This window comes from Malania oleifera, chromosome 1, assembly GCF_029873635.1.
Source record: "Malania oleifera isolate guangnan ecotype guangnan chromosome 1, ASM2987363v1, whole genome shotgun sequence".
NCBI lineage: Eukaryota > Viridiplantae > Streptophyta > Magnoliopsida > Santalales > Ximeniaceae > Malania > Malania oleifera.
In genome coordinates, this window is record NC_080417.1 from 156,031,190 (window position 1) to 156,087,917 (window position 56,728).

Here is a 56,728-nt window from a genome sequence, read left to right on the forward strand (position 1 = left end):
AGATTGTAGGAGATCCTGTGCTAATCTTTCCTGATGTGACAAAACTGTTTGAAGTGCAAGTAGATGCCTCAGACTTTGCATTAGGGGGAGTTCTCTTGCAGGAAGGGCATCCAGTTGCTTTTGAAAGTAGAAAATTGTCGGGTGCCGAACGGAACTATACAACACAAGAAAAGGAGCTTCTCGTAGTGGTACACTGTCTTCGGGTGTGGAGGCACTATCTCTTGGGGTCCAAATTGGTGGTAAAAACCGATAATGTAGCAGTTACTCATTTTTTGTCACAACCTGGACTAACGTCAAAACAAGCCTGTTGGCAGGAGAAGCTAGTTGAACTTGATTTTGCTTTTGAATATAAAGTGGGGACGACGAATGAAGTGGCCGACGCTTTAAGTAGAAAAACTGAATTGGCAACATTGAAAATCATCAGTCATCTATCAACTAGTAGGGTGGCGCTACCTTTGAAGAATCTTATCAAGGAACATTTAAGTACAGGCCAGCAGACGCAGTCACTAAGCAAACTAATAGACGAAGGGAAGACACGACAATTCTGGGTAGAAGATGGACTGGTAATGACTAAAGGCATGAGAGTCTATGTGCCTAAAGCTGGAAACTTGAGGAAAACCTTACTGAAAGAGTGTCATGATACGTTGTGGGCTGGTCATCCGGGATGGCGAAGAACTCATGCTTTGATTACACAAGGGTACTATTGGCCGAATATGCAAGATGATGTGATGAGTTATACTAAAACGTGCTTGATCTGTCAACAAGACAAGGTAGAAAGAAGAAGACCTCAGGTTTATTGGAGCCATTGCTAGTTCCTGCTAGGCCATGGGAGAGTGTCTCGTTGGATTTCATTTCCTTGTTGCCAAAAGTATAGGAGTTTGACACAATTTTGGTGGTGATTGACCGGTTCTCAAAGTATGCAACTTTCGTACCAGTCTCGAAGCTGTGTTCAGCAGAGAAGACAGCTCAGTTATTCTTCAAGCATGTGGTGAAATATTGGGGTGTTCCAGAAAGCTTAATTAGTGATAGGGATGTTAGATTCACGGGGGGATTTTGGGGTGAACTCTTTCGCTTGATGGGTTCAAACCTTAATCTTTCCACGAGCTATCACCCACAGACAGATGGTCAAACTGAACGTTTTAATGGGATGCTGGAAGAATACTTGCGACATTTTGTTCACTCCAATAAGAAGAATTGGGTTACTTTACTGGACACGGCAAAATTCTGTTTTAACTCTATAAAATCTTCTGCAACTAATAAAAGCCCTTTTGAGATTGTGACAGGTCAACAACCGACTCTTCCACACACTCTGGATGGTCCATACAAAGGAAATTGCCCAAAAGCCTACCAATTCACGAAAAATTGGTTGCAAAACATCGAAGTCACCCGAGCTCAGTTAGAAAAAGCATCAAAGCGCATGAAGAAATGGGCCGACAAAGGGAGACGACCACAATAATTTGAAGCTGGAGATCTGGTTCTTGTAAAAGTGCCGCTGGAGACATTTCGCTTTCTTCGTGGCAAGGATAAAAGGCTGTTACGTCGTTACGAAGGTCTAATCAGAGTAATCGAAAAGGTGGGACATGCATCTTATCGGCTTGAGCAACCCGAGTGGATGAAAAGCCACTGACGTCCAGTCCATCTCGTGTTTCATGTAAGCAATTTAAAGCCATTCCACACAGATGAAGCAGATCCGCACCGACAAAAATTAAGGAGATCAACAATTTCCAGAAGGCATCCTGTCACCAAAGAAGTCCAGGAGATCATTGCAGACAGAGTCGTCAATCTAGAAGGTCATCAACAATAACAATTTCTGGTTCAGTGGTTAGGACTGGGGGAAGAAGAGAATAGTTGGGAAACAGAAGACAACCTTCAGTATGCCATACAGAAGATTGAAGATTTTAGAAATTCGTAGTCAACGACATCTACATCGACATCAGAAGAGTGAGAAGGCCGTCTACAACACATCGATGAGGACGTCGATAAATTGAGTGGGGGAGGATGTTAGGGTGTGACAATGTAATGGGGAAAAGGGGGAGTGAGATACTACTATAATTGTATTCTTCAGGGATTTAGAATGAATATATGAATATCTGTGTTATCGCTTGTATGGTAATTCTCTTGTAGATGAATAATATAAGTAGTTCTTTTCATTGTGGTGTTTTGTTGCCTTGGATTATGATGTCTCTGATTGTTATAGTCTTATTTGATGTATAAGAATATATTGCCCATGTGAAATCCTATTGTTCCTTGCTTTCCTTGAGTATTGAGACTCACCTGGTGCTTGTGCTTGCAGGCTTGAACGTGTGAGAGTTGGCTGACTTGTCGAGGGAGAGCTCTCAACGAGTGCCACACGGCCTTTACTTGAGTCCCATTTTGGGGGTTCGTGACACAATGCATGTGATTGTATGTGAATAATACTTGTGTAAAATATTTTTATAAATTTTAATAAATTATACATATTTGAAATAAATTACTAATATATTGTTCTAATTTAATTTACAAATATTAAAGTGTAAATATCGAAAGTTATTTATAGAATTTAATATTTTGTTTAAAAATTATAAATTACAAAGATTGATGTGAGATATTATTACAACAACATATAAATATAGTGACATGAAAAATCTTAAAAAAAAACACAAGTACTCTACTTAAAATTACGATAAGTATTAAATTTTAATATTAACATAACATTATAGATAAAAAAATTAATCAGTTACTTTTTCATTTTTTTTTTATTTTATAAAGTACAAAAAAAATTATTAGATTTATTATAATTTTTAAATCATGAATTTCTACCTAAAATTTTGATTATTGTTTTTTTTTATTTAAGTGTCAATGAGTTTTTAAATTTTAAATAAATTTAAAATTTATTATTTGGACTGTACTTCTAGGCCTATAGGTTAATTTCTAATTTTTTTAAAAGCTATTTTTTTTATTTATCTAGAGATGTTAGATACTTAACAATAATTTTAGAATACATCACATGAATTTGCCGAGGACATACATTTTTTTAACATGCGTATAAGACCGATTTTTTTTTTTTTTCTAAATAGAAGTATATTCATCTAATGGTGTAACGATTTGGAAAATTGTAACTATTAAAATAATAAATGGAATAGGGAAAAATAAAAATGAATAAAGGGAGTGGGAGAATAAACGAAAGGGAAGAGAAAAATTAAAAGGGCATTAAGCAGGGACTCGTCGACGAGGTAGTTTTACTCGTCGATGAACGACCTATATAGTCTCGTCGACAAATATTTACTGAGAGAGGTTCCAGGTATTATGAAATTCGTCAACGAACTCTTGGTCCCATCGACGAACGGTCTTCTTGGGTTCCTCGACGAATCCATATGTCTCGTCAACGAGGCCATGTGGCTAGCCACCTATAAATATGTGAAAATCACATTTTCAGCGAAGAAATTTGTTCTTCTTCTATTTCTCTCTCTAGGAAACAGTCCTCCCACCTTCTCTCTAAGATTTTTGCTCTGTTTCTCCCCGATTCGACGATCAGAAGCTACCACATTGATCCTAGGGAGATTCTCTACTACTTAGGCGGAGTAGAATCTCGGTTTGGAGTACTTGGAAACCACTCCAAAACTAGGGTAAGTAGGGTATTCTTAAGTTTCATCAATGATATAGAGTATAAAGGACCTAGGGAATAATACAATAGCATTTTATTGAGGTTTGGGTTGATACACTCAAGTTTTTGAATTAGTGTTTGGGTGAGTGCCGCAGGCGACATATCGGGGTTTCCGCAGGTGTAATTTAGGAAAACTAGGTAAGGGGAATTAATTATAGTAGGGTTTTTATTAAAGTTTAATGTAACGACCCGACCCTTTATGTAACGACCTCAAAAATCTTAATATAAAATGAAATATAATAAATATAAAAGTTAACCCGAACCCGTAGGTAACGGGGACACCTGTCAATTACAGCGGAAACCTAAGTAGTAGTAAATATAAATTACATTTTGAAAATCGTAATATACATAATACACCTAATACCAACGCTTACCGTTATAGTAGGGAAGCTTAACTTACTCAACGGCGGCCTTGACCCGCCGGTCTTTTTGGGTTTCCTGAAAATCATTTAATGTTCAGGGGTGAGACACTTCTCAGTAAGGGAAAATAAACTAAATACAACTGTGTGGTGACTTACTCGAAAAATGAGCAGCTTGGAAGCTATCCCAAGTATAGGAGTTACGTCGTGTAATATTAAGCCCAAGGGCTAGATCGTCTCCTCAGGGAATGCGTTTTAATCTCAAATTTTACTTTTGTCCAATCGAAAATAAAAAAAATGCACTGAACTTTGTTTAGATTCAGAGTTTTCAAGGTTGTTCAATTTTACCTTTGACAAATTAAATGACACACAAACTAAACCCTAAAAATTGGCATACATGGAATTTAATAGCAAAATTGGAAACCCTAGTTCACTTAAGGAAATACTGAAACACGCTTAATTAAAATAGCAACTTTGAATAAGGAATTAAAACACGTGGGTGGGAATGGAAACTCAATCAAACACACACACATGCGCAATAGAAATTGAACTTTTAACACGAACACATAACTCGAACCACAACTACAATCTAAATGAAAGCACAACCAAAAATGTAACACTTAATGATAACGAAAAAAATAATAAAAACACGATCTTTAATCAAAACGATCCTAACTAAACCGAGTTTCAACAAAAAAGACTTGATTTTTGGAAAAAACTTCAAAACAAGAACACACTTTTTTTTATTTATTTTTTATTTATTTATTTTAGAACTAACCCAAACTTAATCTGATTAAGCAAATAATTTAAATAAAAAAAATTAAATACTAAAGAAAACAAACTAAAATCATATTAATAATCCATTAATGAACAAATAAATAAATAAAACAAAAGAGAGAGAACAACATCAACTACTTTATAAACTAAAAAAAAATAACATAATAGTTAACTAAAAAAAAGACATAAGAAGAGAGAGAGAGAGAGAGAGAGATGACTGCTGCCATGGATGAGAGTGGTGGCTCGGGTCTGCGCTGGTGCTGGTGCTGGCAGCAGGGGGCTGCCACGGCTGGAGTTGTGTGGGCTTCAGGTAAAAGCTTCTGGACGTGTAGGCTTCGGTTGCAGAGGCTAGCCGTGGAGTTTTGGTGGCTTTGTTCTGCTCTCGGTTGTGCTGGGCTTCTAGAAGATACACTCGGCCTGCTAGTGTTTTTGCGGCTGCTGTGGAGCTTATGGATACTCACGAGCTGCTGCAAGGCTGAGGGATGCTGTGGAGAGGGAGTAACCGAGAGGGTGAGGGAATCAGGGGAAGGTGGCTATGTAGGAACAGAGGAGTGGCCGGATCAGGTTGCTGTTGAAGTGGCGGGGAGTGCTGGCCTAGAATGGAGATCGGCAGGGGAAAGGGAAGTTGAGAGAGAGGAGGGAATAAGGGATAGGGAAGAGAGTAGGGTCTGAGATTGAAAGAGAGGGAGAGAAACGAGAGACACTAAGAGGGAGAGAGTTATGAGAAAGGAGAAAGAATTGAAGAAGAGAGGGAGAGAGTTTAGGGAAGGAGAAGAGTGGTGCCGGGGGAGCACAGGGGACTTGCGGGAAAAAAAGGATTTAAGTATGGGAGGCTTTTGCTGCCCTACGACCCAGCGTCCAGCTAACTTGACCCATTGAGAGAACATGGCCGGGTCACATCAAAGCATTTATTATTATTATTTTCTTTTTTTTTTCTTCATTGCTTTCATTCTCTATTCATCGCCAAATTTGACCTTTCTAGAGCCCGTTTCTTACAAAACTCGAAACATCAAAGTTGTAGATAATCATTTCCTCTTTCTTCAGAAATTTGAATCGTTTTGATCTGAGCTCGAAACGGAAAAATTATGCACGAAATATGAACAGGTATCGGTTTTGGTTCCCGGGACTTTTCCTGTGACAAAAAATTCATAAATTGTGCAATAAAACTCAAGAATAATAAAACTCAACATGAACATTTAATACAATTATACAAATGCAGTACATTTCATATATCTGTAAACATTCATCATAATATACTGAATCATCATATACTTTCATATTTGCTAATAAATCATATCGTTCATAAAATATCTGTTATAACTGATAATACTGAAAACATACCAGGATGAATAGTTAGTTGATGTCATGTATTACCCCCTATGACGTGTTGTGTAGCCCAAAGGTGGGACCCGACAATGGCTGGCCGACCACTGCTGAGTCAAAAATGTCTGTAAGTACGATGAGCCCGCCACACCCTGGTTCGGATTGCCAGGTGGACATCCACACTCTACTGAAAGCCACATCGACTATCCATCTCCTACCCCCTCGTGGGGTGGTTAGCACCAATTTGATCATAGATATCTGATCTATAAGCTACGGTACCGTGCTCCTGAGCTAAACTAAACTAACATCCGGGTTTTGATAACATATAATACATGATATTATAGCATTTTTCATCATTTCATAAATACGGTCTCGCGCTGAAAATCATTTCATAAATACGGTCTCGCACCGAACATTTCATAAATATGGCCTCGTGGCGAACATTTCATAAATACAGCCTCACGTCGAACATTTCATATATATCATTCTGAAAATAAATCAATTATCATGTATTTTCAACATCATTTGTACTATAATATTTCATATTCCTGAAAACATGTTTCATTCGTAACAAAGTCATATCGTAATACATTTCATGTAAAATAATATTCATACCATACATTTGCTGTATAAAGTCATACATTGTATTCTAAAAGTCATAATTTCTGGCATCTCATACATATATATACATTTCAATATAATAACAGTATTTTCCCAAACGTGCATCTCCTTTGTAATATACAGATATAATACATGCTTTTCTGAAAATAAATTTACTCATACATAATAATAATTTGCATGGAAAATAACTGCTTTAGTTTATTCCCTTACCTAGCTACTGAGAAAGGCCCCTATAAATTATGGTCTCACGCCCGTAGGATTTCCTAATCAATACATTGAAAATGAAAACTCCCAGTACTAAACTTTAGTATTTTCATGCGAATATCATTTCCTATAATTACAGTAGGACCAAATTCGGTATAAAAAGTCTTACCTCTACTCAAGGATAATTGATTTGTACCGGTGGTTTGTGTTTGTCTTGTGTGGACCATGTGTTGATGTTTGTTTTGTGTGGACCAGTCCTGTGTGGGCCATGTCCTGATGTTTGTCCTCTGTGGACCAGTCCTGTGTGGACCATGTGCTGATGTTTGTATTGTGTGGACTAGTTTTGTGTGGTCTAGTCCTATGTGGACAATATTGTTTATGTGGAATGTGATATGATAAGATGAATAATATAATAATTTAATCATATGTATATATATGTGCCCACGTAAAACCTTCTGCCAAGAGCTTACTGAGAATGGCGAGTGCCCTGTTATTTTTAGTTTGATGTCAGAGCAGAGGGAAGCTACTTGTATGGGCGGGTAACCTTCCCTATTCTTTGAGACTTGCCTATATACATAGCCCGAGTGTAACAACCTGCCTAATTTGCTACATAATCAAGCATATTAGATATCATTAACTTAAAACATAACAAAGTCAACCCAAACCTGTGGGTAACGGGAATATGCCTGTTATACACAACGGAAACCTAAGCAGCAGTAAATATAAATTTCATTCAAAATAAATTTTCAATCACTATTAACAAAAAGTAGAAGTGTAGGACAACCAAGTTCAAGAATAACAAAAGATTTAGGAAGAAAAAATATTTCAAGTGTTTATACTGAACCTAATAATTATTATAAACTTAAAGGAATCAATTTTGAACTAGAAATTCCTCAAAGTTATTATTCCGAATAATCTAATTCACCAACAATGTCTCAAGCTTTTGATGAAGAATAGAGAGAAGCCTTAAAAGAAAAATGTCAAAGGAAAAATTTATTAACCATAAGTAAAAAGTTTGAACCAAATATTGAAGTTTTTAGGGAAGATTATAAACATAAACTCAAACAAAAGAATCGAGATAAATTTTTTGAGAAATATAATAAAGAAGAAATAGAGAAAATAAGAGAATAATGGTTAGAAAATATGCAAAAAACTTAGAAAGATATTTTATTCTTCAAATATTTAAAAGATAGACAAACTGTAAATGTTATTCATAATAATACATGGAAGTTATTATATAATGATTACGTATCTTTAACACATCCGCCAAAAGATTCTTTCAAAATTGCATATAAGGGAATAAAAGTAATTGCATCACCCTTCAAAGAAGTTAAAAATGTTAATAATGATTTTGATCAATTAGTTAGTCAAAATAATTATGCAAATAAAATGCTTCAATCAATTGCAAACAAATCAACAAGAATTGAAAATATTTTAGAAGGAATGCCAGAAGTTAAGATCAATAGTACCTTTGAAAAAGGAGAATGATGTAAAGTTAAAAACAAGATCCTTTATTCAAACGTTTCTTAATAACTGATATTAAATTTAGTTTTGAATCTAAAGAAGATCAAATTACAAGAAAAAATGAAGAATTTCTTAAGAAAAATAATACAAATACCCTAACAAAATGAAAAGTTATTCATAACTTGGAAAGAAGCTTTAGAGAATAATGTGATTTTTAAATTAATAAAATAAACAATAATTATTGGAAAAATAAAAGTTTTAGAACTTATTATAAAAAATCAACATTTTCAAACTTATTATTTGAAGATTAACCTATAAAAGAAGAAAGAAGTTTCAGTGGAAACTCTTTACATGAGTGGAATCTTGAAGGTTTTACTGAATATCAAGCTATTAGGTTAGTACAAAAAATGACCTTGGCAGCTACTTAATACAAATTTAATAATGAAAGAACCGGAGAAGCTACAATAGCTAGATTGTTAGTTTAAGGATTTAATGGATCATTAAGATTTTGATGGGATAATTATCTTTCTTAAAACGAGAAAGATGGAATTTTTGGGGCAGTCAAAATTAAAGAAGAAAATGGTCAACAAACTAAAGTTAGTGATATTGTTTCAGCATTAATTTGGACAATACTAAAAGCTTTCGTAGGAGAATTGGATAATATGATAGAAAAAATAGTATCACATTAGTCAACTTAACTTGTTCAAAATTATTAGATTTTTCATGGTATAAAGATACATTTCTTGCAAAAGTTTTAACTAGACCAAATGGAAGAAGTGGATTTTGGAGAGAAAAATTCATAGGAGAATTACCAAAATTATTTGCACATAGAGTTAGATATAGTATTTAAGATATATTAGGAACAAATTACCAAACAATTACGTATGAACAATTTATTAATATTATAAATTATGAAGGATTAAAACTTTGTAATGAGTTAAAAATACAATCTCTAATAAAAAGTAAATTCAAAAGAAATAAAGGTGAATTAGGAGATTTTTGTACTCAATACGGGTATGAAAAAATCAAAACTCCAGGCGCGTTATTACATGGTTTAATAACGCGCCCAAATCCTTCTTAGAACAAGGAAAGTTTAAACAATTGGCAAGCAAAAGACATAATCATCATATATTTGTTAAACAATAAGCTTTCTCAGATTTAAGGGATGACTAATAGTCTGCTGGAGGGACGTGCTATTATGTCAGAATAACTAGCCGAGTTAGGCTTGACTGACAACCCTTGAGCAATCTTGAGAAATGAATAAATACTAATTAAAGCAGTTTTTCTGATGCACAAGATCGATCGAATTCGGCAAGTGCAGAACATACTTAAGAAATGATTTAAACCCAAATACACACTTTTATTGAAAGCTTTATTAAATATTTTACACAAGAGAAATGACTTACAGAAGAGAGGGATAGAATATGGAGAAGAGATTATCAAATTACAAACCTTTAAATAAAACTTTGCAATGGATTATGTATCCAATACCAAATAAAAGAGATTTACTCAATAGATTTAATACTGCTTCAATATATTCAAAATTTGATATGAAATCTGGATTTTGGCAAATACATATTGCTGAAGAGGATAAGTACAAAACTGCTTTTACAGTACCATTTAGTCATTACGAATGGAATGTAATGCCTTTTGGACTTAAAAATGCCCCGAATTTCAAAATATTATGAATGAAATTTTTAATAATTATACAAACTTTACCATTATATACATTGACGATGTCCTTATATACTCTGAGTCAATTAGTCAACATTTTAAACATCTTAATATTTTTTACAATATTGTAAAGAAAAATGGTTTGGTTGTTTCTAAACCCAAAATTAAATTGTTTCAAACCAATATCAGATTTCTTGGTCATCAAATTTATCAAAACAAGATCACCCCAATACAAAGATCTATTGAATTCGCTGATAAATTCTCAAATGAAATTACTAATAAAAATCAATTTCAAAATTTTTTGGGATGTCTCAACTATGTTGCAGATTTTATTCCAAACATCAAAATTTTATTCGAACCATTATTTAAAAGACTTAAAAAGAATCCTCCAGCTTGAAATGATGAATGTACTCAAATTATCATTAAAATCAAAACTTTAGTCAAAACTCTTCCTTGCCTTAGTCTTCCAGATCCTAAAGCCTTTATGATAGTAGAAACAGATGCTTCTGATGTTGGATTTGGAGGCATCCTCAAACAAAGAAAAATTCATAGGAGGATTACCAAAATTATTTGCACAGAGAGTTAGATATAGTATTAAAGATATATTAGGAACAAATTACCAAACAATTATGTATGAACAATTTATTAATATTATAAATTATGAAGGATTAAAATTTTGTAATGAGTTAAAAATACAATCTCCAATGAAAAGTGAATTCAAAAGAAATAAAGATGAATTAGGAGATTTTTGTACTCAATACGGGTATGAAAAAATCAAAACTTTATCAAAAGGACATAAATATCATAAAAAATTTCACAAGAAATCATCTGAAAGATACTATAAAAAAAACTTAACTATTTAATTTATATGATTATTTAAATTTAGTAAATTAATAGTGAATTTTTTTAAAAATAAATAGACTATACATTATTAATTAAAAAATAAGGATAAAAGATGTTAATCTCTCGTGAGATTTGATAAAAAAACACAATAACCTCTCATGATATTTCAAAAATTGTTTGTCACAAAAATGCTAACTTGCTAATTGTATTTTACATTATATTTTACAAATAAAGATAAGTGTTAATGAATGTACTTTTTTAAAAAATTAAATAAAATTTAAATAATAAATATTTTTTTTATTAAAAATTAATGTTTTTGTGAGTTCGCACATATATACAGTAACATTAACTTTGGGATTTGGATAGAGAAGAATCGTGTGAGCAAAAGGTTGTTGATAAAATAGCTTGAATAATTTGGTACGTTGGCGTATGAAAATAAAAAATAAAAAAATAGTTGCTGATAAATACTACACCGCGATTGGACAGTTATCACGGAACCCGCGCGGCAGCGGGAAGCGGACCCCGTGGATAAAGATAATCAATATACGCAGACTGCGTTTTTCCAACTACATCTCTCGCTCTCTCTCTCTTGGGGATTAAGCGGACCCCGAGGGTTAAGGCCAATAAAATTTAAAATTTATTTATTTATTTATTATTTTGACGTCCTTTTCATCCCCATTTTCTTACTAGGTCGGCATTTAGCAACCAATTGGAAAAATCAATATACGCATACTGCGTTTTCCCAACTACATCTCTCTCTCTCTCTCTCTCTCTCTCTCTCGGGGATTTCGCGATAGGGCATTGTTTCCCCTCTCTCTCTCTCTCTCTCTCTCTCTCTCTCGGGGATTTCGCGATAGTGCATCGTTTCACCCGGATGAACTTTATTAATCAATATACGCAGACAGCGTTTCCCAACTACATCTCTCTCTCTTTCTTGGGGATTTCGCGATAGTGCATCGTTTCACCCGGATGAACTTTATTAGCCTATCCATTACGATCATCAATCTCCGAAGATTCAAAGCAACTCGCAAGTTTCAGATCGTACGACCTTCTTTGATTCCTTGAATCGGAAAGGTCCGACTGCAGCATCATTTGTTTTCCTAGGGTTTAATTGTTTCTTCTCCCACCTTTTTTTTTTTCCATATATATATATTTAAAAAATTTGTATATTGCCGTGTCTGCACAAAGGGAGGCTTGGTACCCTAACTCCCTTCCCCCCTTTCTCCTTTTTCATATGCTGGTGCATAAAACGCGAGTGGCGATCTTATCTGCTACAGTTTTGTACTTTCAGGGTGCAAGCTCAACTGTATGCTGCTGTTTTCATTTTGTTGTAGCTTTTATGGTCAAGTTAGGATTCAAAGCCTACTTTAGATGTTATTGAACTTTTGCTTTTCATCACTGTTGAACCAATAAAGCTTGCCTTGTTTTGTAATTCATGTCTATACTTTGATCGCTCGATGTATGTGTTTTTCTTTTGTAAGAGTGGAGAGATTACTTCATATTTGTTCTTACATTGTCATTTCTTGGACCCTCTGGAGTAAATTGTTTGGCAATTTTGGGAGAGTGTTTGTTTAAGGGGTTTGGCAAGGCAGTGTTCCTTTCTGGCCATCTCCCAGTGTATTTGGTTGGAGAGAAATGCTAGAATCTTCAAGAGTTTGGTTACTCCTCTTATCTTTCTTTGGTATACAGTGATCTTTATCTAACTCAAAAAACGTAGTCACATGATATTGGTTTTGATCTCTGTTTTGCTTATATAGCGCCTTAAAGATGGATTTAGTCCACAAATGCCCCCTTTGATACTGTCTCAAAGTTACTTGGTGGAGAAGTTTTGTGAATTTTTCCATGGTTCACTAGAATACGAAGGAGTATTTATTTTCTTCGGTTTTTTTTCTTAATATCAGTGCCTTTTTCACTGAATAAGTACAGTGAAATAATCAATATGAATCAATGTCCATACAGTCCTATCCATATTTATTTTTCAACGCTAGAAATTAATTGAAATATCTTCCTAATCTGACTATTATTTTATGACATTTTGATGTATTGCATTTACCGTACCTATTTAGAATGCCAATATGTATTAGTAGATATGTACTTTGTGCATATAGTGAAATTTCAATTTTTCATTGTGTGTTAGTAGAGTGAATAATTGAGGAAAGAAACTTTAGATGCAGAAGAGGCGGATGAGTTTAAATCATCTAAATTTATTTTGGACCAATTTAGGATATCACTTGAAACTCAATATTTGATACTCTTTACTATTAGTCTAGCACAAAAATTCAATTCTATAGGATGTGCAGAAGGTGTTGCCGTCATTTATTTTTTCAGCTAAAAAGTTCAATAGTCCCAATAATTGCTTTGGTGGCTGTGCATATATAATCATATGCATATATACATATGTTTGTGTGTATATTTTATTGTTTCATTATGACATATTGGTTGATATTAAGTGGAATGGGGGCATGGGGCGTGCCAGTATTGCGAATGATAGTGACAATTTTATGAGCATCTAACATATCATTTATTATTTATTTATTTATCCTTATATTTTGAATGTTGTATTAGAGATTGAAATTGTTTTTTTCTTGGGCTTAATCTTGACGTATTACTTGAATTAATAGTTTTGCAGGTGTGGAATTGTTGCAAAAAAATGTCCCATTACCAAGGGGATGACGGTGATAACATGGCAGATGAATATGATATGGAAGATGTAGATGATGATATGGATGAAGAATTTTGTGATAAAGAGATGGGCGGTTCAGAGTCTGATGTTGATGAATATGAATTTTTGGTTGGTGATATTTTGTCTAGCTTATGCATGTAGGCTTAGAAAGAATAGTTGCCATTATTGTAATTTTGGCTCGTGGAGACTGTAGCTTGTTTGTTTTCCCCTCAAATATCAATTTACTTTCATGTGCCTGTCTCCATGTTTCCCACCCTTTTGTTTTGTTTGTTTTGAAGTTTGCCTATTTATTTATTAATTTTTTATGGAGTGGGGAGTATTGTGTGAATATAGCAAATTTTGAGAAAAGTTTGATTGTATTTTTGCCTCATGCAGAATAACAGAGGGGGAGATACTTCCTCTGCTCAAGCTAGGAAAGGGAAAGATATCCAAGGTATTCCTTGGGATAGGCTAAGCATTAGTAGGGAGAAGTACAGACAAACTAGGCTAGAACAGTACAAGAATTATGAAAATGTTCCTCAGTCTGGGGAGGGATCAGAGAAGGTTAAGTTTCCAATTTATCATTTTTTATATATTTATTTACATGTTAAGAATATCTAACCCTTACTTGTGATGGCCTTTTGTTAACCTTTTGTACACAGGAATGCAAAGTCACAAAGAAAGGGGGTTTGTATTATGAATTTAGACGCAACTCAAGATCTGTGAAATCAACAATTCTTCATTTCCAGGTTTGCTGAATGAATTTTGCATATCCATTTACCTCTTGGCTACAAATTTTTTCCTTTTTTTTTGGTTGATTGATTGATAATTTTTGTCCTCATGCCTCAAAAAACTTATACTCCCCTATGCATCGTTCAATCTATTATCAGTTTATTATTATTGGTCACAATTAGTTATTTATATTATAATCATAGATCTTTCACACGAGTTGCCTAATTTTGGTAAAAGTGCAATGCACCATATATTTGTGTGAATTACGATGTTATCCTAAGAGGGGGGGTGAATTGGGTATTTTCAAGAATTAAGTCCTTTAAGTTCTAATTTTGAAAACTATCAATGACAAACTTGCAATCTACTGAATACCTAGCTTAATGTTTCACAATTAATCAATTTAATGTGTATCTTTGTCAAGCATACAATTTTACCCAATTACACACAAACTTATCAAATGCTCAACTTATACACGATAAACAGATAATTTAAATGCAAGTGGAAATTAAAAAGAGTTAAAGGAAGAGAGAAGACAAACACGATTTTTACGAGGTATGGACCATGGCCTACCCCAGCCTATGTCCTCGCCTTGAGCAACCCATTCAAGGATTCCACTAAAAATCTGCTCCTTTAACTGGGACGAAGCTTCCCTTACAATCTGCTGCTTACAAGAGGTGTAGCTTCCTTCTCAACTCCGGTTCACAGTCTAAACCGTGTATACATTAGAAAATTACAATTTTTGCAAAAACTCAAATGCTTCTACACCAAACTAGTGAGTAGAATAGAACCTAATACATACTCATATGATAAAAGTTGAAGCTCAATGTGTGAGTATGATATTCAATGATATTTCTTGAAATAAGTGATGAATGATCGATATATAAAATATGTGGGACAAAGATGCTCCAACAATCTAATCAACTATACTATTTTTATAAAATTATTTGAATAGCAGGTATAGTTCAGATATCTAAATCAGATTTATGATCTTCACAAAAATTACTCAGACAATTGATTTTCAGTAAAGATAAAAAATAAAGTCTTTATCAAAATACTTAGTTAATAAGGTTTCTTTAGAATATTAAATCTTATATAATTTTTTTTTAACAATAATTATGCTAATTTGAAATCTTTGAATAAATAATAAACTTGATAGTTTTTCAAAGATTTGAAACTTTAACAAAAACTTCTTTCAAATAATCTTTCAAAAAATGTATATATAATTAATAACTCGAAGATCAATCTCTCAAAAAAAAAAAGTATTCAAGAATAAATTTGTGAGAGGAAAAAAATATTTGAGAATAAGCAACCAATTTGTTTGATCACCAAATCTCAATACCCAAGTTGTTTGCACAATATTCGTTGGAACGCCTTTTGAAAATCAACGTAACCCAAGCTCATATTTGATGTGAATGCTTTGAAATCGCAGGCAAGAGCTTAGTAGTGTGTTCAATGCTCTTAAGAGATGTGCAAAAGTTCAAGGAGAAGTGCAAAAAGTTCAAGGCTCCCAATAGAAGTGCAAAAGGTGGTGTTCTTGGGTTTAGAGTTTAGGTTTATAAGCAATCTTGGCATCTAAACAATTTCTGGCCATTAGATCATTTAAAATATCATATTTACGTCCGTGTTTGCGTTGGAATGTTGTTCTGCTCCGCGACCTTCGTCGACGAGTGTACAACACTTGTTCGTCTACGAGAGCACTGTCTGAACGTTTTGGGCTTTCGGTTTCGGTATTTTTTCGTTGATGAGACAACACTGTTCATCGCCGAGTGGCCTTCATATGTTCGTCGACGAGGCCATGGGGTTTGTCGGCGAGGCCTCTAAAATTTGCCTCGAAAAATTTATTCAACCTAGAACTAATGTAAATAAATCTTTCATGAAATGCATGAGTCCTAAGGTCTGTCTAGAATATATTTGAGCTTTGAATTAAATCATATGAAATATGTAAATACATTCAATTCTAAATATCCATTCCCATTGAAGATCTTGAACTTGATGCTTCTATCTTCACTCTTCTACTTTTCTAGTTTCATGGATTGAGTCAAATGATATGTACTTTAGATTTCTTGTGGCTTCCATGTCAAGCGTACCGTTCGTGCATTCTAAATCATGAGCCTGTACCCAAACTCAATTGCATAGGTCAAATACCAAGTGATTTGTCATTATCAAAACAGGATTGAACTCATAAAGTCAACAATCTCTACCTTTTTGATGATGACAAATACACGAGCAAAAATGGGGTTATGCTTAACAAGGCTCCCTCAAGATAATGCATAAATTAGAATTCAGCAATACAACAATATAGTTTACACACAATGAAGTTCATACGCGTTGTAAAATATGCAATATTTTTGCTAGTATATACGTTTGTACTATACTCTTCTCCCCCTTTATTTTAAAGGAAAAAAAATTGCTCACTTCTCCCTCTTTTTGACAAAAGAAAAGTCATAATTTAATTTTGCTTACTAACTTCTCCCACAAATCATTTTATCATTTTTGCTTACTAATTTCTCCCCCTTTTTGACATCAACAAAAAGGTATATAAAAAATGTTCTGACATAAATATATCTCATCTTTGTAATCAAAATACATTGTAACCTTTAAGTGTCAAGATTGTACTACGGAATATATCTCCCTGTGTTACTCAATTTACTTCTCCCCTTGCTAATGTATATTTGTGTTGTTGAATCAAATTTCAATGTGAGCATACACAGTTTTGCAATATACATAGACATAGATGAGCAAATCAGTCCATTAAAGTCCAAAAGTTTATGTGAGCATCAACATGTGTCATGTACCCATAAAAATTTAACATACTGTAACCATTTGTTAAGTTTCGTACCAAATGTAAAACAAATTAGTCAAATGTGAAAAATTTTAACCAAATGTGAATTTTAATTTAAATTTCTCCCCCTTAATTATGTAGAAACTCTAGGCAACTTCTCGACTATGCATCCAGCCTAATTCACATCTAATTTGGATAAACCTATCCTCCAAAAGTGGTTTCGTGAATATGTCAGCCCATTGTTCCTTTGTGCATACAAACTCAAGAGTCACATCTCCTTTTTGCACATGATCACGAAAAAAATGATATCTAATTTCTATATGTTTAGTTCGTGAATGTAATGTAGGATTCTTTGAGATTTATTGCACCTGTATTGTCGCATCTTATAGGAACTGTGTCATAGTGTAATCCAAAATCCATAAATTGTTGTTTCATGTAAAGCGTTTAAGCACAACAACTTCCTGCTGTTATATATTTTGCCTCGGCTGTGGAAAGAGTAACTGAATTTTGCTTTTCTTTGAAAATCAAGATACTAAAGAATGTCCTAAGAAATGACATGTACCACTCGTACTTTTTTTTATCTACTTTGCTACCGGCAAAATCTGCATCCGAATAGCTGATAAATCTGAAAGGAGGTATGCTTAAGATACCATAATCTGAGTTCAATGGTTCCAATCAGGTATCTAAGTATTCTTTTGACAACTAATAAATGAGACTCTTTAGGTGTAGCCTGAATCTTGTGCACAAACATACACTAAACATTATGTTAGGTCTGCTGGCAGTCAGATATAGTAAGCTGCTAATCATCCCACGATAGAGCTTAACATCTACTAGTATGCCTTGTTTGTCTTTGTCTAATTTTAAGGAAGAGCTCATTGGTGTTCCTAGAGTTTTACCATCTTCCATATTAAACCTTTTGAGTAAGTCTCTAATGTACTTCAATTGATTTATAAAGATTTCATGTTTTGCTTGTTTGATTTGAAGTCTTAGGAAGAAGTTGAGTTATCCCATCATGCTCATCTCAAATTCATTTTGCATACAACTTGCAAACTCATTGCACAACTCCTCATTTGTTGCTCCAAAGATGATATCATCTACGTAGACTTGTACTAGGAGCCTGTTGTCATTCTTAGATTTGATGAAGAGTGTTGTATCTATCTTTCTTCTAATAAATCTATTATGCAGTAGAAAACCGCTTAACCTTTCATACCAAGCTCTAGGAGCTTGATTTAAATCATACAAGGCGTTAGTTAGTCTATAAACGTGATTTGGATGCTTATGACTTTCAAAACCTGGTAGTTGTTCTACATATACTTCTTCACTTATGTAGCCATTTAAAAATGCGTTTTTGATATCCATTTGATACAGCTTGAAATCCTTAAAAGCTGCATAAGCTAACAGCATTCGAATGACTTCCATTCTAGCTACAGGTGCGAAGGTTTCCTCAAAATCTATTCCTTCTTCGTGGTTGTAGCCCTGAGCTACTAGTCTTGCTTTATTTCTAACAACTATTCCATGTTCATCTTTCTTGTTCTCATATATTCATTTTGTTCCAATAACTGTCTTATCCTCAGGTCTAGGAACTAGTCAGACTTTATTTCTCTCAAACTGATTTAGTTCTTCTTGCATAGATATTACCCATGTTTCATCCTCAATCGCTTCACTCACATTTTTAGGTTCTTATTGTGATAAGAAAGCAAAATGACTAATCATATTTCTAAGTGAGGATCGTGTAGTTACTCCACGAGATGGTTCTCTTTTAATTTGATCTATAGGATGATTCTTTATGTACTTCCATTCTCTAGGTGGTTCATTAATCTCTTTTTCCACTTGATTATCTTCAGAAGATGTTTCCTTAACATCAGAGTTCTTATCTAAATTATTTTCAATAGACAATTTTTCAAATTCCTTATTTATCTTAATTTCATCTTCATCAGTCTTTTGAGTAAATGGATTGGATTCATCAAATACTACGTGAATGGATTCTACAACGGTTAATGTTCATTTATTATATACCTTGTAGGCTTTACTATCTAAGGCATATCCTAGAAAAATACTTTCATTAGATTTCACATCAAACTTCCCTAAATGTTCATTGTTTCTAAGTACAAAACACTTGCAGCCAAAACATAGAAATATGAGATGTTTGGTCTATGCCCATTCCATAATTCATATGGAGTCTTAGTTAGAGATGGTCTAATTAGGACTCTATTTAGAACATAATAGGCGGTATTTACTGCCTCGACCCAGAAGTACTTAGGTAGTTTATATTTGTTAAGCATAGTATTGGCCATTTCTTGTATAGACTTATTATTTCTTTCAACAACTCCATTCTGTTGTGGTGTTCTAGGAGCTGAAAAATTATGAGATATTCCTAATGAATCACAGTATTCTTCCATACCTTGATTTTAAAATTCTCTACTCCTATCACTTCTGATTTTAGTGATTGTGTATTCCCTTTCATTTTGAATTTTCTGGCACAATTTAATAAATTGTTCACATGCTTCATCTTTGTGACCTAAAAATAGTACCCATGTAAATTTAGAATAATCATCAACGATAACAAATGTGTATGATTTTCCTCCTAAACTCTGAATTGGGTTTGCACCAAATAAATCTAAGTGTAACATTTGGAGTGGCCTAGTAGTAGAGATTACTTTTTTCTTCTTAAAACTAGATCTTGCTTGTTTTCCTAGTTGACATGCATCACAGATTTTGTCTTTTACGAATTTTGTCTTAGGCAATCCCTTAACTAAGTCTCCCTTAACTAGTTTAGATATTAAGTCCGTGTTTGCGTGTCCTAGTCTCCTATGCCAAATCCAACTAATTTCGTTCATAGCAGAGAAACATGTCACTCGTTAAGAAGTTAAGTTATCAAAGCTGGTGGTATATACATTTTCATGACGCTCAGCAGTGAATAGAATTTTGTTATCAGCTTTATGTCCAACAATGCACTTGTCATGTTCAAAGGATACTTTATAACCTTTATCACACAGTTGACTTATGCTTAATAAGTTATGTTTTAAACCATCAACCAATAAAACATCATCTATAAGGAGTGATGAATTGTTACCAACTTTACCTACACCTATGATCCTTCCTTTTGCATTGTCCCCAAAAGTAACAAATCCTCAGTCCTTTGGTGTAATGGATGCGAATCTAGCTTTATCCCAAGTCATATGACGCGAACATCCGCTGTCCATATACCATCTATCTTTTGAGGAGGAAGATTTCAAGCACACCTCAAGGTCATCATGTACCATTAGACACATATTTGCTACCAGATCATCACTTGACTCCGTGTCTGAACTACTTGTACTGTGCGTGTCTCAACATGCATTTAGAGCCTTCTTCTTTTTCTTAGAGGCTTTCATTAGTTTAGGACATTCAGACTTGATGTGTCCAACCTCTTTGCAATTGTAGCAAGTTGGCGGATCTTCCTTCTGTCTCCTCTTGTTGGACTCTCCTCTTTTTGATTTCGAGTTCCGGAATTTTCTGTTAAATTTCTTATTCTTCTTCAGGAACTTTCCGAATTTCCTTGTTATCAAAGCCATGTCATCTTTTGATTTTGAGTCACTTTCTTGACTAGAGCTACTAGATGATGCCTTAAGAGCTGTAACTCTCTTTGCTTTATTCTGCTCATTTTTCCTCTCATTTATCGCTAGCTTATAAGTGATGAGCGATTCGATTAGTTCATCCACTGACATCTGTTTCAGATTCCTTTCTTCGGCTATAGCAGTAGCTTTAGCTTCCCATACTGACGGTAGTCCCCTAAGGATTTTCCTGATCAACGCATAAGTAGGGTAAGATTTACCAAGAGCATTTAATGAATTCGTGATGTGTGTGAATCTAGTGTACATGAATTGAATAGACTCATCAACAGTCATTTAAAATGCCTTATATTCACTAGGAAGCATATCTATCCTACTATCTTTTACTTTCTTAGTGCCTTCATATGTTACTTCTAGTTTTTCCCATATCTCTTTAGTAGTTTTACAGGCCATTACCCTATTAAACTCATTAACGTCTAGTGCACAGTATAGGAGGTTTATAGCAGTAACATTTATTTGAACAGATTTCCAATCATCATCAGTATACTCATCTTTAGTCGTAGGTACATTTACTTTATCAACTACTTTCATAGGCACATGGTTTCCTTTAGAAACTATTCTCCACACTTTCCAATCAACATTTAAAAGATATATACTCATCGTTTGTTTCTAGTAGGTGTAATTTTCACCCTCAAAAAATTGGTGGTCTAGTGGACGAGTGTCCCTCACCGAATGGGGTTACACTGATGTGTACCATTGTGATCTTTTACAAAAATAACGGTTAATGTGAACCTGACTCTGATACCAAATGTGAATTACGGTATTATCCCAAGAGGGGGGGTGAATTGGGTATTTTCAAGAATTAAGTCCTTTAAGTTTTAATTTTGAAAGTTATCAATTACAAACTTGCAATCTACTTAATACCTAGCTTAATGTTTCACAATTAATCAATTTAATGTGTGTCTTTGTCAAGCATACAATTTTACCCAATTACACACAAACTTATCAAATACTCAACTCATACATAATAAACAGATAATTTAAATGCAAGTGGAAATTAAAAAGAGCTAAGGGAAGAGAGAAGACAAATACGATTTTTACAAGGTTCGGCCTACCCCAGCCTACGTCCTCGCCTTGAGCAACCCACTCAAGGAGTCCACTAAAAATTCACTCCTTTAATTGGGACGGAGCTTCCCTTACAATCTGCTGTTTACAAGAGTTTTAGCTTCCTCCTCAACCCTGGTTCACAGCCCGAACCGTGAATACAATAGAAAATTACAATTTCTGCAAAAATTCAAATGCTTCTACACAAAGCTAGTGAGTTCAATAGAAACCTAATATATACTCATATGATAAAAGTTGAAGCTCAATGTGTGAGTATGATATTCAATGATATTTCTTGAAATAAGTGATGAATGATCGTTGTATAAAATATGTGGGACAAAGATGCTCCAACAATCTAATAAACTATACTATTTTTATAAAATTATTTGAATGGTAGGCATAGTTCAGAAATCTAAATCAGATTTATGATCTTCACAAAAATTACTCAGACAATTGATTTTCAGTAAAGATAAAAAATATAGTCTTTATCAAAATACTTAGTTAATAAGGTTTCTCTAGAATATTAAATCTGATATAATTTTTTTTTTTACTAATAATTATGCTAAGATGAAATCTTTGAATAAATAATAAACTTGATAGTTTTTCAAAGATTTGAAACTTTAACAAAAACTTCTCTCAAATAATGATCTTTCACAAAATGTATATATAATTAATAACTCAAGATCAATCTCTCAAAAAAAAAAATAAAATTCAAGAATAAATTTGTGAGAGGAAAAAATATTTGAGAATAAGCAACCAATTTGTTTGATCACCAAACCTCATTACCTAAGTTGTTTGCACAATATTTGCTAGAACGCCTTTTGAAATTCAACGTAACCCAAGCTCAGATTTGATGTGAATGCTTTGGAATTGCAGGCAAGAGCTTAGGAGTGTGTTCAATGCTCTCAAGAGATGTGCAAAAGTTCAAGGCTCCCAATAGAAGTGCAAAAAGTGGTGCTCTAGGGTTTAGAGTTTAGGTTTATAAGCAATCTTGCCATCTAAACAATTTCTAGCCATTAGATCATTTAAAATATCATATTTACGTCCGTGTCTACGCTGGAACGTCGTTCTGTGCCGCGACTTTTGTCAACGAATGGGTATGTTCGTCGATGAGTGTACAACACTCGCTCGTTGACGAGGCCAGGAGTTCGTCGACAAGAGCACTATTTGAACTTTTTGGGCTCTCGGTATTTTTTCGTCGACGAGACAACACTGTTCATCGCCGAGTGGCCTTCATACGTTCATCGACAAGGCGATGAGGTTCGTCGACGAGGCCTCTAAAATTTGCCTCGAAAAATTTATTCAACCTAGAACTAATGTAAATAAATCTTTCATGAAATGCAAGAGTCCTAAGGTCTGTCTAGTATATATTTGAGTTTCGAATTAAATCATATGAAATATGTAAATACATTCAATTCTAAATACCCATTCCCATTGAAGATTTTGAACTTGATGCTTGCATCTTCATTTTTCTACTCTTCTAGTTCCATGGATTGAACCAAATGATATGTACTTTAGATTCCTTGTGGCTTCCATATCAAGCTTACCGTTCATGCATTCTAAATCATGAGCCTGTTCGCAAACTCAATTGCATAGGTCAAATACCAAGTGATTTGTCATTATCAAAACAGGATTGGACTCATAAAGTCAACAATTTGTAGCATAACTAAATGTTCATAGTTATCCTTTGTGGATAGATTGAGCTTGTAGTTAATCCGTGGATCTACCAAATTACATCGAGTTATGAATATGGGTATAGGTAAGATGGCCATATCTTTGTGTCAAATGATGAGCAATAATATTTTTCTTTTGTGTTTTTGGTTAATGTGTTGGAGTAGATGCTATTGCCCGTCGTGCCCCTACTGGAAGGGGTTGCGTGAGGTTTTAATTGGGAAAGGCTTGCTTTTCAAATGCGTGACTTGGGTTTGGGCAGGACAAAATGTTTAGGATTGTCTAGCCGCTCCATATGGCTTGGAATTTGCAGCTTACATATGATTCAAAGGTGAAAATCTCTCTCTCTCTCTCTCTCTACTCCTTTCTCCCCCTCGTGCGCTTGATGCCATGGAAGTCCTTGCGCCACTAATCCCAAGACGATTGATCCAGATTGAAGGTAATTAGATAAGGTTGGAGGGTTTGCGACCTTGCTTGTGGTCAGGAATAATGTCTTGTAGTAGGTGGGTTAGGTGTCATGGTTTGTTGATGGATATCTATTTTTAGTTGCACACAAAGGGGGGTTCGATTTGTTTGATTGGGTATCACAAAGTGTTGGATGTCGATTAAATGAATGAAGGTAGGAAAGCATTTAGAGTTATGGTTGGGATGGAAAGGGGATAAGTTTTTAGTTTTTATTCCTCAGGGTGAAAAGGCGAAGGTTGGCGAAGCTTCATGAGTGTTTTCTGTGTGATAGCAAAGAATTTTCGTGAGGAAACTAGGAATGTAGGTGTGGGTAACTCTTAATAACACAAACCATGGAGTCAAGTGGTCTTGGAAGGTAAAAATTGCAGAAGTCATGGCTGTGGTAGTCAAGGCCATTCCATAAAGCAAGGTTTGAAGGATGGGAAACAAGAGCTCTGCCATTGGTGTGAATACGAGCTGTACCTAAATGAAACTAAGGCAATCCCAAATCAGTTGGCTTTGATTGACTGGAGCAAGAAGGAAGCTAGGGTTTGTGATGGAGCAGAGATGATTAGAGAGGCGGCTAGGGTTGCATTTGGGAAGGAGGCAGTAGAGAATTGGGCTAGGATGCATGCTTCTCATTTTGGACTTGGCCCAAGTAATTGAGAAGGGGGGTATTTAATTTTTAACTAAATTGGGCCAATTATTTGAATAGGTCCAATCTTCGGGAAATTTTGATACGAGCTTCAGTTTGGATCCAAAGGAAGGTTTTCCTGAAATGGGCATCTCCTAAATGGGTCTTGGTGATAAGAAGACATATGATTCCAAAATTAAGGTTTCTAGTACTGCTATGTTGGCTTTGGATAAAAAAGGCCCAAAGTATTGCTCCTACTTCTTAGAAAACGAGTATTGAGAAGGAGGAAGAATACCCTTTGGTAATTGGATTTTTTATTCAACATCCAATTAATAGAAACATTAGTCAGCCTATAATTATTAAGTATATGAGTTGAAATGACCAAGAGTTAGACTAAGCTTAGGATATTAGAAGATTAGAATCGGTTCAAGACTATGTTGTTAAATTTGTGTCTAGTTTTGTATATGTATTAGAAGGTAGTGTGAAAAAGAGTAAAAGAGAAGCGGGGCTTGGGGGTAAATTGGATGTTTTTTGTATTTATTCTGACAAATTTGAAGGTAATAAGGTTTATGCTTAAAAGGTGGCTTGTTTGGGTGCTGCAATGAAAAAGATTTTCGAAGAGAGAAAATTCTAGTGAATCTACAACAAAGATACTAAGGAGAGATTCTAAAGGAGATTTTAGTATTATGGAAGTTCCTCAAGTTGAGAAGATTGTTGGAGGTTCTAATGAGACTAGAAAAGGTAAGGAGGTAAAGAATTGGGGAGATTTTTTTGATTTAGAAAGTGATAACAGCGATTTTGATTGTGATCGGGGATTGTTGTTGGATGAAATACGAGAGCAATATGGGTATGTTTCTAACTCTTACAATGAAATATGGGATTTATCTTATGTTCATCCATCCCCATTGGAAAGTGTGGAGGGAGTTTTTATTTTGTGGTAATATAGGTTAGCGAATAAAATATAGAGTAGGGATGGAATTTTGTCGACACTAGTGGAGGAGATTCCAAAGAGGAGTTAGAAGCTCAAATTGTTTTGGATAAAATGGATCTAAAGCTAACTGATATTGGAGGAAATGAAGTGTGTTTGGGTGGTGGCAAAATTCGAAAGGTCAGAGGTCAAAGGGAATTAGCAAATTTAAGAGTTTGGTAAATTACAATGGAAAGGGTTTATAAAGGGGGTTTCTTGGTTAATTTCGTTTAGTTCTATTTTGTGAAGCCCAAACACAAACACATACAACATAATACATGATTAACATGTTGAGATGCAAGATCTAAAAATTCGAAATGTGGTAGGACAAAGACACAAAAATATAAAAGAAAACACATATTTTATATATGATTATGTTAATAGCACATTTTTTAAGATCCAAATATGGTCCTTTACACCAAATCTTCCCCCCATTGTTGAAGTATCAATCTTTAGAGGTAGCCAGTTCCGTTAAAAAATGTAAAAGATCAGTTGAACTCCTTATGCTATCCATGCAACTCATATTGATCAAATTTCATTCTTAAACTCAATTCAAGTTCCGCATATTATGGGTTTGTTTTAGGCTAGCTTAATTGCCAATGGTCCATCATTTTATTTGTTCAACCCCTGCTGATTTCATCTCGTTGTTCAAGATGGTGGTGGTGGTGGTGGTGGTGGAAGGAGAAGAAGATAATGGTGAACAAGCTAATGATGTTGAAGATGGTGGAAAGGAGATACAAGAGCCTTTTTTTTTAATAGAAATGTGCACCCATAAGTGATGGTGGTGCATACACACTTACCCTCTCCCAATTTGGCGTGAAAGCCACATTAGTTTAGTTTTATTAGTTTGTTTTGACAATATAAGTCATTTTGATTTTGGAAAGTAAATGTTTCGGTTATGCTATTTATATTGCTTTGAAAATTTCTATGCATATGGTCTTTCAATTTTGAAGAAATTTGGGAATTGAATTTTAGGCTTCGCACTCTTAGACTCTTTAGTATCCATATGGTGCATTCTGCATCAATTTGTACCAAAGCTCAACCATTAACTCGCCACTGCCAACACATCATCATCTCCTCCTTCTCCATTGTCTATCAAAAATTAACTAGCATCTTTTTCGTCGATGCCGCAACTAGTATCATCCTAATTCTCGCCATAACCTCATTTGTGTGAAACTAGAGTCTGAACAATGTGAAAGCTTCATTGTTTCATCTCAAACTTCAGATTGAAAGCCCAATCGAGGCATAACTTTTGTACTGATCTCGCATGATTGGTGCAGATTTGTTGTTCTCACAGCACCCTCGTCAAAGGGTCATTGTAACTTGATATTTCCCACCTTAACCTTCCATTAATTTTTTTGTGGTAGCCTACCCGACCATACCTTAGTTATCCCCCAAGTCCTGGGAACTAGTGTTGATGAATAGATGCATCATTGGAATTTTCAGCAGCTGATCAACTTCTTTGTGTTGAAGGGTTGTTGATGAATAGATGCATCATTGGAATCTTCAGCAGCAGATCAACTTCTTTGTGTTGAAGGGTTCATCTTCGTCAATAATTGCCACTCACCATTAGCTATCAACCTTTGGTTGTTTCCTAGATTTTCTGTTTTGAAGACATGAGATTGTTGTGGAGTAGTGAGAGGAAAAATGGTTTTGCTTTGCGCTTATCAAGACCCAAACCCCTAAATTGATTTGCTCAAAACCATACATTGTGAACTACCTAACCTATCTAACTTGGACCTTTGTGTTGGCCAGAAGAAAAATTTCATTGCTTTTAAAGATCAATTAGGGCTAGTCTACATGAGTGTTATAAATTTGAAGGATCTAGGGATCACATGCATGTTTTTGTAGAATGAACAACTATGGCCTAACAACACTCAACTATGACATTGTAGTCCTTTGTAGGGATGGCGCAAATCTTAGCATCAAATTGAACACCATCTTGACCAAGTTGGAATCTTAGAACCATTGGTGGAAGAAAAGGGAAATGTGGATGTGTTGTTTCTACCAGAGTCACAATTAGAGTATACAATTGGGACCCTTCGATATAGCATGCCCATTGATCTCATTATGCTTTTTCCTTTTTAAAATATTTTTTTTAAAGTAAAAAACGATAAAGGAGTATGCGTTAAAGGAAACCAAGGAGTTGCCAACTCAAATGCTAAAGGGTTTGAGCCATAAATAGTATCATCTATATAAAAAAATAATTGAGTCTAGTGTAAAAAGTTTTCTACAAAGTTCAACACACAATGCACAAAGTACCCATGTTATACAAGTGGGGAGGCTGTTTCCCTGGGTGTATTACCTTTACATTCAGGCTTGGGCTTGCCCTCCATATGTGGACAAAGTGTTATGGTATCTTCCCCCCAAAAGAAAAAAGCATTTGGATTAGCAAGCTTTTAGTTTTTAAAGCGTCATTATTGGCATCTTGGCCCTAGCACTTGGGCTGATTACGGTGTCCGACGTACTGGTTGGCTTCCCCTAGCCATTGGTCCTGGGTAAAAACCATGGTTTTGGTATCGCATGATCTGTGTTGTTTGTGTGAGTTCAATGAGCGTCAAGGTTGGTTCAACATGTTTGGAGTAACATTTCTATCCTTTTATCAAATGTGAGTTTACTTTTGAGTGTTGGTTGGTGGTTTTCCTGTTCCCTGAGCCCTCTTCTGTTAATTGGTGTTCAAAGCCAAACTTTTTCATGGTAGGAGAGAATGATGGTGGTAGTAATTGTTTGAGGAGTAGGGGTTTGATGAGGAATCCCTGTTCATAGTTTTAGTTTATCTTCATTTTTAGTAATTTATACTGGAAAAGTGAGTTTTAGTTTTGGAAAGTAGATATTAGGTTATGGTATTTATTGTCTTGTAATCATACTGAAAATGTTCTTGGAATATTGGAGACGTTGTGGAATTGAATTTTGAAGTTCTTACCCTTTGTGGATATACAGTTTTGTGCAAAACTCATTTGCAAAGTGCAGCCGTGGGCCATTGTGATGGCATTTATGCCATTTTATGATTTCTCAAGAATTTTCATGCACACACATCATCTTTATTGTATATTTAGCCTTTGATCCTTGTATATATATTTTTATTAATGTTTTCAAATTTTTTGTGGATGTTTAATGCAGTTTATTGGTAAACTATCACAAATTTAGCTCATTAGATCCCTGTTTATTAGTGAGCGGAACGTAATTTCTTATTTGGTGATGCAGTTGAGGAATTTGGTTTGGGCTACATCCAAACATGATGTCTACTTTATGTCTCATTTTTCTGTCATCCATTGGTCTTCACTAACTTGCAGCAAGTCTGAAGTTCTTAATGTTTCTGGGCATGTGGCACCATGTGAGGTGCGTGTGTCATGTCTAGTTTTCTACCCATGTTTTTCCATCAGGAGCTTTTGTTACGTCCATACAATTAATTGATTTACATTTCTGTACAGAAACATCCTGGAAGTTTGTTGGAAGGATTTACGCAGACCCAAGTTAGTACGCTTGCGGTAAAAGATAATTTGCTGGTTGCTGGAGGATTCCAGGGAGAACTTATTTGCAAGGTAAGTTTTATAATTTTGGTTATATCTTGTTTGCAAAGAGGAAGCAGGATATTGTACATGGTCATTGCACTTGCAGGATATGTGTTTTGTCACTTGCATCTTTGCACTTTAGAGTTAACTGTCTTCATTATTTTCTGCTTCAGTTTCTGTTGTCTGCTTCCTACCAATACACCATTTATCTGGTGTAAGATCCTGTTGAAACCTCTAGGATATCTATCAGGGTGAGGGGTGAATGTATTTTGTAGGTCTTGATTGCTGACTCAATCAATTACAAAGTTTGTTGTTAGTATCAGCTTCTTTTTTATTTTTCCATTCCTTAGAATTTGGTGGCGGTCAAATAAACCATGATCCATGATAGAAGATGGAAAATATAAGATTCAAAGATTTGGGAGAAGTTAAAGACGTCTTGCTGACACTGTTATTATGCCAAAACCTTCGCAATCTTTTAAGTTCATGAAAATTTTTCTTTGGAAGTTGTGAGCTTTAATCCTGAGATTTTCTTGCTTTGTTTGGAATGCAGTTTCTCGATCGACCTGGTGTGAGCTTCTGTTCGAGAACAACTTATGATGATAATGCAATTACCAATGCTGTTGATATTTATCATAGTGCCAGGTATTTGCCTTTTTCCCATTTTGCTGGTGTTCTAACTATTCACTTCTCAATAAAAACCTGATTGTTATGTTTTCTTTATCAGTGGTGCAATGCACTTTACAGCGTCAAATAATGACTCTGGAGTAAGAGACTTCGATATGGAAAAATTTCAGCTTTCCAAGCATTTCCATTTTCCCTGGCCAGTTAATGTAAGTTGTATATGTTGGATATTCCTGTTAGCTAGACCTATAATTGGACACTTTGTTTGGAGGAAGAACACACATTTACCATTTAATTTATCAAATTTCAAGCTAATTGCAATTTTGGGGTGTTACCATCTTTGACATGCTTGTCTATCAAGTTTGCTCACAACAGGTACTTCCAAGTCTGGGCAAACATCTATAATTAGAATATTTGCCAAAATCATAAATCCTTAGGCCCTGTTAACTTGTGGAAGAACAGTTTTATTTTCCATTCAGTTTTCCAAATAATTATGAAAATGACACCTTGTTTTCCAGTTTTCCAATTTTGTATAAGAAAGTTGGGAAACATCTTTTATTGTTTTCTAGACTTCCTGAAATCTTGGAAAGCTAGAAAATAAGGTGGCATTTTTGTAATAAGTTGGAAATCTGGAAATGAAAGATTAAAATTGTTTTCCTCAACCAAACATCGCCATTAAATTTTGATTTCCTTGGGTATATCTTCCAACTATTTGTTAAAAGGGGAAAACTACTAATGGCAGTTTTCTTCTGCAGAGGAGGGGAGGGAAACAGGAGAAATAGAATGGGCATCTGACTACCTTTGGTTCCTCAAAAGGATTCACAATGCCTTGTAATATTTGATTCTAATTAAAACCATGACAAACTTGGTCTTATATGGGCACATAAAGCATATGGTAGGAAATTAGTTCTAAGCAAAATAGGAAAGTGCATATCCCTAAATCGAAGTTAAAATTCTTGATACTTATCTTAGGTGATCCCCAAGAATATTATAATTAAATTTGCAATAGTATACCACAAATTGCCTTCCCTGCAGTGCCTAAAGCTTTTTGCATTAGCATGCATCCTTCATCAAACTGTTGCCTGGATGTTGCATTGCAACACCTGCTTTTTGTTAAAGATGGTAGACTGGTAGCCTAATTATTGCTGCCATGTATTAGGTTGTATTGCCCTGCACATTTTTAATTCTTTTCCCCCAACCCGTCAAAAACCCTGCTGGGGAGGGGGGGTGGTTGGTGGACTGCTGACGTTAGCGTCAACACATGGGCAACTCAGTAATAGGCACATGGAGAATCAGCTATGTGCATTTTTTTGGCTGAGTGCTTAAGATCCTTTAGTGAAGATGTATATTTGTGTTTTTATGACTGTTAAACTGCATGTTAGTGGTCCTTGACAAGACAATTATGTTTGCCTAATATCTGTCGGTAGCATCATTTCATGCATTTTGGTTGGAGAGCCGATGGCTTAAATGAACTTAATGTGGTCTTGATTAGAGATTGGCTAGTGAGCATCCTTTTCTTCCCATTGATGGGCGAGGGTCTGCGAAGGATCAAGATCCTTGTAGGGATGATGTTCAGCGGTAGGATTTTTTCGCTTAAAGAAAAACAGTTTACGTTAATAGGGTGCTTCATGAATTCCCGTATTTATTATTATTTTATCTCATTGAATTACGTTAGGGATTTTTAGCGATGAACTCTCTCTCTCTCAACCTACCCTATTCTTCTTGTCTCCCTTGTAAATGTTAGTGGTATGAGATGAATCAAGGGGTTTACAAATGTTCACTCCATATTGAAGGGAAATTCGATATGAGATTGGAGAAAGTGGGTGAGATTTTTGCTCATTTCATTCTTAAACACTAGCAGGCATGTAATAGGTGGATGAGATTGTCTTCAGCTGTTGCTAATTGCTTCTCTAATGGGTGGTTGTCATTTTGGAAGATTGGGTGGGAATTTTTGTATTTTTCATGAGATATTTGATGGCGATTTGTGCACAAATGTTGGAAAGTTTTTGGAGTTAGGGCTTGGGTGGAAATGAAAGAGATTTTCAATTTTTGTTCTTGGTGGATCTGGAGGAGGTAAGTGGGATTGTCTTGGGAATGAATTTTGTGCATTCGTTAGGGTTCTTCTTCCTAGCATTGTTGGTGAAGGTGATGGGAAAAAGGCTGGGACTCATTCATGGAGCCAAGTTGTTGGTATAGAAGGAAGATGTAGGTGGAGGAAGTTGTTGACAAAAAAGTTAATGAATAGTGCTGTGGTAACAAAGAAGAATTAGTATTGTGCTCGTGTGGTGGGAAGCAAGTGTAGGATCTTGGACATTCATACTGGGAGTCAATAATGTTCTTGTAGAGATTGGGTTTCCCACAATTGAGATAGCTAGGGTTTTTGCTAGGGATGCAAGGGTGTCAAAGGAGGCTAAGGTTTCTTTCTGTGAAGATGAGGCAATCAAGATTGGGTGGTGCGAGCCTGGATGTCCAATGATTATTTTGGGCTTGGATTGGACAGTGTAAAGGAAGGGGAGCTTTCTTTTTCTTGGATGGGCCAGCTTTGTGAACAAGATCAAAACCAGTTTGAAATGAGTTCTAATTTGGGCCATACTATATGGGAAGGGAGGCCTGGGTAATTCTCAGTTGCTACTTAGAGTGATAAGGCCCAAATCCTGAACATTACTCTTTAAGAATCGAAGAGTCTTTTTAACTTGAGGAAGGGATTTCAACTCATTTATCTCCTCCAAACTGGGCCCAATTTCCATATTATGTTGTTCAAGAGGTGCTTGCAAGTAGTCACGCCTAGATTTCACTCTACAACTTTTATGGGCAGCCCGGGACTAGTTCATTTGTTCGGCTACCAAAACCCTTTGACCTTGCAATTGCAGTGTGCTGGGGTGAGCAGGTGACAACTAACTCTTCACAGGAGGAAATAACATTCTCTTAAGCATAGTAGTCAAAGGCGCAAGGTGAGCCGAGGCGTGAGGGGTATTTGAAGCCGAGGTGCGAGGCGCAAGGCGAAGGCGCCTGAGGCGCACAACTATTGAAATGCTGTAAAATGCCTATTTGGGGTAATGGATATATGAACATATGAATATCTATTGATATTAGAATTTAAAATGTCAAAACATTCAATAGTAAAATTGGAAATTTAATGACATTGCTAAGGCCAAAAGCATCAAATAAAAGAGTACAATAAAAGATTTCCAAGTCTAAAATCTAAAAATCCTCCTCAATCATCAGTCATCACTTGTCATGAACTAAGTCTGCCAAGATATCATTGTCTTCCTCTTCATCATCAGAATTGTTTTGTCCAACATCTTTTTCCTCTTTTGTCTCCTCTGCACTATCCACTTGGATTTCATCCTCATCTACAAGTTCCAACATTGTTGTTCGGCCCCTAGCACTAGCTGCACTACTAGATGAAGCTCTTCCTCTAGGCGATGATGACATATTTGCACTTATTCTTGATCTAGTGTGATGCGGGGGGTTATTTAGTCCAGCAGCTCTAGCAACAGAATCCCAAGTCAAAATATCATCTTCAAACACAAGTTCATCATCCTCATTGGAATCGCCATCCATCCTACCAATCAACCACTCATTACTATCATCAATGTCCTTTAGGAAGATGGGATCAATGGTGTCACGCTTGTCGTATTGATGCCTTAGAGTTCGATTATATTTCACAGATGCCAAATCATTCAAGCGTTGTTGGGATAGCCTATTTCTCCTTTTGCTATGAAGTTGCAATAGGTAAGTAATATGGTAAATAATGATTCTAAAATGCAGTTGACTGGTAGTTCATGTTCTTAAATAATTAATCCACGATATACTAATGACTTAAATATTGGAATATGCTTCAATTTCTTTCGCAGCCAGTAGTACTACACGTGAGGCTAAGAATTTTCACTACAAAGTTTTGCAAGTTTGGAGTTGATGATCCAAATGACATCCACGATTGCGCTGTTATAAAATAAATTTTAAATGAATACCTACTAGGTAAATAGAAAAAATAATTTTAAAAAGAAAGAGGTAGTAAAAATGCCACTTTACCCGGTGCTTTTATCTTCCTTTGTCTCACTGCCAAATTAATTCCAAAGACGCCACTAGAGCTATTGTATTTTTCCAACTCATGTACAACTTTATCTTGCATTTCAAGGGTTGGCAGTAACCTTGCAAAATGTTGGGATTTGAGTAGAAAAATTTCGGGTTCAAGTAGTGTGCAGTTGCATGCAACGGTTGATGGAGTTGGCATCCCCACCTTGTATCAATAATTTTAAATGCCTCCTTGAATTTATCCTCTCTCTCACCAAAAGCCTTAGCTATGGCTTCCTTAGCCCTATCCATTGCTTCATAAATGTATCCCATTGTAGGTTTCTTTTTCCCATCAACCAAATGGAGTGCACGGACAAGTGGGATTGTCAACTTAAGAGCATAGACGATGGTACTCCAAAAGGTAGGCATCAAAACAATACTAGCTACTCTTTTGCCAGCTACCTCCTTTGCTCATTTAGTAGTATTCCAATCTTCAGAAGTAAATATCTTCCTCAAGTTGTTCTTTAGAAGGTGGATTGAACGAAGGGTGATGAAGGCAGTTGCAAATCTTGTAATTGCAAGCCTTAGTAACTCCTTTCCTCCAGTGAATTGTCTCGTCAAGCTCGCCACACTAACACATTTATAAATATGACCATTCAAAAACATTGCTCTTTTCAAAGTTGTATGAATTGAAGGCATCTTCCCAATATCCTCCAATGTTAAATTGAGGCAATGGGCAGCACACGGTGTCCAATATAAATGTGGCCTTTTTGCTTCCAACAATCTCCCTGCTGCAATATAGTTTGAAGCATTATCAGTTACTACTTGAATCACATTTGATTCTCCAATTTCCTTTATCACCTCATCAAGTAATTTGTACATTCTATCTACATTCTTGACAAGATTAGAAGCATCAATAGACTTGATGAACACAGATCCCCTTGGAGAGTTCACTAAGAAGTTTATTATGTCCTTATTAGCAATCAAATCTCTCTAACCATCAGACATAATCGAGTAGCCATATTTTGCCCATTCCTCCTTATGGACCTTCAACAACTCTTTCATTCGACTAACTTTCTGCTTTAGGAAAGGAACTTTCACTCCATGATAGCTAAGTGGCTTTATTCTAGGACCATATTGCCCAATCGATTCAAGTGTCACTACAAAACTGCTCAAACGTACAACATTAAATGGTATTCCAGCATCATACATCCACCTAGCAAAATCTGTCATTGCCTTTTTTCTTAATTCTTTCTTGCACGCCTCATTTATTGATGTTTGCTTCATCTTCCTTTCTTTCCTAGCTTAAATCGCTTTCTTTAGATCAAGAGTAAAAAACAAGTCTATAGGCCCCTTTAGTTTTGGTTTCTTCAAGTTGGATTGGTATGAACTTTGACTTTGACTTTTGCTTCCATCATTAAGCACTCTCTTGCCACAAGTGTCAATTTCTTGAACTTCATCTTCTTCATCTTCCCCATAATGATCTATGTCATCAAAGTCGGGCAATAACTCATTTTCCTCCTTTTCTATATCTTTCTTCAACATATACTCGTTAATTTCCTCACATACACGAGCATGGCACTTAGAGCATTCTTTTACATTTCGAAATCCTTCGACAATATGTTGTTTTGCCCAAAATATGCCTCCCCTTGTGACTTTGCCACAAAAATTGCGAGTCAAATTGTTTCTATTTTTGTTATCACCCAAATATGCATACTTCCATGCAGGATCTTTCTTTGCAGAGGTACAGTTTCCACTTCCAGAAACCATATAAGATTTAAGACTTGGTATCCTAATTGAAAAAACAATGTATCATATATTTAAAAAAAAATTATAGTTTGTATAATGCATTTCCAAACAAATTACGAAACAGTAGCTAAATTCCGTAAAAAAAGTATTATGCATTAGTTATAAACTTGCATTAAAATACATGTTTAATTACATATAATATTATAAGAAGCAGCAATAGGTAGCATAAAGAAGAAGAGGAGAACTCACACTGCTGGTTCGAAATGTTGAAGATGAACTCACATTGCTGGTTTGACATGACGAATTCACGCTGCTGGTTCAACATGACGAACTCACACTGCTGGTTCAACATGAGGAACTCATGCTGCTGGTTCAAAGGTTCGAAGACTAGTTTGTGAAGGTTCCTGCTGATTCGAAGGCTCGAAAACGAACTCACGCTGCTAGTTCGAAGGCTCGTGAAGGCTTCTACTGGTTTGAAATGTGCAAAACGAACTCACGAAGGGTCGTGGGCCTTCGAAGGATCAAAGAGGGCTAGGTTTCCTATTGGTTCGAGTCGAATGAGGGCTAGGGCTCTAGCCTTTGGTTATTTCTTTATTTAATAGGCCCAAAAATTTCAAGGCGCGCCTCACGTTGCCTGGCCCCCCTCTGTGCCTCACCTTGACTCTTGCAAGTCACCTCACCTCACATGGGATGAGGCGATGGTCTCCTTGCCTCTCTACGCCTCGCGCCTAGGCACGCCTAATTTTAACAAATATGCTCTTAAGTATTGAAGGCAAAGAAGTTACCACCAGAATTCGTCTCAAATATCTTTGGAAATCTGGTCGATCATTCTGTTACTTTAGTGGGAGATGGAAATCCACATAGAGGAGAGAGTTATTGGTGGGCCTCTTGAGTGGTTGAAGAAGAAGAAGAAGCGCCGGGGGGGGGGGGGGGTGGGGGTGGGTTTCCAAACAAGCTTATGCGGGTGAGATTTAGGTGGGGAAATCATTTGGGGAAAAATCTATTGGGAAGGAAACCGGTGCTAAGTTTAGTGGCCAAAAGGTTAATGCTCCTTGGAGGGCAATGCAGAGTGCTGAAATGAGGAAAAAAGTTTGAACAAAAGTGAGGTAACTTTGGTAGTCTAAAGAAAAAAATTCTAGTGAGGAGTTAGTTAGTTTATGTTAGTAGCAATAGAAGGGGATGGGATAGATTGAAAATAACTTGGAATGAAATAGTGTATCAGGATTTAATAGCCTTCAAATTGTTGGAGGAAATTGTCCAAATTGTGTAAATTGGCAGAAAAAGATTCATCTAGCCGACCTCACATAGTGGGACGTTGACCTTGATTTTTTTTTGTTGTTGTTGTTGTAGATATGAGTGGAAATTTGTGTGTTTCCATCAAATTTATCTCTTTTTAAAGTTTTCACGAAAGTGGTCGGGAATTTGGAGAAGTTAATAAGAGATTCCTTGTGCTCTAGCTTCGAGGATGATAAGAGTTATCATCTTGTTAGTTGGGAAGTAGTTAAGGGTAGGGGTGAGCATTCGGCCGGTTTAGGCAATTCGGTCAATTAACAGAATTAACCGAATTTTCGATTAAGAATTTTCCATAACGAAATTGACCGAATTAGTCTTGTTAACCGACCATTACCCGACTGAACTGAATTTTCAGTTAATTCGCTTAATTGAATTTAACCGAACCAAAAGTCAATATATGGCAGAAGATAAAACTGTATATGGTAGAAGATAAAATGATCAAAAAGTCTGTAAAAACTAACAACCTAAGGGTGAGGCGACCCGAGGTGGGGGGGGGGGGGGTTGAGGAGACGGGGAGGGAGAGGCCACGGGGAGGGCGAGGCAACATGGCGTGCGAGACTGAGGTGCGACTGGTCCAGTGGCGCTCAAGGAGGCTGGAGAGCGGATTGGAGAATGGAGGCTAGAGACCTGGAGTAGAGTACTGGAGTTGGAAGTTGGAACCTAATTAAATCCCCCGCCTGGTTAGATTATGAGTTAGTTATTATGTATATAATTATTGTATATAATTCGGTTAGCCAAAATTAAAATTACCCCAAACCGAACAAAAAACTGAAAACAGAAATTTCCCTTAAAATCAAAACCGAACCAAACCGAACTTTTTTTTAACCGAACGAAACCGATCGAATTGGATTGGTTAATTCGAGTAATTTGGTTTTTATCGAATTTTGCTCACTCCTAGTTAAAGGGCCTAAATTTGAGAGGGACTAGGGCCTGGAAATGTGGTTTCTAGGAACATCTCTTTAAGAGGTAAATTGTTATGGAGGTTTTCCTTAGTCTCTAACTCCTTATGGCATTAGTTTATTGAGAGATTGGGCTAGTGGCGTTCTTACCCAACCTAGTCCTTGTAAATTTGTTTCCCAAGTATCTTATCATTTCTTTTCTTTCATTCATTTTAAAGTGGATAATGGTGCTAAAGTCCATTTTGGGGTGGTATTTGGGTTGGTGATATTTTTCTTAGACTTTCTTCCATTTATTACACACCAATTTCATATTTGTATTTTTTGAGAGGGCTTTTTTTGCTTGGGATTTGCACTTTAGAAATCTCAATGGAAGTGGTTGATGAGCTCACTTGCTTATTGGGTGTTTTGGATTCTTATATTCCTACTGTGACGGGGATGCTGGGCTTTGGATTAGGGACCCTTCGGGGTCCTTTTCAAAGTCCCCTCTCACCCATCTCACAGAATCCACAAATCCTAACCCTTTCCGTCTGGAGAAAGCTGTAAGGCAAATACTCCTTTTTTAAGATCCAGGCTTTCATATGGATTTTGGTGCTCAATTAGATTGATAAGAATGACTTGCTTCAGACTAGGATGCCTCATAAGGCTCTCAGACCATGTGTATGCGATGTGTTGTCAGGAAAATGAGACTAATTGTCATATATTTGTTGATTGTTGGGTGAAGAGGTATTTGTAGAATGACTTGCTTTCTTGTTTAAGTGAAGTTTGGATGGCTCTGCATGATGCTTAAAATTTTTCAGCTGTGAATTTTTGGGGGTTCAGAAATGATTGGAGGATTTTGGAGTCATGCAGTATTTTCTACATTGTGGATACTTTTGCTTGTAAGGAATGCTTGAACTTTTAATACCAGAATATTCCTGTGAATTTGCTCTTGGGCTCATTCTTTTGGGGTTTTTGGGAGACTTTCGCCGTCCAATGTTTATATGGATTGGAAGGCAGCGTTGATGTAATTTTTTTTTTTTTTTTTCCCATTTTTCCTGGAGGATCCTTTTCCTCTTTATACTATAAATTTTCAAACTCTTCATTAATGAATCTTTTTATTTTATCTAAAAAAATGTATGGTGGAAGCGCTAAATTTTCAGACTGGTGATACAAGTGGGAGGACTGGTGAAGTAAAGGATATGAGGGGATGCCTTTGATAATTACAGAAAAGTCCTTAATGATTTTGATTGTGACGATGGTTTGCTTTTAGATGAGATTTAGGATCAATATGGATATGCTTCTAACTCATGATTTACTGGGGGATTTTTTGTATGAGCCGCCACCTCAAATGGAAGGATTTTTTTTTTGGTTGAGAGAGGGGGGGGGGGGGGGGTTGGGGTTTAAATATTTTGGGAAATGGTGAATGGATGAGAAGCAAATGTGTACCTTTGTGGATCTAGAAGCTGAGGATGAGCATTTTTTTAATAAGTTGGGCTTGTGGATATCTCATTCTAGAGGAAATGAAACTTGGCTAGATGGTGGTAGAAGTAAGGTGAAGACTAGAAAATGTGATGTGTTCATTGAACTACGATGTAAAGGGTTCGAAGTGGGGTTTTCTTGGTTATTATGTTAGTTTTTACTTTTTTTTATTTTGTAGGGTTTTCTTGGTTATTATGTTAGTTTTTACAATTTTTTTTTTAAATTTTTTTTTTGTATTTTTATATATATTTTTAAGGATTTCCTCGCATCCTTTAGGATGTAATTTCTCATTCTCTTAATATCTTCTTTTGTATGTGTGCTTGTCTCTATAAATGCTGTTTAGGGTAAGCTTGGTTTTTTTTTCGGGGTGTAGGTGGGTTGGGGGTGGGGGGAGTAGTGTATTGTGATAAGGAAAATAGCTATGATAAGGCCAGGGGCAGTGAGGTTTATTCTTGTTGGATGGTAGTACAGGTGGGTGTTAATGTTCAAAAGGGGGATACAAATGAAAAGGTTAATAATGGAAAGAAGAAAAAGCAACGGGGAGATCTGTCAAATGATGAGAGTGATGTCACCAGTGAAGACGTTTTTTGTTATTGTTTTGAGTTTCAGGAACAATACGTGTATGTGTCTGAATCTTCCGATTTACTTGGGCATTTATCTTATGTGCCACCATATCAGATGAAAAGGATATCAATGGGAGGAATTTAGAGCCCAACAACTATTGCATAAAATGGGGTTATAGCTGTATGGACCTGGAGGAAAAGAAGTTCGTATGGATGGGGGCATGCAGAAGGTGAAGAAAGGTCTGCCGGAATTGACAAACTTGCAGTGCTATTTAGTTAGGATGGCAAGGGTTTAAAGAGGGGTTTTCTTAATTAGTATCTGTTAGTTACTTTTTTTTTTTCCTACACTTCTTATTTCTCTTTTAGCTTTTATTTATATATATATATATATGTATATATATGTTCTTTTTCCCTAATATATTAATATATATTAAAAATCATCCAAGGCAGTAGAGTAACATAGGTATCCCATAGTCATTTTTATACCTAAAAATTCTATAATCATTATATGTTAATGTAAAATGATAACTTACTAGCTTGCTCAAAATAAATAAAATATACAAAATGAAGATAAAAGGAAAAAATATAAAATGACAGTACACAATGTTGTGGTGGGCAGGATTACATATGTTGTGCTGACTTTTGGATTTGCCAAAAAAAAAAAAACTGAAATGGAGGCATTTTGATCTTTTGGACAAGATTTCCTTGGTTAATCAAACTGAATTGATTAATCCAAATATTGTATTTTTCGTGCCAAATTGTGACAATTTGCCAACATATTGAAAACTGATATTATCTCCTCCATGGGTCCAATCTAAAATTTCGAAGCCATCACAAAACTAGTCTCCTTCCATTATGGGCATGCTATGATGTGTAATTCCAAAGATACAAACTTTAGATATTGAAATTCAAACATCAATAAAAGATCATTCTGACTTCAAATTAGTGTACAACATACAAATAAAATTGCATCTGGCCATCAATTCAACAACAAAATTCATCATCCAAGTTCTAAATCCATGAAATTTACATACATTAATTCAACATTTCAAATCCAAGAGCTTTTGTTCCATGGTCAATGTTGACATCTGTTGGCCAAGGTGTGCAATTGGTCCATGTATGGAGGGCTGGGTGTGTTATCAGGTTCAACAGTGGTGCTTGAGCAGTTTTAGTGTAAAAGACAAGGTTAACATTTGCTGGCCAACTTGTGGCAATTGGTCCATGTGGTGGAGGCTGTGCATGTAGTCAAGTTGTAGTTGAGCTGTGGTGCTTTAATACTTTAATATAAATAATTTGACTGGCACTCTCACTATAAGCTGAAGTTTTGGTGCGACAATGCTTGATCTACAAGTGGTATTAGATCCTTGGTCGTCGGTTTAATTTCAAGTTCTAGTGGGCAGTTGTTGGGGAAGGAGATTATCAGCCAAGGTGGGGAACCAATTGTCCTGCATGGTGGATGTTTGGGTTGTGGGTCAAATCATGGTTGAACCATTGCACTTGAGCTGATAATGTATTAAAAGTTTTGAGTAGCATTGCCAATATCGCTATTGCTTTTAGTGCAGCTATAGGTGCTTTAGTTGTCCTGAATTTCTATAAAAAGTTCAGAAGAACACTAATTACAACTTATATAATATAATAAATACATATAAAGTACTAATAATATCTGAGAAGAAGCTACTTTCATCCGCAATACATGAGTTGTGTAGTCTGCAACAAAGTAGTGGACTCTTCTTGAAATTGAGAGAGCTACAAAATGAACCAAGTGAAAACTGATCTTCACGACTTATCAAACAATATACACTAGGTCACTGACCCTTCCAAAGAATAATGATATTGAAAGCTGCTATTAAATGCCAATCTAATCTACTAGTATATTAAGATTTCAAATTCTAACCACACTTGAATGCATAGTAGTTAAAAGTACGCCTAGGGGCAAGGCGCAGTGAGGCGACCAAGCTAGCGCCTCATTCTTCTTCAGGCAAGGCGACCTTCGAAGGGCGCAGGTTGGCGCACTGATTCTCCAGGTGCAGTGAGTAGCGCCTTGAAATTTTTGAAGCTGTTAAGAAATAAAACGTGGCCAGAACCAGCCCTAGCCCTCTCCCAGCAACCCGGCCTTTGACAGTTCGACTCGCAGCAGCCCTAGCCCCTTTGTCTTGACCCTTTGAAGCAGCAGGAAACCAGCAGGAGCTGTTTGTCTTCGACCAATTGACCCTTTGAAGCAGTACGAAACCAGCAGGAGCCCTTTGTCTTCGATCCTTCGGAGTTTGAACCAGCACGAGGCTTTTGTCTTCGACAGCAGGAGCTCTTTGTCTTCGAGCCTTTGAACCAGCAGGAGCCCTTCGTCTTCGAGGTTCGAGCCTTCGTGAGTCATTAGGCTGCTTTGATTTTCAAACTAGTAAGTTGTCATCTTCTTCTTCTTCTCCTTCTTCAGTTCTTCTTCTTCTCCTTCTTCTTCTTCTTCTTCAGTATTTCTGCTTCTTCTTATTCTTCTTCTTCAGTTCTTCTTCAGTTCTTGTTCTGCTTCTGCCTTTTTTTTTTTTTCCCAGTTCTTCAGTTCTTCTTCAGTTATTCTTCTTTTTCAGTTCTTATTCAGTTCTGCTGCTTCCTGCTGGTTGCTTCTTCTTATAATATTAACTTGCATTAAGCCTCCAATTTAATATTATATAATGTGTAATTAATTATGTAGTTTAATGCAAGTTTATGCTTTATAATTAATATATAACATTTTTTACTGAATTTAGCTGCTGTTTTGTAATTTGTTTGGAAATGCAGTATACAAACTATACATTTTTCTGAAATGTATTGACATAGAATTTTTTTTACTGAATTTAGCTGCTCTTTTATTGTACTCTTTTCTTTTGATATTGAAGATGCTTTTGGGCCTTTGGCTTGGCAATTTCATTTCATTTCCAATTTGAAGCTTGAACTCTTGCATGCGTAATTACTTATTTTGAACTATGTTTCACTTGGAACTTGGTACTTGGTTGTCTTAATTACCATTGAATATTTTGGCATTTGAAATTCTAATATAATTGTTGATGTGTTTTTATATCAATTACCCACCAAATAGGCATTGTACACAATTTTAATAATTTTGCACCTCACCTTAGTCAGGTGCGCACCTTTGCCTCACACCTCGCGCCTCGGCTCCAATTACCTTCCTCGCCACGGTGTGCCTTGCGCCTTTGACTACTATGCTTAAATGATTTCATAAATAATTGGAGACCAAGATGCAAAATTTTGCAAACATGTGATCAGATTAATGACCTTTTCAATAGCTGAAGCATTGTTCATGGAAGATCTCATGTGACAGATGTAAGAGAAAAATGGTGATAACAACCAATTAGAAGGGTTAGAGGGGCGGGCCCATTATCTTGGTGGACTAGTCGAGTTTCCAAAAGGCCTTGGACACCATCGTTTCAAAAGGGAAAAAGCAAAAAGAAAGACAATCAGAAGAACATCCTCAGCAGGCAGACCCTCAGTAGAACAAGAGAAGAAATGTTTTAGCCTCTCCCTGGAAAAGCCCTCAGCAGGCAGACCCAACCTCATCCGGTTAAATGTTGGAGAGAGAGAGAGAGAGAGAGAGAGAGAGAGAGAGAGAGAGATACCCATAAGAGGTCTAATCTTCGAAGAGAGGGCATTGAATCCAAGTGTGAAAGTGAGTGACTCTTTGAGCTCTTAGCCTTAACAATCCCATTTGAACATCAGACCGGTCTGTCCGATTAAGACGTAGACAAACCGCAGGTTGATCTAAGAGTTCTTCCAAAGAAAGGTCAAGTGAAGTCAAAAAAGGCTTCCTCATACCATACTACCGGACATCTCGTAGATAGATTCCACCCAATCTCTGAGCATGATTTTCTCCACGTAAAAGTCCCATTCTTCAGTGAGCTTATGCTGGATATTCTCTCGGAATAAGCATCTAATAGGAACAGCCGCTCTCCTCCCCCTCGCTTCAGGGCTCGTTCTCTCCCCTCGCGCCACTAGACTAGTATGGAATGGTCCACATAAGGTAGTTTTTAACTAAAGACTAAAGGTAGAAGACAGCCTTGCAACCTTCGCTCAACTAGATGAGATGATGTCCAGCAAACCCCAATTCTTAGGAAAGGAAGTCGGCTGGCAAGTGAGCGAAGCAACAAGCAACTCGTGAGATGCCGAAGGCAAAGTACTTTAAGAAGGGATGAGCTTGGCCTAGAATGAGCAAGGGATAGAGATGATGGTATGAATGCTTTCATCAGCAGAAGTTGGCTTGATATGAAAGACGACCAGCTGTACAACTTTTAGTGCCATATCTTCCAAAACCAAGTTGTGTACTGTCCGGTTTGCAACCCCTACTACATCTGCCTTATGATATTTATTATATTTCGTACGTTTCGTATATAGCATGTCCCGAGAGAGAGAGAGACTATGCGAGATATAGAGTGGAAAATGGTGTGACACTGCAAGTGGGAGTGGAGAATTGTGAGAGCTAAATAGCAGCAAAGTTTATTTGTGTGCTAGTTCACATTATTATTTTACATTTTTCAATAAAATCTTGATTTTTTTTTAATAAAATATGTTTATGTAATATATTTTAAATATATTTATATTATATCTGTTCAATTTAGCTAAATTGAGGTTGCTCAACTGAAACTGAACTAATAACCCAAAAATTTTATACTATAGAACAGAAAACAAACAAGGAAGATGGTTAGCTGATCTTTTGGTTCTTGGTTTGGTTTTATGGTTTGGATCAATATTTTGGGTTTTCCTCCAACCATGGTGGGTGGGCACAAGGAAGTTTTGGTTCTGCTAAAGCTTCTGATGTTAGAAGACTAGGGTTCTAACGTTTCAGGATTAAACAGTCAAAAATACGCTTGAATCCGTCCTGCACATTTTTTGCGCAAAGGTAAGAAATATAGATTTCTCTTGTATTTGCACTTGCATACTTATTACCATGTTATGGTGTTTGTGATAGAGCAAGAAATCTGTGAGAAAATCTGCATCTATTAGACCATAGCTTACCTGGTGAGAGGGGATACTCAATTTCACAGCGGTTGTCAAGTGACACCTAACCACCTTGCTGTAGACTGTTGTATCTCTGAATGATCAGTGTTAGATTACCACTTCACCTAAAAGCTTAAGCTGTTAGGTTGGGGCCCAACAATGCATATCTTAAAGATTCCCCAGCATGTGCATCCTGATAGCATGTCGAGAGAAATTACGCCCATTACAGGGAATACAATATTTTTTTCCCAACCCCACACAATAAATGTTGCTAATGAGACTATAACCTAGGATCTCCTGGTAACCTGCTCTGATACCATGTTAGATTATCACTTTACCTAAAAGCGTAAGCTGTTAGGTTGTAGGGCAACAATGTATATTAAGCTTTTAACAATTAGTTTATATGCTGGTTTATAGTTGCACAATTTTTTCTTTGCTATGTTTGCAGCACACTTCTTTGAGTCCTGATGGTAAGCTTGTTATAATTGTTGGCGACAACCCAGATGGTATATTGGCGGACTCCAAAACTGGAAAGGTATCAGTAACCCCTTTTTATCAAATTGTATTTTCAAGTTAAATATCTGAAGGCTGAAAAGGAAAACATGTGCTAATTTGAGGCTTTGATCTTTGCAGACGGTGATGCCTTTATGTGGGCATTTAGATTTCTCATTTGCATCAGCATGGCATCCTGATGGTCGCACTTTTGCTACTGGCAACCAGGACAAAACCTGCCGAGTTTGGGATGTTCGAAACCTTTCCAAGTCGGTTGCTGTCCTTAAGGGCAATCTAGGAGCTATTCGGTCAATTCGCTATACATCAGATGGTCGGTTCATGGCAATGGCAGAGCCTGCGGATTTTGTTCATGTATATGATGCTAAAAATGGTTATGAGAAGGAGCAAGAAGTTGATTTCTTTGGAGAGATATCTGGCTTATCTTTCAGTCCTGATACAGAGTCCCTTTTTGTTGGAGTGTGGGATCGTACATATGGTAGCCTTCTTGAGTATGGTCGATGTCGGAGCTACTCTTACCTCGACTTGATTTGAAGTTGAGTGCAATCTGTAGTTTATAGTTGTGTGGGGGGCCTGGCTCATTACTTGGGGCTGCAGAGAAATGATCTTGGGTTCAAATGTATTTTCTTTTTGTGAAATTGTAGCTGTGTATGGGTGATTTAATTTTGGTGCCTATGTGGATTACCACAAACTGTATAAGAGTGGGGAGGGGATGTACAGAAGGCCAGAAAAGCATTGGTAATGGGAGCAAAGGAAAAGAAATTAAGAGTAGGGCTTCTCTGAGGGTACCAAACTCTTTCACATTTCATGACAGTTTGCCATCTCTACTGTATCTCGAATTGGAATCCATGTTGCGTTTGAGAATGTACCTTATCAGATTTTCTTGTTTGTTACTTTTCAGTCTTAAGCCGTAAATTATTGCAACTAGAAAAGCAGATAGAATATTAAGAAAAAAAAGAAGGAAAACTTTAGTCCAAATGAGATTTGATCTGGCATTAATTGGGATGGGCATCTGTTTGTATGCTCATTTGTGCTGAGATATTTAGTTAAATCATGTACTCGTGTTGCAATTAGTGAGAGTTTATGGGGTAGGTTGGCATCTAGCATCTGGAGTGTCAAATCTCAATAGTAGGCTGGAGGAACTGGAATTCTTGTATTGGTCTACGTTGATGTTGGCAGGGATGGTGATGGGTCTTTTCTTGATGTTGGTTCCTGTCATAGTTTAAATTGCCAAAGCTAACCTGTGCGTCTCTTTGCCATTCTTCTCGTACAATTAATTATGTTCCGCCCGGTCTTTCTCAAACGTTTTATCTGCGATGAGAAGTGAGCTCTCAAGACTCGCATCTCATGATCTAAAACGCATTCCGTCTGTCAACTGCTTCAAATGCAGAAACGCCCACATCAATTCTTACCTAAACAAGGCAGTCTGATGCTGCCCGCCGGAGCTTTGAACCGTGGGTAGACTATTTTGTTGGTTCAATTTGAGAGAGGCGTAATTTCCTCAACTTTTTGCGTGCGCTAAAAAATAAGACCTTTGAACTGTGGGTATTGTTTTTTTTTTAATTAATTAATTATTATTATTTCGTTTCTGGCGCAGCTGCAAAAGTTTCTTTCAAATTCTAGATTTGTGCCTTGTTTTAGATTTTAGTTTTGAATTTTGGTTCAACTTAAAAGAGAGTTGTTTAATTTCGATAGGTAGTTGAATTGAATTTTTATATTTTGGAAATAAAAAATACAGAAAATTGAACCCGACGTGAATCGAACACGCAACCTTCTGATCTGGAGTCAGACGCGCTACCATTGCGCCACGGATCCGAACATGCTGCGATGCTTAATCCGTAGATAAAAAAATAATGTAAAGAGAGGTGAGGAAAGGGGGAATCCGTCTAATGACTCTAATCCATAATGGACCAGTGAGAGAAAGCCAACTCATCTTCCAAAAATGTTAGGATGGATGCTTCATTCCCCTCCACACAAACTTTGGGATTTATCGAGCTGCAGACGAAACAAATAGTCTCATCTGATCATTCATTATCCATATCATATCGAACTTCGGCCGCCCGCCCCTCGATTCTATATTATATTATTCCTCTCTGGATCATCTCCATAGTTATAATGGCTGCAGCGTCATCTGCCGTGTACGCGGCCTCGAAGCCCAGCTGCTGCTGCTTATCGTCATCAGCAACCGCAATTAGCAGTACTCAGCAGCTGCTGAAGCGCCAGCGCTATAATCCCAGCCGCATATGCTTTCAGGGTCTGAAGAAATGTTGTGGCGGCGGCGGCACCCGCAGCAGTAGAGGTAGAAGTACTAATAATAAATATTATAATTATAATACAAAAAAAGGAGGAGGAGTAAATATTATTAGGGGGGAGCTGAATCCGTCGGTGGTGATAAGCCTGAGCACGGGGGTATCGCTGTTCCTGGGGAGGTTCGTATTCTTCAAGTTCCAGAGGGAGAACGTGGCGAAGCAGGGGCTGCCGGTGCAGAACGGGGTGACCCACTTCGAGGCAGGAGACACCCGAGCCAAGGAGTACGTCAGCCTCCTCAAGTCCAACGACCCCGTCGGCTTCAACATCGTCGATCTCCTCGCCTGGGGCTCCCTCGGCCACATCGCCGCTTACTACATCCTCGCCACCTCCTCCAACGGCTACAACCCTAACTTCTTCAACTGATCCACATATCATCTCACATCCTTATATGCATATGATATGTATCTGTCGCCTACCTACCTACTAACTATATCATATATATATATATATATATGATATAGTTATATGTTCAATTCGTGCGTATATTAGTATTTATATAAGTATGTTCCTTTTAATTTCATCCATCTATCCATCCGTCGCTCATACATATGTAGTAGCCCCGTCCATCAATCGCCGTCACTTGTCCCCGTCTGCGTCCATCGATCACTAGCTAGCTGCTAGCTAGTACTAGCTATATACCAAATTAATTAGTACTAGCTATATACCTCATGGATCCATCATTACTTACTTCAAATTTTCTTTCAATCTAGATTATAAATCTAAACGCTCAATCAATCTTTAACTAACTAGCTATATACCAAATTAATTAGTGTTACAACTAATTAATACAAATCAACAAACAAATTAATTAGTCGCTTTTAATAGGGTACTGCATGGGAAAAAAGAAATTAATACACTCATGCAAGTCATGATAATTAACTTTGTATGCCTTTTAGTTGGTAGCAGTTTGGAAAACGCGATTGAGGAACAAGGCTGCTTTCCCAAATCAGCCTTTAATTAGCTAGTACAATCTGGACAATTACTTTTTCATCTACTCTAATCACTATAACTTTCTATATATATAAATCCACAACCAAGTATATTATCACACTGCTGTATACAAGAGATTTGATTCCATTTCACGTGCTATGACCTTGACAATTTCGTTCTTCAACCGCCAATTCACAAAGTGATCAAAGAAATGTACTAATGAAAAGAAGCTAAATTACATAAGCATTACTATATATATCTTAAGAATTATATATAATAGTAATCTAGTTGCATACCAAATAAAAAGAAAATTAGGAACACATGGGGTTCTTTACTGGTTTCTGAACCAATTTAATCAACGCCAAAGGAGCCCCATTTAATTTAACCCCTCAACTGCCTTAGTCATCCTCATATAGAATTTTGGAGTATCTCCTTTTCGCAAAATCAAATGTTAACATATGCAACATCACTTTCAGCATGTTAATTTCAACCATCCATTGATGTCATCCCAATTCAAACTCCAAAATTTTCTTATGGTAATTGTCATGTTAGTGTTTTGCACATACAACTTTAATGTATTAATTGCATGATATAAATTAATCTGCACAAAATCAAAACTCCTCCTAATTATAATTATGTAGACTACAAATTGAATATACCCCTCATAATGCAAAGTCAATATAAGTACTTTCAAGTCAATTTTGACTTTTGTGCTTTGCTTAATCAAGTCATACAACTTTCTTGTAGCAAGTATATCTTGTGAATGTGGAGAATAGAAAAAAGAGGAAGTAAATTAATTTCTAAGCATAAATTTTAAAAAAATATATGGGGTTTAATATTTTAGTTTGCAAGTATGTTTAAGAGAAACATATTGATGAGGCGAAGGAATTCAAACAAGAGCATTTCCAGTTATTACAAGACTAGACATGGAGTTTTTTAGATCCTCCATATTTTTGTAGAATTCCAATTGAAGCCCCAGTGTATACATAGGAATATATAGATCCAAGAGTGTTACTATGTTAAATTTCCATAAATAATTATGAATTGCTTTTCAACTCCATAATAATCCATAGGTCTTTGAGTCCTCCAAGTGCACTTTTCGGACCTTCATGAACCTTGAAAATAATTTCATTTCCTACTAAGGTGGCGACTAGGGATACTCAACAAGGTCTTTTTAATTTTGATAGCACTGCCTGCTATGGTGCTTTAACTTCTGAAAGAACTTCTAATTCTTCTTCTTAATGGTTAGATTTAAATTTAAATTTTAGGATACTAAACTAATCTTATTAGAGTCAATTTGTAGTAATCGGAAAAAAAATTATTATTAATCAATTAATTAATTAAATATTATTAAATTAATTAATTAATTAAATAAACAAATAAAAGGAATAGTAGAGAAAAAAAACTAATTGACATAAATATATATATATATTAGTAAAGCTTGGATTCTTCATAAAGTTGTGCCTCTCTCCTTTTCTCTCTCGCCAACTCTCTCTCCTCTGTTCCTCCTCCTCTCTCTCCTCATTTTCTCGGCAAATATTCGGCCGATCGGAAAATGAAAAATACCGCTGGATTCCATTCTCCGCCACCAACATTCCTACCGGAGTCGATTTTTCATAGGAGCATTGTAGGTACCACTTCTGGGGTAAGGTAAATCCATTCTTTCTCCTCAATTTCTCTCAAATCTTCAAGCTAACTGACGATATGAAACTATCATGTGGTTTTATGAGCGTTTCTCTACAAGTTTAGTGGAGCGAATTTTTGGATTAGGCTTTCCAAGCACCACTTTAAGGTTAGAGTAAGATTTAAGGAATTAAGCAAATTGATTATTCTTGAGAGTTTAATTGTTTATTTGGAGTTTATGGACCTAGGAAATGTTAAAATAGTATTTTATTTGGGGTTGATATTATTAAACTAGGGTTATTGAATCAGGGTTCGGGTGAAAGTTGCAGGCATCGTTTTGGGGTCCCTGCTGGCGTAGTTTCTAGAAACCAGGTAAGGGGAATATATTAAACCAGTAATTTTGTGAATTTACTGGTTAAAATGGAAAAATAATATGTGTAAGTATATGTTTCTTATGCGAATTTTAAAAAAACCAACCGTTTGAATTGTGATTTTGAGTTTAGGGTTGTGTTATTAGTTATTATTTGCGAAAATGGAATGATGAAAGTAATGAATTTTCTGGATAATTGTGGGGATAATTAAATGTGTATTTTCAATAATGTGAATGATGAATGTGGGTTGCTGTATTTTTAGTAAATGTATAAATATGTGTATTATTCTAAATTGTGTGGCATGAGTAAAAAGAATATATTGCGATGAATTATGTTTTATATATATATATATATATATATATATATATATATATATATTTATGAGATGTTGGAAATACTGAAATGCGTTGATAATATTTATTGTGTGTGATTGTTGAATCAAGGTTGAATGTGAATGTTAAATTACAAGTTATGATTTGAGAACTCCGGTGGATTGCGGTTTCGTGTTATGTACAATACTGTTGTGTGTGATTTCTGAAGAGTTAGTGCACCCACACGTCTCGTGGAGAGTGTGGAGACTGGATGGTCGATTGTGTTGTGTAGGGTAGAGTTCCCCCTAGAGTCTGGACTAGTGTGGGAAAGTCAATTTGACTTACAGATTGAAGATGTTGTTTTTTTTATTTAACTCTGGTGGGCCAACCAGGGTTAAGTCCAGCCTTCGGGCTGCACAACTCGTTATGGGGGGAAGCATGACAGCGTGTTATCCATTTGGTAGTGAGTTTTAAATGTATAATTGTTAATTTAACTAGTGAATAAAATGAGAACAAAATATATGAATGCAGACGGGAATACAGAGAAAGTGAAATGTTAATGTGAAATATGGAAGAGAGATTTATGTGATGTAAAATACTGAGAAGTGTGAAAACTAAGAACTTGAAAAGATGAATAATACAGAGATAACAGACACAGAGTAAAGTAAATCTTGTATTATATATTGTAGTATTATATGTATTTGGGGCGAAGTATATTCTTCGCTCGAGGACTTGTTGAGAAAGGCGAGTGCCTTAATTAATATCAGATGTAGCCATATTGGGCTGCATAACGTATTAGGGCAAAGGGTAGCTACTTGTATAAGCGAGTAATCTTCCCTATCCTTAGGAACCTTCGCTGATAAATAATTGTGTGAATGCGTGTGAATACAAAACAAACTATCCACCTAAGGGCTTACTGAGTAAGTTAAGTGCTTGATGAGCATCATTTGTAGCCATACTCGATTGCATAACGTATCAGAACAAAGGAGTGCTACTTTTATGGGCGGGTAATCACCCCAATCCTCGAGAAACTCTCGTTAATAAAATACGCTGCATGTGTGAGTAGAGACAGAAAATGATTTTATAATTGAGGATTAATTTGTAAATGATAATTATATTTTGTACACAAACCTCATGATAGCCACATACTAGTATTAATCTATTCCATCTTATTGAGATGTGTTTCACCCGATATGAATTTCATCTTTTTCAGGACCTCTGCATGATCGAGCTTAGCGAGCTCAGGGTTGGGTTTGTTGGCATAGTATTTTTGTGAGAGAGTACAAATTTTGGTTGTATTTTTGGTTTATGTTTTTAGTTTTCTGAGATATATGGATACTGGATGTTGAAAAATATTGTTTTGGGATGTTTATATAGTACTCTGCTATATTATTAAAGATATTTATTTATTTTTCCGATGCTTGATTAAGGTTATGGTATCAGACACGGGTGATTGGATCTCATCACACCCGGGCCCCACTTGGCGGGTTTGGGGCGTGGCACGATTACATGGGCATTTGACTAGGATATTGAGTAGATACTAACTGGGCTTAGTGGGTAATTGGATGAGATGTCAATGCAACCCTATATCTAATTGCAAGAACAAGTGTTAGGTTTTGGATGAGATTTAATCAATTCTATAACTTGTGTGCATGAATTGGATCAATTGAAGTTCATGATCAAATTGAATGTAAGTTATAAGTTCAATGACCAAATTTGAAATTAACCTCCCAATGGGTTTGGGTCAATCAATTTACTTTGTTGGAATTGTCTCCTGTGTTTGCGTCAATTTCATTGAGCATTTAGGCTGAATCTTTCAGGTTTAGATTGGGTAAGTGAGTTTGTAAGTTCTTTATTATTTGACCAAATTGCATATATATACTAAATTCCTATAATGAAAAGTATTATGGTAAAGTTCATATATGTATTTTTTCCTTTTACTACATTCTTAATTAGTTATAATTATAACCATGCTATTTTTTAAACTTTGCAGTTAATTTGACACATTTGATAAGATGATGCCTTTTATGTGTTCATTTAGATCGTAAACAATGGTTCTAAATATATGCATTTTTGAGTCATTCATGTGCATGATTTGGGTTTTGTATGTGTTTCAAAATATTAAATTGACTTGCTGTGAAGTGTGGACACTTTTTGAAGGTATTATTATTTTCCTCTAAAAAAGGAAAAAAAAAGTAAAGAAAGGAGGGGATAGGTCCTTGTCCCCTTGCTCTTGCCCTCTCATTGTTTTATTACCTTAAAAATAACAAAAAATATAAAAGAAAAAAAATACAAAAAATAATATAGAAATTAAACATTAAAAATATAAATTCAAAAATGGGTCAAATAAGATTCCAAAAAAAAAGAGTAGACATTTAAATTCAAAAGAAAATAGTAAATTCAAAGAAATCCAAAAAAACCAAGTGGGACACTCGGCCAAGACTTGTTGCTCGGTTTTTGGTGAAAAGTCTATGAATTGTGCCACTACTAGTGGGTCCAACGACAAGAAGTGGCTTGTGAATTCACTTGCTTCCCATAATATTACCTTTGATCTTGTCAATTTATCTGTTCACTAAGAGTATGATGGCACAAATGAGGTTGTCATTGGCGATGACTCAGGTTTGCAAGTCACATATGTTGGCTCTATGACTTTTTCCTCTTTCTCGAAGCTCTTTACATTAACCAGTACTCTTTGTGTTCCTAATATTCACAAGAACTTGATCTTTGTTCATAATTTCACTAATTCTAATAATGTTTGATCTCGAGTTTCACCCAATTCATTTTCTTATGAAGGATCGGAGCATGGGGGCGACTCTTCTTCGCGGTAAATGTCAGGATGGTGTCTATCCAATGCCCATTACTTCTCTGGCTACCAAGTCTTCTGTTTTACCACTCGTTGGTGAACGAACAACATCTAACACTTGACATATACAACTTGGGTATCCGTCGAATAAAATTGTTGATTTCATTATTTGTCGATTTTCTCTTCCAATTATAGTGTCTCGTACCTCTTTAACATCTCTTTGAACTGCTTGTCAATGCAATAAAAATCATAAATTTCCTTTTTCTTCCACTTCTCTCATTAGTACTCATCCTCTTGAATATAACTATACAGATTTTTGGGGGCCTACGTCTTCCACTTAAATTGATGGGTTTTGTTTTTATGCATTATTTGTTGATCATTTTACAAAGTATTGTTGGTTGTTTCCAATTTGTCGAAAAAGTGATGTTTGCTCCATTTTCTGTTAGTTAAAAGGGCTAATTGAAAAATAATTTGGCTTTTAAATTGAACACTTATACTCGGATAATTGGGGAGGGGGGGGGGGTAATATCATATTCTTCGACAATATCTTTCTTCTAATTCCATTAGTTGGCTAACCACTGCTCCTCATACACCTTAACATAATGGTACAAGTGAACGTCGACATCGTCACATCTTTGAAACATGCCTAACTCTATTAAGTCAGGCGAGTCTTCCTCCATCTTATTGGTCCTATGTGTTTTAGGCAGTAGTTTATTTAATAAATCGTATGTCCACTATTATTTTAAAAAATAAGAGTTCATTCAAGCATTTTTTTTGGTCGCCTAGCTACCCGATTACAATAAGTTGTGAATTTTTGATTGTTAGTGTTACCCATGGCTAAAACCTTATACCACAAGTAAACTCCAACCAAAATCAACGCTTCGTCTCTTTATAGGTTACGCGAGCTCACAAATTGCCAATAAGTGTTTGGACCTTAATACATCTCGCATCTACTTGTCTCGATATGTGGTCTTTGATGAGTGTATTTTTCATTTTTCTTCCTTTGCCCATGTCATTGTGCCCTCTCTATCAGTTTCAGGTGCTAACATACAAGATCTTGCCATACCAGTGGTGCCTTCCATTGGACCGATACCCTCCCCTCCTGCCACCATGACAGACAGTGCTCCTGCAGCTCTGACTCCATTTTCCTAGCCATCTTCTTCCCATGCACAATCTTAACCAACATAAATAACTCCATCCACCACATCTGCAACTCCATTCTGGCCCACTCGTACCCATACCATGACTATAGGGCCTATGAATAATATTCATAAACCCAAACACCTTTACCTAAACACAAAACATCCTCTTCCTCAACATAAAGAAACCACATGTGTGTCTCAGGCCTTGAAGGATCCCAAGTGGCGGCATGACACATGGGAGCTTGTTTAGAGGAGTTCACTGCTTTGGTTAAACATGACACATGGGAGCTTGTTCCACCAAGCTCAACCATCAAACCCATTGGATGCAAATGGGTTTTTTGAATTAAACGAAATCCTAATTGTAGTATTTCTTGCTATAAAGCAAGGTTGGTAGCCAAATGATTTCATCAATGGCATGGATTTTATTATAATGATATGTATAGCCTTGTTGCGAAGCCGGTGACTATTCGAACTGTCTTCTTCATTGCTGTTTAGAAAAATCGGTCACTTCGACAACTGGATGTTAATAATGCATTCTGCATGGCCGACTTCAGGAGGACGTCTTCATGGTCCAGCCTCCAGGTTTTGTTGATCCTAATCTACCTTCTCATGTTTGCAGGTTAAAGAAGTCTTTGTATGACTTGAAACAAGCATCTTGTGCTTGGTATCAAGAACTGAGCACTTGTCTTCTTCAATTGGGATTTCAACTGTTCAAATCTGACTCTTTTTATTTATCTATAATTGTGATGGAGTTACACTATTTTTTATGGTATATATGGATGATCTCTTACTCACTGGCAGTGATTCTGCTACTATCTCTAAAATTGTTTAGCAGCTTGGTCATCGCTTTTCTTTAAAGGACCTTGGATCCTTAAATTATTTTCTTGGTGTTGAGGTTATTTTAGTAAAACACACGGGCTATTCCTGTCCCAACAAAAATTTATTTGGGATCTTCTTATTCACACCAAGATGGATGGTGCCAAGGCTCCACTTGCCACCAAGGATCTTCTTGAGTTTCATGATGGATCTTCTCCTGCTGATTCGACCAAGCACCACCGAGTTATAGGAGCTCTCCAATATCTCTCTCTTATTCGGCCCGACATTGCTTTCCCAATCAACAAGTTGGCTCAGTTCATGCATAAACCGTCTCAGCTTCATTGGATTGCTACCAAACGCGTTCTATGCTACTTGAAGGGCACTCTTAATCATGACATTCTCCTAAAGCGCACTTGAAATCTCACTCTTCAAGGGTTCTCTGATGCAGATTGGGTAGGTAATAGGGATATTAGATCCTCCACCTCTGTCTATCTTATTTTTCCATATAGGTGATTGTCCCATTTCCTGCAGCATGTGGAAGCAGCATGTTGTGACCCGTTCATTCACGAAGGCGGAGTACCAGGCTTTGGTTTCAGCCAACTCTAAGCTCATTTGGATTCGCTCATTGTTTCACGAGCTTGGTATTCCGATAACTAAGCTTCCACATTTATTTTGGGATAATATTGGTGCTATTAAGTTAAATCTTAATCCTGTAATGCATTTGAGGATGAAACATATTACTATTGATCTTCATTTTGTTCGTGATCTGGTCTCCAAAGAAATGCTACAAGTCTTCCATGTCAGCACACATGATCAGCTTGCAAACCTCTTGACTAAAGCTCTTTCATGCTAGAAATTTCAAAATTTGTGCATCAAGATCGACTTATTTGATGGCACGCCTATCTTGAGGGGGCGTATAAAGGAAATCATGTAATTGTAACCATCTTGATTTTCTTGATTAAATTAATTGTATTTTATCTTTTGTCAATCTGTTATCCGATAGCTTAAGATCTTTTCTTTACATTATTTGAATATTTTTGATATCCAATAATTTAGGATCTTCTGGTTACGTTATTTGAATATTTTTGATATTATTATGTGTTTGAATTTGTAACCGCAATATTCTGTACAATTCTTATATATAGGACATTTTCGTATCATTGAAAGTCATTTTCGCAATTCTTATAATATATATATATATATATATATATATATATATGTATTTATTTATATTTGTGTGTGAAGTAAAAAAGAAGGTGGTGTACCCCTATTTAGAGCACTTGTAACTCTTGCTTTAGTCAAAGTTCATGATCAATGCTTTACATGTGAAGTCATCACATACATAGGGCCATAGCCCAGGAG

The 56,728-nt window shown here is 36.1% G+C and overlaps 3 protein-coding genes and 1 non-coding gene across 5 annotated transcripts; 3 read left to right on the forward strand and 1 right to left on the reverse strand.

Moving 5' to 3' along the window:
* The first annotated feature begins 11,472 nt into the window (after nucleotides 1-11,472).
* Nucleotides 11,473-45,953, forward strand: LOC131168379 (uncharacterized WD repeat-containing protein C2A9.03-like). 2 transcript variants are annotated; one of them, XM_058127755.1, is made up of 10 exons: nucleotides 11,473-11,982; nucleotides 13,530-13,699; nucleotides 13,967-14,134; nucleotides 14,233-14,319; nucleotides 28,660-28,794; nucleotides 28,887-28,997; nucleotides 29,518-29,609; nucleotides 29,692-29,797; nucleotides 44,999-45,085; nucleotides 45,184-45,953. In XM_058127755.1, exons 2-10 carry the CDS (start codon nucleotides 13,559-13,561, stop codon nucleotides 45,592-45,594), a joined length of 1,338 nt encoding a protein of 445 aa, XP_057983738.1. In that variant the 5' UTR covers nucleotides 11,473-11,982; nucleotides 13,530-13,558; the 3' UTR covers nucleotides 45,595-45,953. The 2 variants fall into 2 exon arrangements, with proteins under 2 accessions (XP_057983738.1, XP_057983744.1); XM_058127761.1 differs by having other exon boundaries at nucleotides 11,617-11,982; nucleotides 13,538-13,699.
* A 280-nt stretch (nucleotides 45,954-46,233) lies between these two features.
* Nucleotides 46,234-47,890, forward strand: LOC131168393 (photosystem I reaction center subunit V, chloroplastic). Its single transcript, XM_058127771.1, has one exon. The coding sequence runs from the start codon at nucleotides 47,011-47,013 to the stop codon at nucleotides 47,731-47,733; it is 723 nt and encodes a 240-aa protein (XP_057983754.1). The 5' UTR covers nucleotides 46,234-47,010; the 3' UTR covers nucleotides 47,734-47,890.
* Nucleotides 46,804-46,875, reverse strand: TRNAW-CCA (transfer RNA tryptophan (anticodon CCA)). The gene has a single exon. It is a non-coding gene; the product is annotated as a tRNA-Trp (tRNA).
* Nucleotides 47,891-49,798: 1,908 nt separating the features above from the next.
* LOC131168398 (uncharacterized) lies at nucleotides 49,799-53,671 on the forward strand. Its single transcript, XM_058127778.1, has 4 exons — nucleotides 49,799-49,950; nucleotides 50,050-50,092; nucleotides 50,233-50,295; nucleotides 53,399-53,671. The coding sequence occupies exons 1-4, from the start codon at nucleotides 49,856-49,858 to the stop codon at nucleotides 53,528-53,530; spliced, it is 333 nt and encodes a 110-aa protein (XP_057983761.1). The 5' UTR covers nucleotides 49,799-49,855; the 3' UTR covers nucleotides 53,531-53,671.
* Nucleotides 53,672-56,728: the final 3,057 nt, after the last annotated feature.

Coding starts and splice junctions, on each gene's coding strand:
- LOC131168379 (XM_058127755.1), top strand. CDS start 13,559: ATGTCCCATTACCAAGGGGATGACGGTGATAACATGGCAGATGAATAT. Junction 29,798..44,998: donor ATTTTCCCTGGCCAGTTAAT/GTAAGTTGTATA, acceptor CTATGTTTGCAG/CACACTTCTTTGAGTCCTGA. Junction 45,086..45,183: donor CGGACTCCAAAACTGGAAAG/GTATCAGTAACC, acceptor TGATCTTTGCAG/ACGGTGATGCCTTTATGTGG.
- LOC131168393 (XM_058127771.1), top strand. CDS start 47,011: ATGGATGCTTCATTCCCCTCCACACAAACTTTGGGATTTATCGAGCTG.
- LOC131168398 (XM_058127778.1), top strand. CDS start 49,856: ATGAAAAATACCGCTGGATTCCATTCTCCGCCACCAACATTCCTACCG. Junction 49,951..50,049: donor GGTACCACTTCTGGGGTAAG/GTAAATCCATTC, acceptor CTACAAGTTTAG/TGGAGCGAATTTTTGGATTA. Junction 50,296..53,398: donor GCGTAGTTTCTAGAAACCAG/GTAAGGGGAATA, acceptor TTTCTTATGAAG/GATCGGAGCATGGGGGCGAC.